We start from the raw sequence: 71,158 nt of genomic DNA on the forward strand, positions 1-71,158 counted from the left end.
CATGCTGCAGATGGAGGGGTCAGTCAATGTCCCCTGTGCCTCCTGAAAGCCTGTTCAGTAGTGCAGGTGAAGAAATGGGTTCTATTTTAACCAGCAGGACTGTAATAACACGTGATTGATGCCTTTGCTTTCCTGTGCATTTCCTTGCACAGCAAGAGATGTCTGTGAAAGATAATTATTCTGAAGGGCTTGTCTTGGAAGGGCTTTTACCTACTCTGGGTATTTTTAACTGCTTAGGTGTAAGAAAATGTTTCCTACCAGACTTCAGCCCTCAGTATTTTTCAGTACCTAGAGATGCTCTGAACTGAGGAAAAATCACCCTTTGCTGACATTGATGAAAATCATTTTCCTGTTTTACTTCTGGAATCTTTTAGGTAAAAGGTCTGAGATCAGATGGTATTTGCTGTTTGCTAGGAAGTGAATTCAATTATTGTGTATCTGAGGCCTATTCATCTTTTATTAAGGGATACTGTTGTGCTGGGAATGTTGGAGTAAAACAGAAAGAACAAGCCTTGATTTCCAAGGCCTGAGCTCTTGTCCTCATGGCAGACAGGAGGAATCTGACTGAAGCAGTTCCAAGACTGCACATGGAGAACACTTCTTGCCATTTTTGGAGGGAGCACAGGGTAAGTTGGAGCTTTTCAGTTTTGGTCCAACTAGAAGTGAAACCACACGTGCTTAATCCTGTCTCACAGCAGGCCCTGTAACTGCTCCCACTGAGCTCTCCAGGCAGCTTTAGAAGTAACCAGTTTACTTCTAAAGTTTCTATGAACTTTCACCCATATTGAACACTTATTAAGGGTAATTTCCAGAGGAAAATGCCATTCCGGATAATTTAATGCTACCCTTGTACCCACATAATGCATTTATGCAAAAAGAATGTTCTGCAGACACTGCTCTTTACTCTTCACTTCAGGACTTAATTTATATGTGGTTTTGAAAGTCACTTTCTTGGTACTCATCTGTTTTCTGGTGGTTGCAGTCAGACCTGTTCCTGCTGAAGTGAATGGGCAGGAGGTGACCTGCACTCACACATCAAGCTGATTCCTTCAGAAAAAACCCCGTGGAACGTGTGTCCCTGCCAGCTGCACACCAGGACCTGCAGGGCACCAACCCCTGGTGTCAGCAGCCCCTCTGAACCGAATTAATCCCTTAATTTGCTTTACCAACATTTTGCCAGCGTTTCTATCTGAATATTGCAAAATGCAATCCCTATGAAAAGGCAGGAGGGAGCAGAAACAAGTGCAAGGCTGAACTGAATGTACTTTGTAACCTCTGCAGGCAGCAAGGGCTGTGCTGTGCCTGTGGAAGCACGCCCAGTGCAAACACTGGACACACTTCAAAACACTCCTTGGGAAGGTCCTGCTTTGCTGAAGGACAGAGCAGGTAATTGTGCTGGTAATTGCTGCTGTAGGAATTGAAGGTACAAGTCAGAGCTGTTCTGCATTTGGGAGGGGGTGGCTGTGGGTTTGCATGTGCTGGATTAGTGTAAAAATACTTGGCTCTTGAGTTACCTTTGCTGCATGAAATCTATTGTGGTTCTTTCTCCAACAGAAAAAGTAGATACAGGCAGCAAAAGAGAGCCATGCACTGTTTGTCCAGCCTCCCTCAGCATCCTGATCTCCCCACAGACACTCACTGCTTGCTCTTTCCCCCCTTGGTATCTTGGCTTTCAGAACCACGTCTGATGTGTTGCATTCTTTGAGCATCTTATCTCACTTGCAGTAACATTAATGTCATTTATCATCTGAACTGATCCCAAGGCTGTGTTTGATTTGAGGGAGAGCCTGGCAGAGGGAGACGGGGGGAAGGCCTGGAGCACAGCCAGTGCAGAGGCACACAGGGGGGATGTCACTTGTCCCAAACACTGCAGAGCTGAGGAGGCTGCAGCAGGAGCAGGGAATGCACAGGCACAACCCTAATTCCTCATGCAATGATGCTGTGGAATGCTGCCCTGGGAATACACAACCTGAGGATCACACCTGGATTGCTACAGGGGGAGAGGATTTCAGCAGAGGGGTCCTTGGTATGTGGGGCTGTTCAGCCCTAAATGTATAAACAACAGGAGTTCAGATAATGCACAGTGCCTGGATTGGGCATTCACAGCCACAGGTGTGCTGTCCCTCTGCTCAAAGCTCTCCAGAAGTGTTTAGATTTCACATGGGCAGGGGAAATGCAGTAACAGCCTTACCACAGCCCAGATCCTCTCACCTCTGCTTAAGCTGCTGCCACTTGAGTAGCAGCACCCCAGAGTGCTGCCAAAGGCCATCAGCAGTGTCACCCAGCCCTAGAGCACGGAAAAACAACAAACTTCCCTGAAAGCTCTGTAATTCCCTGTATTCCCAGTGCCCCAGCCAAGACAAAATGAAGCACTAACAGGATCCTGCTGGAGGAAGGATTATTAGGCAATTCTCTTCAATGGAAGAGTGGAAGAAAAGGAAGTTAAAGGTTTTTCTTCAAAATAAACCCATGCCCAGGATGGATGAGTTCTGTGTTGCTGCTGACAAGCACCCTAAAGTAAGACAACTCCATTGCAATTTGAGGCAATGAAGCAAATAAAGAGGGAAGAACAGAAACCCTGCAGTAGTGAACTCCCCTAAACAAGCACAGAGTGAGCCAGGGGCAAGTTAACAGAAGCCAGATAAATAAATAGACACAGCTCCAAAAGGAGAGTGGGATAAGGAAAAGAGAGTAAGGGAAAAGACCTAATCAAAAGAAGTGGAAGGAACAAAACCAGAAACTCCCACAAATGAAAAAAATGCTGATGCTCACCACTCTGACCATGTGGAGGAGTATGGATTTATCCTGAAAATACAAGTTAAGTTTCACCAGAGTAAAAAGCCCAGTGCCAAAATATGACAGGCAAGTAATAAGAACTGTAAGGAGACAGAAACTGAAAGCATAACTACCACAAACTTCAGCTATTTTTCCAAATCCATGTATGGCATTGGAAGGTAATTCTTATCTCAGTCCTCTCAGTCTTTTGGCTCAGTAAAAAGCCCAAATTTTGGACCATGGCATGGCTCCAGAAGGAATGAAGTAAAGATGATGGCACAGCTCCAAGGGTTGGTCCTGCAGGATCATGGCTACTGCAGTCCTCATGTCCTTCATAAACAATTGTGTCTGTCACAAGACAGGAGACAAAGAGGAGTCTGGTGCTGGACATCAGGCAGGACTGTCCCTCTGCACCTCTTGGGGAGCTTTGAACAGGGTCTCTGTTCACAAACACTGCATTTCCACAGGCTGCTGCTTTTTTGCAGGCTCCCCAAATCCCACCTCGAGGGCTGTGATGAGGTGGGAATGCGCTGTAGTGAGTGGGAAAGACAGGCTGGACACAGGGAACGAGCATGCAGAGTTGTATCACCACAGCCATCACTGAGAAAGTACAAACCCCCTGTGTTTCCTAAGGAAATAGCTATCCTTCCATCACATACCCATTCACTGAAAGCTGTTATTCCTGCTGTTTAACAGGGTACCAGCACTTGTCCTGCAAAACCCCATAATCCAGATGACTAAGGGTATAATTAGACTATCCCAAAAAATGCAGGTATCTCCTAAAAGCCTGCATGCTCCTCCAGAAGTGAATCACTTTTGTGTACAAATGGTTTTCTTTTGCTTTAGTTTCCCCGTCCTCTCCCCAGGTTAGATGAATATGTGGGAGTGGATGGGTGAGATCAGGGAGAAGCCAATCCATGCCCCTTCACATCAGCCAGCTGTAGGCTGGTTTGTTGTACCCTGGCATAATTGCATGTTAGGTATCAGTGTTCCCCAAAAAGACAAGATGCACATTTAAAAAAATTAATTCTAACTACAATTCATTTTTCAAGTAAATGTGTAAAGGGTAGATATTAACACAAAGTGTTCAAAATCCGGGGGGGGGATATGACTTTCCTGTCTTGGTGTCTTTCTCCCTTAAATTCTGCATCCAGCAAGCGTTACCGCCACCACCAGCACACGCAGCCCTCTTTTCACAGCGGAAAAGTCTCCAGCGCTTGGATCTCACAGTTAACCATTCCCAAGCTCCCAAACTCCGCCTTCCCTTCCATGCAATTCCCAGCACTTTATCGACGCTGGGACCCGACGTTTCTCCGTAAATCATCTGCGCGCACGGGGAACGCTCGGAGATAAATTCAAACAAACTCAAACCAGCGCGGCCGAGCGGCCCCTCCCGGCACCGGCCCCGGGACACGGGGACACGGGAGGGACAGCGCCGGATCCCCCTGTCCGGGGAGGAGCCCCCGGGATGGGCACGGGCACCGGGACGGGGATGGGGACAGCGATGGGAAAGGAGACGGGCACAGGGATGGGGAAAGGGACGGGATTGGGATGGGGCCAGCCACCAGGACAGGGGTAGGAACAGGGATGGGGATAAGAACAGGGATGTGCACGGGGATAGGGGCTGAGATGAGGATGGGGATGAGGAAGGAGACAGGGACAGGGACGGAATTGGGCCGGGTCCGGGCATGGGAGTGGGATGGGCAAAGGGACGGGGATAGAGGCCAGGACAGGGAAAAGGGACAAGGACTGGGATAACTAAGGTGATGGAGATCGGGAAGGGGTCGGGGCCGGGGACGGGACGGGCATAGGGATCGGGACAGGGATAAGGGACAGGGACAGTGATGACCAAGGTGACGGAGATCGGGAAGGGGGCTGGGCATAGGGTCGGGATGAGGGACAGGGCTGACCAAGGTGACGGAGATGGGGAAAGGGGCCGGGTACAGGGTCGGGGTAAGGGACAGGGCTGACCAAGGTGACGGAGATGGGGAAGGGCCGGGCACAGGGTCGGCGGTGGGGACAGGGCTGACCAAGGTGACGGAGATGGGGAAAGGGGCCGGGCACAGGGTCGGCGGTGGGGACAGGGCTGACCAAGGTGACGGAGATGGGGAAAGGGGCCGGGCACAGGGTCGGCGGTGGGGACAGGGCTGACCAAGGTGACGGCCATGGCAGATCGGGGACCGGGGCCGGGGCGGGGCAGCGCGCGCGGGACGCACCAACCGCCGCACGCTGCGCGCGCACGCGCGCGAGGCCTTGGCGCGCGCTTCATCTACCCCCCCCCTTTCTCCCCCCCACCTCGTCCCCGCTCGCCCTTGCCCGCCCGGCCCCGCCCCCTCCCCTTCGAACGCGGCCGTTGCCGCTCCCCGGCCAATCCCCGCCCGCCGCTGCCGCCGCTCCGGCCAATCGGCGGGCGGCGGGAGGGGGGTTGGGGCGCGCGCCGGGCGGGGGTGACGCAGGGAGTTTTTTCCTGTGACGCGCAGGTGCGTACGCGGGGCCGGCGCGCGGCGGCGGCGGTCACGTGGTGCGGCCCCGCCGCTGCCAGCGCCGCGCGTCCCGAGCGCGCTCCGGCCGCCGCCGCTCCCCCCGCGCCCCCCGCATGTCGCTGGCGCCGCGCCCCGCGCCCCCACAGCCGCCCGCCGCCGCCCTCCGCCGCAGCCGCCACCGCCCTTGATGTGGTTCGGGGCCGGGCGGGGGAGAAGATGCCGCCGTCCAAGTCCCGCAAGATCGCGATCCTGGGCTACCGGAGCGTGGGTGAGCGCGGCGCGGGTTTCGCGGCGGGGGTGCGGGCGGGGTGCTCCGGGTGCCGCCGCATCGCCCTCCCCCGCGGCGGCGGCGGCGGCAGGTGCAGCGGAGGCAGCGGCGCTTCCCGCCGCCCCGAGCGCGCAGCCGCGGCCCGAGGGAGGGAGCGAGGGAGGCCCCGCCATGGCGGCGCCGCAGAGCTGCGGGCCCGCGGCCGCCGTGCCCTTAATAGGAAGTTTCGCCCCCCGCACTCCCCGAACGCAGCCCGGAAAAGCGGGACCGGGGGAGCTGCGGACAGGGGTCCTGCCCCGCCGGCTTGGCGGCGCTGGGGTCCAGCTCCATCCAGCGCTCCGTGTGGAGCGAGCCCGGAGAAGGGCAGCGGAGCTGGGGAAGGGTCTGGAGCGCGTGTTCTGTGAGGAGCGAACGCGGGAGCTCAGCCCGGAGAAAAGGAGGCTCGGGGGAGGCCTCAGCGCTCTCCGCAAGTCCCTGACAGGAGGGTGCCGCCTGGGCTCTGCTCCCAGGCAGCCAGCGATAGGACATGAGGACATGGTCTTCAGCTGTGCCGGGGGAAGTTTGGGTTGGACACCAGGAAAAATTTATTCTCAGAAAGAGTGATCGGACACTGGAATGGGCAGCCCAGGGAGTTGGTGGAGTCACCATCCCTGGAGCTGTTTAAGCAGACTGGACGTGGCACGCAGTGCCGTGGTTGACGCGGTGATGTTGGGTCCCTGGTCCACCTCAGAGCGCTTTTGCAGCCTCGGTGGCTCTGTGATTTAGAGCCAGTTTGAAACGCTGGCGAGGCCAGGCGGGTCTGTTGCCCGTGTCTGGCCCGTTTCTGCTCCCGTGGAGGTGTTGGTGCGGCGGCAGCAGCAGCGCGGCCGCTGTTCCCGAGGGGCGCCTCGGCTCCGGGCTGTGCCCAGCACGGCGCTGCTGGGACAATCCAGCGCGGGCTCATCCGCTGGGACGAACTTCGTGGAAGCGTCCAGCACGAGTCTATAGCAGCTGATGGAGGGTTTTGTTCCATCTAAAAAAGTGTGATCCTCCCCCATTCTCCTGCATTTGATGGAGAACGGTTTCAGATGTTCGGGTTCTTGGAGCTGAGGGGAACACGCTGTAGTACAGCCGGTGCTAATCGATCAAACTTAAAAGCATAGATCAATGTGGAAGATAATGTGTGGTTGGGGGAAGAAAAAGATGCTACAGAGTGATACTACTCTGATATAAATGGGGTTTTTACATTGAAAGCAGTGACTATGTCAGTAATTCATCTTCCGTGGCACATAGCATAAAGAACCCTTTAAAAAAGCTTTTTAAAATATATATTTAAAAAAAGGCTAAATAAGGAGAGCTTTTTTTTTTTTTTTGCATTTTGTGCATAGCTGCAGCCAGCTTGGTGTTTGAATTTGTTTGATGAATTTGTCCAGTCCTTAAACAGAGCAGTGAGTTGTAGATTGATCAGTTTGCACAGTCTGTATGACATCACTTGTTGCAGTCTGTTCATTGTCTTGTTGTTATGTTTTCTTTCTTTGAGCCCTGGTGGGAGCAAAGCAATGGGCAGTGTAAGTGGGAAGGGGAAATGCTTGAAATTCTGTTCTTTGGAAGTCTGTGGTGGGGACTGGGTGTACTGTTGAGCTTTGGTCCTTCATCTGTTGACATTGACAAGCAGCAGTCAGAAAATCAGATATTAGCAGGGTGTAGGACCAGTTAAGGAGAAACAGAGAAGCAGTAAAATGTTGTTAGTTAGCTTGGGGGATGTGAGCAATAGTACTTGTGAAAAGGATGGCTAAAATGTTACCTGTCAAGAACAAATGCTGAACTTCTTTAACTAAAGTTTTCTGGGACTAGTGTGGAATTGGGCTTGATAGGACAAGACCAATTTTATTAGGAGAGCTAAAAGTTGTATGAACATAGAATTAAGAGGAAGGGAAAAATCTGATTTACTGGAATTTCCTTTCGTTGTCATTAAATTTCTCAGCAAATACTTAGGTAAAAGTTCAAGCAGTAGAAATGGGCCATTGAGGTGCTACTTCCATCTTGTAAAGCTGTTAGAAAAGCAGGAAGGTTAACCTGTGAGGTTTAGATTGTCCTCTGCTTCCCCAAATATGCCTCCTAAGGTGTAGTAGGGTGGGGACTGAGTTTGGCTTCAGGGAAACTTTTGATTAAGTCTTGCTTTGTATTACGATGGCAAGGATATCAGTTGAACCCTGGGTAAGAAAGGATATAATCTCATTTTAGGACGAGTGTTTGGGTGGTAGAAAAGGAAATAGGTTTCTTTTGGAGGAAATGCTGCATTGTATAGAGGTAATGCTCATTAAAGTGGGGAATAATTCCAGAATCTGAAGGACTGGAAGGAAATGCTTTCTACATTTCCTTTTGTAATTCGGGAACGGCATTGTTTTGCATTAACATTAATCTTGACCCTGGAATTAGGGAGGCTAACTCTGGAGAGTTGTAAAATGCTTGCAGCTTCGTTGGTTGGCCCTAAATGCTTAGGGGACCTGTTCTCGGAAGTTGGGTGCTCCCCCTGTAACTGCAGTGTTTGAGGTGAAACTGTCATAAAACGGGGAGCTCCTTTTCCCGTGTTTCTCTCTGTCAGGTGCTGAAATAACCAGGTTTTGATGATGATGTATGTCAAGCAGTGAGCTTTTCCCTACAGCTGTTGATTCAACAGCACCGTGGGTCTCTCAGATTACAAATGTGTACAGTGATGGGTGGGCACACCCTCCCTGGGGATTTGTGAAACAGGCTCTGAAAATTGTACTTCTTCGTGCTAAGAGCTTGTTTATTTTATTACATTAAATTTTAATCTTATCCCTCTGCTGTTGTCAGGTAAACTAGAGGTTGGGAGTGGTATTCTGGTATAATAGTTCTCAGAATAGAAAATTCAGGAGTCTGCTTCTTTGAATACACTCCCTCTATCTTTCAACACCACCATCAAGCGTTTCATATGTGAAACTTTTATTCTTTGCTGATGGGAGAGATCACAGAAGCCTCATGAATTCCCAGGCAGTCATACTTTCTGAGATGTAGACAGAGTATTTGCCAGGAGCTTCAGGAGGTATTTTTTGGTGAGGAAGACTGATTATCTGTGGATACAGCATGCAGGTCGTGGCATGACGTGAGACAAAATCACGCAAGGCTGTCTCTGTTGGGTTTTGCTCAGGCTTAAATTGGTCTAAGAAAGTTAAATTCCATTATGTAATTGTGCTTGTCTCAGCAAGGTTCTGAGTAGAAATCAGATGGATTTCATCCCTGCGTTTGAGTTTCACGGCAGAGGAACTTGACTTCCATTAATGTTAGCTGGGAAGTGATCAGAGTGGATCAGCTGTTAGAGATTTGAGTCTGAAAGAAATCTGTCTTGTGCATGATGAAGCATAAAATTTTATTTTACTGCCTTCACTAAAAAGAATCTTCATATTTGTATTTTGGTCATAACTTAATATCTCAAATATAGTTGGAAATAATGGATTTGTTTGGAAATAAATCAAGCAGGACTAAGATTTTTCTGAATCTTTTTAGAGTAATAGCCTCTCTAAAAAGCAGGGTAGAGTTGCCAAAAATGCTTTGTGTTCAATTTCATTCTCTTTCTGTTTATAGAACAGATGTGCAAATTCAGACCGCAAATGCCTGTAGGAAAGAAGTTTGTTAGATCATCTTGTAAAGTATCTTATTACTGGGATTCTCTGTATTATACTGAATGGATGGATTTAAAATGAGTAGGAAGGTATTATTTGGATCAGTTGCTTCAGTTGTAGGTCTTTATCTCAGCCTGATTCCTTTTGTGCTGTTTGGATAAGTTGTGCTGCTGGTTTTACAGATGTACTTGCAGAAACAGGAATCCTCTTTCTGAATTTTACATGTTTGGACTGGTCATCTGAAAATGCTGTCCTGGGCAGTTAATGGCTCTGAGGGAAAAATCCAGTGAATAGTAGGGAACTTACCTATTTTCTTCCCCAGATAAGTAAATCAACTTCTTTTGTGTGTGTAGGTGTAGAGCAGGCCATGCTGCAGGCAGAAGTAGTCATGGTCTGACTGTGGCATGCAGGTATCAAAAAAAAAAACAGTGATGGAACAAAATGATCTGTCAGGATTAGATTTGTATGGAAAGGCTTCCAGGTGATTGTATCCAGCTAAAAAAAATGCCTCTGCCCCCTCCACTTTGCTTGAAAAGCAAGAGGGCAGAAAAAGCTGTAACTTCAATATGGACCTGTAAACAGTAACAATAATTATGGCAAAACGTAGTTTGAAAACAGGAGTTGTGTGAATATTAGGAGGTTTAGCAGTGTAAAATGGAGCTGGGGCTTTGCTGTTCGTGTCTGAAAGATGGCATCTGCTCTCACAGCAGCGTTCCGCCCCGAGCAGGGATCCCTCTGGGGTTGGATGGGGGAAGTGGTAATTTTAGCAGGCGATAAATTGCCCGTGTAAATGTCAACAGAGGAGGAATGGAGAAATTACCGCTGTCGTGTGCCGTAATTTGGTTTACACAATCGACTGTGTCCGCAACACGGGAAAGCCTGAGATTTACCAGGAAAATTGAGCGGTTCGGGAGCCAGCTGATATGTAAGGTTACATTTTGCTGTCCCTTGTAAAGTGCCAAGATGACTTCCACAGCCCTTCCCTCGCCAGGGCCGCAGTGGCTCTGCCAGGGTGCGGCAGTGCTGGAGGAGGAAAGGTTGCAGCTCCTGGGGGACCGGGATGAGGCTGGAAATGCCAGCTTTAATTGCATTTCGGTGTTAGTGGCTGCGATAGTGGCTACAGCAGGGAAAGCTGCTACAGAGCATTTGATAGCAGTAGCTGGAAGCACTAGAGGCAGCATGTTCAGCTGTAATATCAAGCCACCGTAGGGTTATTTGAGGACACTGCTAGAGGATTAACTCTTAAATTGCCTACTCTGATCTGTCAATGGCAACACTTGCACGTTTTGCTTGTATGTATGGGGGCGTTTTGGTGTTTGATTACACAACTTGAAGTTAACATTGACAGGAAAAGCCAAATGAAATGTAGATCCTGTAATTTATAAGCTATATAAAGTTGGAGCTCTTCATTTAGATATACTACAGTGCCTGGAGTGTAGGTTCTGGCTCAGGCAGCCACCTCTGCGGTACAGGCTGCTGCGGAAACTCGGCGTGACCACGCAGCCGGGATTAGAAGAGCAGGCTAAAAAGTGATAAATGCCATTATGATTAATTTCCTGTAGCTCTCCTGAAGGTGACATCCAAGGGCGTGCTTTAAAAACTGCTCAACTTAATTGTGTATTCCATCCAAAATCGAAACAGCTTCTCTGTGGGATGTTCATAATGCACTCAGGCTCTGTGAATCCTGCATGAGTCAATTGGCTGGTGTCATCTCAAATTCTCCTAAATCAGAAGCTGCAGACATGAAGCGTGGTGCTTAAAAACACGAAGTGGCCCTTGCCAGTCATGAATTGGTCTCCTTAAGGATTTGAGAGGTTCCCTTTTGTTTTCCAAGGTTTGTATTTGAAGTGAATGGCAGATTTGTTGTGGATTTGATAATGTGAGAAAGCAAAATCTGCTTCTGGAGTTTGGGGGATGGTTGTTCCTTAAAATTTCTCTCTTCCAATCCTGGTCACGACACTGGCGTCACACTGTGGCTCCTGCCCATTGAGGGCAGCTCTCCTGTAAATGAGGGTATGTGGGATGGAGGAAAAGGGCAGTGTGGACAAAATCCATGATTTATGTTGCCCAGCAGACCTTTTAACAAGATTTCAGATTATTAAGTTTACTAAAAGCAAATTAACATGGACCATTACAGTTGCATTTCCTTTTGGAGAAGTGGATGCTGAATTGGGTTTTTTTGTGAGGTAAATTGGGTTTTTTGCTTGTATTGAACTCGTCACAAGGAAGGAAACTGAGGCAATTTTTGAACGGGCTTTCAGGTGCAGCTTTTCTCAAGAAACATCCAAGCCACTTTGTTTTTTAATTGCCACATAATGAAGGCAGATGCAAATGAACTCTGTAGGCTGGGGCACCTTTTGGCCCTAATTGAGCTAATCCCCACTGTGGCTGGAAGTCAGACCTTGCTATCCCCACCCAGGGGTGCGATTGGAAGGCTGTCCACCAGCTCAGGGGATTGATTTCTTTAAAAAGTAAAGCAACCAGAAGGGAAAGTTCTTGTATCCTTCAACTGGTGGGCTCAGTGAGTGTAGCCCTGACAGGGGGAATGGGGCCAGGAGCACAGGATTTTGGGGAGGGTGGTGTAGGCTCTTTGTGGCTCTGCAGATTTCCCTTCAGTCAGACTTGTTACAGAACCACATCTGTAAGTGTTTTCCTCCACCACCTGAGACAGGCATGGATGCCTTTTGGTCAACTTTCAGCAGTGGAACTTCTGAACTGGACCTGTTCTCTTGATGGAAAAAGATGGCCTTGTGCAGGTGGTGAGATGTGTGCTAGGGAGCCATGGAGAAATCGAGTTCTTGAAGGTTCTTGTTTAAATAACCTTCTGTAGTCAAATCTAATCAATTCATGCGGAATTGAGGAAAAAAATGTTTGACCTGGGGTAAACCTAAACCTTGTTCCAGAAGTCTTTAAATTCAGATGGTGCCTCAAGTGATACAATCTGGAATTTTCTGGAAACACATGCTAGTAAAGATGTTGCAATTGATCAAAGCTTCAGGAAAAGACCTATAAGAACATGGAATCCAGCCCTTAACCCAGGACTGCCAGGTCCACCACTAAACCATATCCACACAGGTTTTAAATGCCTCCAGGGCTGGTGGCTCACCTGGTTCCCTGGACTGCCTTTTCCAAGGCTTGACAACACTTTCTGTGAAGGAATTTTTTCTGTCATCTAATCTAAACCTCCTGACACAACCTCTTGTTTTCTCTTGTCCTATTGATTGTTATTTGGGAGATGAGGCTGAAGTGAAAGGTGTTCAGAGGTGCTGATTTCCTTCCTAGGTGGAAAGCCAGTGGAAACAAATCTAAACTGTGTTGCTTTTCAGCATGGCCTTCAGTCTTTGGGAGGATACCTTTCAAAGTATCTATTTCTTGCAAATACTGGTTGACCTCTCAACCTGGCTGAGTTCTCCTTTGGATGTGTTTATCAGCACTTGGAGCCTGGGGGTGAATCCCAGCTACTTCATTGTTGAAATGCTCTGGTTCTTCCTCAGTTTACCATACACATGTTGATTGCTGGGCATGTACATTTTAAGAAGTGAAGGATGCTGGATGAGACAGTGGTGAATGAAGCATTGGTGCAAACAGATGACACAGATTCTGCAAATGCAGATTTTGGATTATGAAGCACAATATTCCACAAGATGAAGTTACGACAAGCAAAAGACCAGCTTGTGCCTTGGGGGCTCCTGCAAAAGGGAAGTCTGGTAGAATTTCTTATGGGACTTCTTATGTGAATTAGAGAACTTGAGCTAGAACAAAAGGAGGAAATGTACAGTGGTTTGATTTGGTTGGAATCATCAGGAGTTTGTGGGTAATGGCCAAAGGTTATGAGGCATGAGACTAAGTGCATGATTCCTGAAGGGCTTTTAAGGAATGAAAGATCCTGTGTGACACTTGAGGATTAGTTCAGAAAAGTTGTGGTCTATGTTAAATAGATATCAGCTGCAGAAATCACAATTCCCTTATAGATTATACTTTAAACAGTGAATTTTTCTTTCAACACTGTTTTTAAATATGACACTAAAATCTCAAAGATTGAGGAGTCAGTATTTCTGGGATGGTTGTCAGTGTTGTTGAGTATTTTAGATTACAGGAACCAGAACATGGTGTGTGCCAAACCTAGTTATTTGTGTTCTGTGGGGTATAGAGTTAAATTAATTTTAATTTGGAAAAAGATGGAATATATAAGTGGTCCTCAGTGTGTGGATGTAAACATGTGCAAGTGTAATACAAAATTAGGATATGAAAGTGTCTCTTGACAACGTTGTCTCCAGAGTTAGTGGGATACATCTGTCTAGCTTCAACAGCTTGTCAGATTGTATTGCCAAAACTTCATTCAATATGTATGACCTCCTTTAAAGGTACTCTTGCTGTATGCAAAAGAGCTGGGATGCATAATATGTAGGAAAACTCCATTAAATCTGCCCTACAAACTGTCAAAACAATCAAGCACTTGACATTAATGCAGTAAAGTGTATTTTGCTTCAAGGCTTGTTATTCCATCAATAACAAATTTTTGGTCTTCTGAAATCTCTTTCAAAATTAGCATTTTTTAATTAGAATTGGAAGTTTCTGCTTTGAAATGTGCATATAAACAAGCACCATGTTTCTTAGTGTGGTGAAGTACCTTGTTCTTCATTGCTTTCTTGGAAATGGTGTTTGCTTCTTTTATATGGTTTGACCCTGGTGAATAAATTCAAAAGGAAGGTGTTGGTTGTGCTGTTTCCACCTTCATATTTTGAGAAAAAAAAATCAAAACTCTTCATGAACCTTTTGAAGTTGCTAAACTTAAGTATAAAAATGGTTCAGCTGGAAGGTAATGCAAGTTTTTCTGAGCAGTGAAAGTAGGAAGAATAAGTTGTCTGAATGTTTCAAAATCTTGTTCCTTATACAGAGCATATAGGAGTCTTAAGGTACCTCAGCCTTTTTTCTGCTTGTCCTTCTACAACTGCACATTTTTATCACACTTTTATCCCCAAGAGTGGTGATAGGACAGAGGAGGAGCTAATGTAAAACTTGCAGAGCTGATGGGTTGATCTGCAGACAGACAAATAGAATGTTCTGCTGTGTCTCCTGAAGCCTGACCTGGCTTTAGGTTGTCTTAAGCTGTAGTTCAATACTCAGCTGCTTGTCTAAGCTGTGTGGTTGTGCTAGAGAAGCCTTGGGAAGTGAAGTATCCAGCTTGTATTTGCAAGGGCTTTCTCAGGTGCTGGAGCAGGACTGGCTGGAAGATGCTTGACTTGAGAAAAAATGGAAAAAATAAATTGTTTTTATTTATTGCAAATTGCAGGTGTCATCCTTATTTATCCTCCTGGGGTACTTTCAGGGGAGTTGAGGGAGGGTGGGAATGAGATGGCAGTAGTGAAGTTTTTTTGATTTGTTCTGTGTTTTTCTTCTTCCCTGCAAAGGTCAGAATTCTATATTGTGATCATTTAGTACTGTATAATACAAAAAATGAGAATAGGAAAGTACTATTCTTATCCAAAACTTCTTAATTTGAAGCACCTATTGAGCCAACAGATGGATACGTGCTGGTTGGGAAGGTAAGAAAGCCAGCTGGCTGTCATGGCAGGCAAGAATTTGATAGTGAGATACAGCAAACAAGGGTTACCTATTCTATCTTCTCTGCCCTGTGGCAAAATCAGCTATGTCACGTCGTATCTGACAGATCTTTGGCTTAAATTCCCTTAACATTTCCCAAGGTTGGGGGCTTTAATGATTCTTCTGGTATTCTGTGTGGTGTTATTCTTACCCTGGAGCCTTATTTTTGCCCTGCTGTTTTACCCATGTGCATCAGGCAAGATTTTGGTATATTATTATTTTAAACCTCCCATACTGTTGATGGATTGTCCTCTGTATTCAGCAGCTGCTCTTGGGTAGATGGTAAGTGTCTAAATGCAGGAGGCTTGCAGCCAGCCTTGGTGGGGAGGGGTTGAGGACTAATTCCAGCTGGGTAAAGTGCAGGGCTGTGAAGATGGCATTTAACAGATTGTGGCTTTCTTCAACCCTGATAAATAGAGGGGAGGAGCTTCCTTGATCAGCAGAGGTTACATGAAGGTACCTGTGCAGTTAATTCAGAGAAGATCTAGAGCTGAAATGGAGAAGAGACAACAGTAACAACAAAAAGCCATCAGAACCTGGTGGTTGTGAGAGAGCTGTGTAGAGGAGGGAACAGTTCAGGCACACGTTGGTTTTTATGTTAGTGTGGTTATGTATTGATCCACTGGGTTAGCACACAAAAAATAGTCAAGGCTCAACAATATGAACATTAATCAAAACTCTTGTCCACCAGTTGTGGACAGAGATGTGATGGGGTTGACCATGTCTTGCTCTGCTGGAGGAAGGAGTCAACACAACTCTTTGTCAGTATCCCCAAGGACCACCTTCCGTCTTCTGTGCTAAGAGATTTTGGTATTGCAGGGTTGGTACTGCAGTGCCTGATGCTTCATGCAGCCTTGGGGGCTTCCCCCATGTGGGAATTGCAGGTGAATGGTGCTGTCTGCTGATCCTGGGTGCTGGTAGCAGCTGTCCATGAGTGTCAGGGTTTATTGGCTGGCATTGGGTTGGTCAGACCTTGGACCAGCAGTGGTGACATAAAGAGCCGGAAACATTGACTGACCACCTAGCAGTTACACACTGCTGCAGAGTGGAGCTGTCTGTTGTTCCCAAGATCTTTTAGTGGTTATTATGCAGTTTGATTTATGTATTTTTATATGTTGTACAAGTAGCCTGCCATTGTGGGCACAGATCAGTTGTATCTTCCAGCTTTTGCTGCTGTTGGTGGAGAGCTCTTTGAGCTTCCAGCAGAGTAAGACTGGAACTTCTCAGCAGTAGTCACAGAGTGTGCTTCACATGATTTGATTGGATGATGTTACCAAGAGAGGGAATATTACCATTACTCTCCTGTCAGAATTTTGTCAGGAACTTGCCTTCTGCCATCTTTTAACAAGGAAAAGAGAAATACATCTCTTACTTTTGTTCTTGCAATTCCAGGAAGATCCTGAGGCCCTCTGGTCACATGCATTTCAGCAGTACTGCCAAGATGATCTATTCTTCACCCATTTCAGCTGCTTTTAGTATTACTTGGTGTTACAGTATGCTCAGGGTCGTGTTCCTAGACTTGTGTTTTTAAATGATGCCAGGAAAGGTTTAATGATGTTTTCAGACTTGGCCCTCTGCTTGGTGGTGGCTGTAAGCAGTGATTGATATATGGTGGCCACAGTGTTGGCAACTGTGAATCCTATGGCTCCAGTCCTCAAGGTCCTTTTTAGGATGTCAGTAGAACTGTATGTCAGTAGAACTGAGGTCTCTCATCTTGGTAAGGCTTCTCTTTCTCTCTTACTGGTCTGAAAATGCAAGTGAGATTTGTGGAAGGAAGGGTTCATCCTGTTTCCTAATGGAACTTGAAAGTTTAACAGGCCATGTCTGTGCAGAGGGTGGAGAGCTGATACTGTGACTGCAGCTGGAAGGATCCACTTGAAGAAAGAATGGCAATTTAAGTTGTACATCCCAGAAATCTTTAGCTGCGAAAAGGAAGTGACTGGAATGTGAGAGTTTGGTCCCTTGTGTGGAAACTAAAACCTTGAAGATAGAAAGGGGGAATGCATGGAATGCATTAAAGCAAGAGATGTGTTATTTCTCATGATGTAGTATTTAAAACTGATTTAATGATGAAACAACGTCAGTTCCTGAAGGGATCTTTGAAAAACATTTCATTTCATGTTGTACATAGCCAATAATCCAAGGAAAGGTCAAGTTTATTCAAACACCTAATGAGCTGCTTGAAATGTGTGTATAGGGAGAAAGGACTTGGATTCTCCCCAGCAGCAGAAGTTGAATTTTGCCCCTTTGGAGAGGAAGTCAGTAAAAATTTCAGGCTCTTTACCTTTAGGTGTGTCATAAACTGCAATGTTAGGGTCTGATCTTTAAGCTTAATAAACTTCCTTTTAGGAGTTCTTAGGGTTTAACCCATTGGGCAGCTGAGCACCACACAGCCATTCATTCACCTCCCGGAGTGGGACTGGGGACATAGTTGGGGAAAAAGATGAAATGGAATTGGGATACAGACAGTTTAATAGGACAGAAAAGGAAAGGTAAATGATAGTAAGGGTAAAAAATATACAAGTGATGCACAAAGCAGTTGCTCACCACCCACCTCCAATGCCATTGAATTTCTGCTGCCACCTGAAATATTTTAAGCCTTGTGCTGTGGGAAGGTGCTGCAGGGATGCACAGTTTCTGCAGGAAGTCTGAAGGCAATACAGAGTATGGTATTTATCTGAGAAATACAGGTTGACTGTCTGGGGTAGGAATGTTTGAATTTCCTTTGCAGTTAAAGAACACCAGGATGCAGTTCCCCTGACCTCTTTAAAGCATCTCTGATGCAGCCAGGTATGCATGCATTCCATGGCCTGGTGAGGTATATGCCACAGAGGTTGTTGTTTTGGGGTTTTTTTCGGAAGCTTTGTAACACCTTTTCCCATCTTTGACAACTGACAGTAAACACATGGAATTAAAATTCATGTAACTTATAAAAAGGGAAACAGGAGGAAAGCTGCAGCCTGGTGCTTTCCTGCCAGCAAGAGTAGCAAGCAGAGGTAACTGGACTGTTTGCTAAAATAACTAAAAGATTTCTTTTGACAGTCCTTTGCTGTAGTTACTGACTTTATTGGAGACAAAATGGACTGCCTGGAAGTATAAGCCATTGCAGGAATGCAATGGAATTTTTCTCTACATACTTGTTTGGACATGTAATACATTGCAACACAGTTTAAGTGAGCATTGAGGGATGAGCACTGCTGTAGGATGGAACAAACCTGCTGCTAAATATCAGGGAATAAAGTACATGCTCTCTTCTTGCTTTCTTTACAGGAAATATGATCTAGATAGCATTAGGACTCTTGGCTTGTGCTCAGAAGGCTCACTGCTGCTGACCTAGCAAAGGCCTGCAAGTACTCCTGTGAGTGTGACCAATTGCTTTGAAATCTGAAGAAAATAAAGGAAGCCATGTGGCTTTGTTTCTAAACAACTGCTCTCAGATTTCCTCTGGCTTGCAGAGGAATACCTCTGATAAACCTCAAGAAGATTGTGCAATGCAGATGGAAGGGAAACAACCATCTCCCAGCAGGCTCATGCTCTTGGGTGTTACAGACCATCATGTGCAACTCCTCCTTTACAGCAGAAGTAGTTCTTGCTACAAAACCTTGTCTTAGACTTCAAATGTATTTCCTTGTATGTTAATTTATAAAAAAAATAGAGCAGGAGAAGGCAGGGGACAGTTGTAGCAATGAGACAGAGTGCCAAAGAAGCTAAAGAACTTTGGTTGTCCTGAAAAGCTGATCTGCTCTTTGGTTTGTCATAAAGGGTTCTGCAGTGTTTGAAGCTTCTTATCACATTACCAAAAGATGTGTCATCGAGGTCCTCCAACTTTCACTCCTTCAGAACTACAACCTTTAGTCTGTGCTCCAGAAAGCTCAGACAGCATGTTGAGAGAGGAGTGCCGCCACTGTGTTGCAAATCAAGCATGAGTATCATGAGCAACTGCAGGAATTGAGGAAGAGTTTTGTGTCTAAGCATCAGAAAATATTTTTTTAGTCCTGTTACTGTAATGCTGACATCACGAGGAAATCACTACAAAAATGTATAAGATTACAGCTCTATGTAGATGTTTATATAATTCCTCATGATTAAAAGTCTAATAGTAGAATTAAGTTACATCTGAGTAAAACACAAACTACTCATTGTATTTCTGTCTCCAGAGACTTAGAAACAGAATTCTTTATTGACCCAGATGTATCATTTTTGTAGTCATTAGACTAATTCACCAAATACAAAGCAATGATCAGCAAAACAGGAACTACACAGCCATAATTAGTACCTGGGGGGGTATCTTAATTAACTATAGAAGGTTGCTAACGATGTGGCCTGAGATGAATGATGAGCTAGTGATGGGTTCTGAGATAGTCTGCAATCTTGTGAGAGGATCTTTGTCAGAGAGGGATGCTGTAATCCTCTTTGTTACCCAGTCAACCTCCATTGGCTCCAGGAAGTCATTCATTCCCACCCCGTGCTCTGAGGATGGATAATCTGCACTGTGGAAATGCCAGTGTCTCCATTTTATGCATCTTCGTATTGTGGATTAACGAAGATAAAGATCCCAACATTCAAGTTAAATCAAGTGTATCTTTTGGTATGAGAACTTCATCTCTGTGCAGTGTAGTAAGTCTGGTGTGCAGCCAGACTTACCTAATTTGATGTGACTGACAACATTTCATTATGAAATTTGTGATAAAGCCTAAAGTAGTTTGTTCTGTAGGCAAGACTAGGTAGACCTAAGAAAAGTCTTAAGGAACTAAGTAGGTCTAGTTACTCAGTTGGTCTAGAGACTAGCTTAGGTAAGGTGCTGTGCTTATGGTAGGAGTAGATGAGATGCTGGCAGCTTTTAAATGTTTAATGATTATGCAAACCACATAATCATGCATTTTAATAGCAAAAGATGGGTTAAAGAAACTGCATCTACACTGCCAACAGAACTGCAGCTCTTCAGTAGCTGTTGTTCTTGAGCAGGACAAACTGTTTACTGATGGCTTGTGTGGGCAGTTGCAAGGATTGAGAAACCCTTCCTGTTGAGATAAGCTGCTCTGTGCTGCCCGTGGCCGTGGGCAGCTGTGCAGCCCTGCTTGCACAATGCCCTGCTTGTGGAGCTGTTGTTTGACTTACTCCCTGCCTGGTTGCATCATTTTTGTCTCTTGGGTTTGGGGAGAAGTTGGCTGCTGCTGCTGAGAGTTTAATCTGGGCTTTCCCTGTGTCTGTTGCAAGGAGGACAGGGTGTGAGATGGGGACAGCAGGCAGGTGGTGGTGCACAGGAGAGGGGCATGACCTCTTTGGGGAGGCCAGCTGTCCCCAAGCCCACCCAGGCTCTGTTACTCATCTGCTTGGTAAACTGCCTGGTGTTGTAAAGCTTGAATTTTAAGGCTAGATTATAAATACCACAGTTCTTGTCCAAGTAGTAAAAGGATGAGTAAAACACAATTTGGCAATTGTTTTGCCTTGACAATTGCAATGGCATTTGAAACTGATGTGCTGTGATGGCACTAGTCAGAGTGTTTATGGGATGTTCCTCCTCTTGGTGCAAGTGGTCTAGTGTATGAACAGAAACACAACAGCTTTAGTTTTTGAACTGGCTTTCTGTCTGAAAATTTGCTTCTTTTCTGTTTTGACAGTGAAAAACTCTTTTCTTTACCACTCTCACATAATACCATAAATAATGAATTGTGTATGCAAATACACTTTGGGTACTTTTGGACAACTTGAGCTGAGTTTTCAGTTACCTGGGACTTGCATTCTGAACACTCATGAAAACTGTTTCTTGCATCCCTTCCTTTCTGTGCCCTCTTTCAGGGAGAGGGAGAGTCAGTAAACTTGGAGGATTTTGCTTACAACTCTGCCATGGAGTACGTGGTGCTTTGAGTTACTGTAGCAAGGCTCTGCACCCTTGCTTCAGCTCCTATCACTTCTCCTTTTGCTATCAGTGGATGTTTATTTTCCTAAAATTCAAATACAGTGGATATGCTGAATTTACCAGCATGGAGGATGCTACAAGGAGAAGCTCAGCAAACTGCAAAATGGTGTGGCTGTGTTCCAAGCGAGGATACATTAGAGCTGAGCCTCTTTGAGGTGTGCACCCTTGAGTAATCAGCTAATCAAGCCTTTGCTGCTGGTGTCAGACTCCCTGGTGCTGCTGAGGCTGACATGTGCCCGTGGTGCCTGCACATGCAGACAGCCCTGTGTTCCCTGCTGTGCCCTGAGATGGAGTTGGCAATTGGCAGGTTCCCTTGGCCTCAGAGACATTGTGTTTGTGTTGCAATCCTTGCTGAAAGCCTTGCCTGATCTTTCTGGGGGAAGAGCAGATAGGAGCTAAGTTGTCAACTTGATTTTCCACTCTGTCCATGAGCATAGGTCAAAGACCTGGAATAAAACCTGTGGGACAAAGTTCAAGCCAAGCTGTTGGTCACAGGGTTCTGCCTGCTGCTTGCTCATGGGCTGAGACACGGGGTGTTAATGACTCAGGGTTTAGATTTCTGTGTCCATGGAAGCCTTGGTTTAGTGGGATACAGTTGCCTGCACTTCCCGGAGGGGGTAGGTGCTGAATCCCAGGCTGGAGAGTTTCCCTGTGCCTCATGGAAGAAAAGCAGACTTGCTCTCGTGATCATGAACACATCATTACTGGAAAGCTTGTTATAAAGCTTGGAGGAATTTAGGAGGAGAGTGTTGGAACACTGGTTTTATCTGTTTCCTCTTCTGTCACTGTTAGGAGGAAAGCAGTAATTAATACAGCTGGGTGTGAAATGCAGCATTTTCTGTTGGCTCTGACTTCTTTCTGCTATTCACTTTGCAGGCTTAGCACAGACAGGCAACAGCAGACAAGTCTTTCAGTTAGTTCAGAATCCTTCTGAGGAGGAAAAAAGTTCAGTTATAATCTTTACTGAATTTAGCTCTCTTACCTTGAAGATCTAACAGCCTAATATAGGGGTAGTTAACCTTTTTTTTAAATGGAGTGCTTAATGTGCTGGTATTGGCAAAGAATCTGGGAGCATGAACTCTGGGTAGCAACTTCATAAGTTTATAGCTAAAGGAGAAATAGCTTGGAAGTTTGCTCACTTTCTAAATGGTGTCCAAAATACACAGTTTCAGAAAGTTTCTGGGAGGCACAGTTTCAATTCTTAATCTGACTTTATTAGGGTGATTTGGGGGTGGCGTATGTGAGCCTTGCTGGAGCAACAGTTAGAAGTGAAAACTCCTCTGTCAACTCATGCATTGTGAGTGTGACACCTTCATGCTTGATGATAAGACCAGGAAATGTATCTTAAGAACTTGGCATTAGAAAAAGCAACTCGGTAAAATCTTGGTGATGGTTGGTCTTTGTGGGGTTTGTCTGGAAATCTTTTTAGCATTGTTTCTTGAATAAACTGTTATGATTGATAGGAGACAGCAAAGGGGTAAGCATGGCAGAGAATGAAATGGAAGACAGTTTTTTTAATATCTCCTGAAGGAATGCTTAGGAAAGAACATTTTCTGAGTTCTGGAAGTGAAGAGTTTTTTACCCAAAGCAATTTATTCTTTTAAACAATGATACTGTATATTTCCACCACAATGTTGGTTACTTAAGAGGTCATTGAGAGGTTTCCACTGAGTCGGGTGGTTTTGAGTCAAAACTTTAACTTGAGGTTGTATTTTGTTTGTGCTTCTTGATGATGAAAAGAGTATAAAGGAGCATGAAGAATGAGCTCGTGTCCAAAAGCAGCTAATGCACTTGGCAATCTCTGTAAGAGGGTATTTGTCCAGTAAACATAATGTAATAGGATCTAGGAGATTCCCAAATGTACATGATGTGCTGTAATGGAAATTGTGTTAAGGCTTCAGTAATGCTTTGAGAAGTCTTCAGTTGCAGAGCTTTAAAGGTGCTTTTTATGGTCAATGTATGTGATTCACCATCTTATAAAATATTTCAAGGCTAAATGAGTTCTCATTTTTTCAGTCTGCTATGAAGTTCAGTGCTTTGCATTACTCTTTTAAGTGAAATGGGGAATGTTGTCTTCTAAAGTAGCAGTTAAATGGCTTTAAAGAAAAATCCAATTATGCCACTTCAGCCACTGCTTAAAATACAGCATCCACTGGCCTGTTGTGGTGTGGCAGTAGGAGGATTAATAGGAGAGAGGATATTGGTCTCAAGAATTTTGAGATCATCCTTTTGTCATGGGAAATCTGTCCAGTCTCTCCTAGTAAAACCAAATTTGGCTAATTCGATCCAAGTTTTCTCTGTGGTTACTGAAAATTATTTTGAATTTTACTTGCTTCTTGACAGAAGAACGTTCCAAGTATATCAGTTTGTTAAATTTAGTTCTATGAGGATCATGCACTGCTGCTTTTAGATTTCTTTTAAACTGGAGGAATCATTTAAATTATGCCCTGTTAAAACAAAAGCAGAACACATGCTGAGTAGCTTTTGCACTGCTTTTTATATGTTCAGGAGACCCAGTTACTAGAAATAGGCACTTAAATTAAAAATAGGTCAGTTGTCATGTATAGATAGCTTAAATGAGCCACACAGAGCTCATATTGGATAGATAGAAAATTGGTGTATCTACTAGTAAGCAGTGAAGTGATAACAACCAGATGATTTTGTTTCATTCCAGATTTTTCTTTGCTTACAGGAAAATCTTCACTGACGATCCAGTTTGTGGAAGGACAGTTTGTTGATTCATATGATCCAACCATAGAGAACAGTAAGTAAATAACTGCCAAGCTCCTCTTCTGTACCAAGCTAACTTGTATCAGAAGCCATTGGTGTTATACATGTTACTTTTGTGGGTATTTACATGTTAACATTAAAGTCCATTAATTACCACAGAAGTTTTGTTATTCTTTTGAACCAATGCTACACTGTTGCAGCATGGAAATCACTGTGTGCCTGTTCCTTCAAAGAGCTGAACTTTTAGCATTCAATGAAGAGACACCTAATGAATCTGACTAAAATGTACCTCCTTGTATTATATCTGTGTTGTTGAGCATCTGCTTCCTCTAATGTACTTGTGGCACTTTAAATTCTTCCATCACACTGTATGAAAATGTTCCACCAAATTGAAGTATTCCAGAGTCTCACATAAGGTCAGTATATTCAGATGAACAGAAAGCCAGCAATACCCATCAGGATTAAACCACTTAGAAGGTAGGCTATGTGGCTATGATAGCATGATAATCTTTTCAAGTCCTCCTTTCCAGCAGCTGGATAACAAGGCTGCTATACAATCAGCTTGCTGCAAATACTGGGTATTTGACTTCTAAAGTGGTTTTTTTTTTCCTCTTAGCAGTTCTTTTAAAAATAATTTTAGTACCTTTGTTTTGTGAATAGCTGGCATAGCAGGTGAATAAAGACACTAATGCTAAAAATGCTGCCAAGAGGAAAAAGTAATTTCAGAGGTTACCTGGCATTCATTACAATCCAGCCACCTCTTTCTGACTTAGCAGTGGCCATAAAGTACTTGAACAACTGCAGTTTTGGGCTGAGTAACTTGATCATGTTGGCTTACTTTAGTCATGTGGCAAATGAAAGTGGTTTCATGATCATAGCCCTGGGGTTCTTGTATTTTAATGACTTGTGTAGCACACACTTTTAGTGTTTTGAAATTCTGCAGTAGGATGTTAGACCTATGTGATACTCTGGAAGTTAGAATGAAGCAATCAGCAGAACAAAGGTTTTTATTAATATATATATATGTGGTATATAATTACATCAGTAGCTATCAGAATATTTTACTTGGGATTATTTTATTGTTTAGAACTAAAATTCAAATGCTACTTTTGGAGAAACTCTAAATTTGCTTTAGTAAGTCAGAGTGGATAATTTGACCCTTGGTCTGAATGTTAGCTGTTATACAGATATTAATAATAACACCTTCCATCATCCTTTTTTACTTTGTTTGAATTATAAGTCAGGTATGTCTTGAATTAAAGCTGCTAGCAAAATACTGGGGTTTAATTTTCTGTGTTTATAATCTTAATTCAGTTGGGGCAGGTTATTTTTCACTGTCTGTGCCATATAAATGCAAATTATTTAAAATAATCTTTTAGTTTTATGCAGCTGCATGTGAATGAATAAAGAGTGAGAGACATGGAGTCAAAGTCTTTACAAAATACTGAATCTGTGTCTTGTTTTAGGATTTTGACACATTGGTACAAGATTTGTCTTGTTTCATCCTTTACCTGTGGTCTGCAGCTGCTGTTTGTAACTCTGTAGTTGTGTGTCTCACAACTTCAGCACTTCTGAACTATACAAAAATACCCTGTAGATGAATTTTCCTCTTATTTGACTCTCCTAGTCTGCACTATGTGTTTGATCTGAATTCCAAGCATTGAGCATGTCCTGGCCATGAAGACTTGCTGGGAGGGGGCATCTTGAAAAGCCTTAACTTTTCACTTGATTTCTTTCTTGTTCAGAAAGTAAACGTTATTCCTTTAGTGTAAGTCTTGTGATCTGTGGCGTGGCTGGAGGAATTTGCTTTCTGAAAGGTATAGAATTGAAGGGTTCTTCTGATATCAGAAAATGTTGCTGGGAAGTGAAGGTTGAAGAGATAAAAGTTATACCCTGGGGCTCAAAACAGTGGGAAATCTGTCCCATCTTTAAGCTGCAGAAGGCCTGACAGAGAATGTATTAAAAATGCTTCTGTGAAGAACAGACAAGAAAACACGTTCTAGTTTAACACTAAAATTTAAAACTTATTGAAGTTTTTTTAAGACAGATGTGAATCTAGTTTTAATGGGTTAAGTAAAAAATAATTCTTTTGACTTAGAATGTAATACATTATTTTTTTTTTTTCTAAATAGAAATCTTTGTTCAGTGAAGTCTTTGGACGCTCCCAGCTGTTTCTGATTCTGTGTAGGGTCATAAGATGCAAAGTACATGAGCAACTCTTAGACTTTTCCTAGTTCATGATTTCACATTTGGTGGATGGTGTTGGCAAAAGGGGTTGAAAAGTCCAGGTTCTTGTAAGTTGTAAAACCTTTTTAGTTTCATCTGGTGGGTCTACACATGTAACAAAACTTGGAACTTAAAAGCTTACATGGGAAAGGATAGTCTGGCCTATATGATTTCTGTTTTATTTCCAGAAAATTGTTGTTGGTAATTTGTTACAGTATTCTACCAGCAGTGAAGAAAGGGTAGAAAGCTGCAGTTCTGCTGGTAATGCACTCTTAATAATTTTTGTCCTCAAATAATAAAACTTGCACACAATGTTGACTGCAAAGCTAAATTGTATGTAAGGCAAGCTGTAATCAAGCTCTTACAGGAACAAGTTGTGTCATTTATAAGCCTTGAGCAATAGGAGGAAGATCTAATATTGGAGAAATACCAGGTTTTAAGTGTGAAAATCTCTGCCTTTGCAAGTGATAAAAGGAAAATAAGGTGCATCAGCTTTTCTTTATTGTTTGTGAAGGTTAGGACAGCTTCACTGCTACATTTTCCTATGCTTATATTACATTAGCACCAGAAAAGTTAATTTATGTATGTTCCTTCTACCAAGCTTGTGTGTCAGGAAGAGTAACTTGTATCCTTTTGTGGCAGCAGTGGAGGTGAGAGATAATTGCTTCGGGAAGAGACTTTCCCTGTCTGAATGTCCCAACAGGAGTGACATCTCAATGAGTGGCTGTTCTTGAGACAGCCAGGTTGAGAGTGGAACTGTTACTTGCAGGAATGTTGGAAAGAGAAGAAAGATCCTTGGAGAGCAGGAGTGTGTGCAGGGAGTCTGTGTGGATGCTGGGCTGGATGGGGCTTTGCAGGCAGATCAACTCTGAACTAAGACCAGTGCAAATTAAAATGCAACAATTTTACAGGAATGAAAACTAGAACCTGAATTTGAAACTCAAATAGGTCAGATGGATGAGGTAATGAAGACGTGCGCTTAACTCCACCCACATCATCTTTGCAGGGATGTCTTGTGTTGCAAGTAAGATGACTTGAGTGCCCAGGTCTCAAATGTGTCCTCCAAAGCCTGCCTGGCTACTTTTTGGTTTTTGTTGCAGTTTTAGAGGGCCTTCTAAAACTGTTTCACAGGCCTGTTTCACAGCTCTGTTGTCTTCCTTTCTTCCCTAAATTGCTTCACTAGCTCCCTAAGAAAAGGAACATCTTTCCCCCATGTTTCCTACCTCCATGCCATGTTTTTTTAATACAAGTGTGAGTAAAAGCATATTAGAAAGGGGCAGAGGGCTGGAGGACCCCTAGTAGTAGTGGAGCAGCACCTGTAGGTTTAGATGTGTCTGACAGAGAATCTTCAAGGCTAAACTTCTGCACTTGCCTTGGCAACTGCCCTGGAAGGGTGAACTGTGTTTCTCTGGAGCTGCTGGTGAGCAGCTTTCTAAGGGGTGCAAGTGAGGCTTCTGAGGAAAACTAAAAATAACTCTCTTGCATCACACATCTCAGTGTTGTGAAAGATGTCCTGGTAGATTAGTGGCAGGCATTGACTTTGGAATGCAGGCAAGTAGAAAGAGATGCAGGAGGTGGTAACCAAGGAAAGCTTGTGAGGTGATTGTATTTAGCTACCAGCCATATTGTGGCAATGATGTTGTACCTTTCTTCAGTATCACTATTGATCTAAAGGCCTGCATTTCTTTGCCTGTTACTGTTTGGGGTTTTTTTCCTGGCATATTGTCTTGTTTCCACAGCAGCTGTCATGGAGTTGCACATGCAAATAATTTCATTCCTCCTGGTCTAATTGCAATGTAATTCATCTTCAGGTAGCCATGATCACTGGAGTTATGTGTTGCAAGGTGAAAGAATGTCCTGTTCCAAAATCTATGTTCCAGTTGATGAGCAGTGTTTTGGAGATGCTCACATTATGACTTAATGTCAGGTCAAGTCTGCTGAAACGTGTCCTTGGCCTACCAGGAAGAGCCAAATCGTGCAGGGATTGCATTGTTGTTTGTCTTGTGCACAAGCACAGCTAAAATCCTAGGATAAGGGTGGTGGAATTGGAAGTGAACACTTTGGCTGGATCAAGAGGACCAGATTTTTCACAAAATTAAATTCTTAACTGGGAATGGTTTTAAAAAGCTTCAGCAAAGAAATGGAAGTCATTAGTTGTGACTTCATCGAAGCAGATTTGTCTTCACACAGTGGGCTGTGCTTAGTGCTGCAAGGCTCTGCACTGCACTAACAGCTTTCCTCACCAGGCTGTGCTGACTCCTTCACTGTTTCCCTTCTCCTGTCTCTGTCACACTGTGCTTTCAGTAATGATGATGATGACATCATTGCTGTGTCTCTTTTGGGTTTCTAGAATAGTCTGAAAAAACTGCCGTCTGTCCCTTTTTAAATATTAACTTCATGATGCCCTTGAAGTTACTTTGACTGCAGATGCTTTGATGTGTATGTGAAGTGTCAAGAGACTGGAGAGGCTGTTACTTGCACACCTGTAAATGCAGTGTGTCTCCAGAGGAGTCTGTTTTCCCTCTGACTCCAAGCAGGGATATTGTATATAGCAAGGCTGCCTCAGTTTGTCCCCATCACAGCATTCATCCAAGGCAAAGAGCCATTGTAGATCCGTGTTTCATAACCTAAAACTTTTAGTTGTTTGCAGCAATAAGAGCAGCATCCAGACTGATTTGAGGGCAGCATATGTGCTAAAGCAGCTTTCTTAGGGGATAGCCAGGGTGAGGCAGGAGCTCTCTTTGAGGGTTCATTTCAAATGTCACTTGCTGATTTTGTAACGGAAACTATAGGTGCACTTTACACTGTTGATTTAGACATTGTTAGGTTGGATTTGCTGTTTGAATTGCTCCCTTTTTTTCGAGGATTGGATTTATGAGGTGGGTTGAAACCTCCAGTTTCAGCTATTTCAGCCCACTTATTCAAGATAATGCTCACATTGTGGGGACTTGACAGAGGGGCAAGCTTGGGCTGGAGGAGTAAAGTTGGCCAACTCCATCTACTTCAGGCGTGGGCAGGGACTGCACAGCAGGGTCAGGAATGTTCAGCTGTGCAGCTTTGGGAAGATGTTAGCCAACTCAGCTCACCTCTGTGACCTGTTCATCTGACTCTGTTTCCCTGCTCATCACTGCAGTGGCAGATGAGGTTTCTGGGGACTGCTATTAGTTGGGAAAACCACCTCAACTAGAGGCTAGCACAGACTTTACTCAGTGTGTCAGTACTGTCCAGCAGTGGGATCTGGAGTGTGTCTCGAAGGCCACATGAGATCTCCAGAGCCAGGTTTGTGTGCTCTGGTTGGGACATTATTCCTGCAGGAGCTGTGACACTGTTTGCTTTTGCAGTTGCATAACACAAACACTGGGTAGGATTCCTCGGCTCACAGCACATTGGCATTTCATGACTCCGAGGAGGAGCAGCAATTCTCATCACTGTTAGGGACTGAATGTACTTTGTGTCTGGGGACTGCATAGGCTGCTAGCTGCAGCAAATGTGAAAGTAACAGGGTGAACTTAGCTAATTGTCATCATTTGGGTTTAATATAATCATAAGGTCTGTGTGTTTTAGCCCCCAGAGATTTTTTCTTTTTTCAATCCACGTCACTTCATGGTATTTACATTTAGGAAATTGATCTTGCTAAACTGTTTGGAAACCAAGGAGAAGACCATATAAAAAGTTCAAATTTAGCTTTGATGCCAATTGAATTTAAGTGTCTTGTGTTACCACAAATTAGGATTGTCTGGATCTTGTAGAAATGCATGTAAATCCCCCTTTTTATTCCCCTTATTCCCTCTTTTACTTAACAGAACAAAGAATAAGCTGCTGCATCCAGAGTGAGAATCATCTGAAATCTTAAATTCAGTTTCTGAGTTCTGCTACCTGCAAAAGACTAGTTATAAGTACAGTATCTGATTAGCCTTTTATTGCTACTTAACCTGTAACTGCAGTTCTTTTCTTTGTGCTTAAATACCTGTAACTGGAGTTCTTTTCTTTATGCCTTGGCTGATGCTAGCACAGATGAGTGATTTCTGATCTCTTCCTTGTGTGTAATTCTGACCTGTTTATGTATTTCTTGTTCTAGCTTTTACAAAACTGATCACAGTAAATGGCCAAGAATATCATCTTCAGCTGGTTGACACTGCTGGCCAGGTAAGTTATCTTCATTTGAATCTTTCTCCTAAGTTATGACAACAGGTATTGATATTCATGTTGAGCTAAGTTGGTAGTGACTGTGCATTCAGAGGTGAAAGTTAACTTAAAAATGATCCTGACTTGTTTTTTAGTCACTAAAGAACTTTTTCTGTAGTGTTTATTTAAAGGTTTCGGTTTGTGTTTTATGACTGGGTCGGGTTCTTTTTCCCCCTATCTATTGAATGAGTACTTAAAAAAAGGAAGAGGAAACTACCTTAACCCAAAAGTTCATCAGTAGCTTGTGTGATATTTACAGAATAAATGAGCAGTCTTGCTTTAGATGAAAAAGTAGTGAAAAGTGCTTCAGTAAACCATGGGGAAGTTTTTCATAGCTTTTTCATATTAGTCTGCTCCAGCTCCACCACCATGACTTGTATCCATGGAGCAGTCATGGGGAGCAGACAGATTCATGTAGGTGGTACTTAGTGAGTTAGCAATAAACTGCTGCAGTTTGTCTGCATTTTAACGTGATGGTTCACGTGTGCGTCCGAGCTCCACGTAATGACAGGGAGGGGGTGAGGAGCCAGGAGCACGTGTCCTGCAGCGTGCTGGGAGCTCTGGCAAGTGCAGCTGTTCATTATTTACAGGTCCAGGGGTTCATTACACACTGCTGCTTGGCTGAACCCGTGCACGAGAGTGCTGTGTCTCTTGAGAGACTCTATATGAGGGAAAAACTCATCAGGGACCACTAATTAGACCCCTGTATCATTATCCTAATTTTTTTTTTTTTTTTTTTTTTTCTTGCTTATATGCTCTTGCCTTCCATGATCTCATACTATGCCTTTGGGTTTTTCCAAACTATGAGTGGTGTTAGACAATGTTAGTGTTGTAAAATACGCTGCCAGTACTTAAGGCTTTAAAGGATACCTGCTCATAGCTTGGGAGACTGTTCAGAGGGGTTGTAACTTTCTAGGTATGTTTGATGACTTTCTTGGAAGAGAGCTGTGTCACTGGGGAATAGCCATGCTGTATTTATATGGTGTCAGCCCTTGGTGCTCATCAGCAGCATGTGTAATCACTCAGAGGTGTCTGAGCACAACACTGGCCACAGGATTGCTGGATGGGGAATGCTCTGCAGAGGAGAGGGTGAGAGAGGGGCAGGCTGAGCAGTGTGAGCAGCAGGACGAGCTCCATAGGTGTCACCCAGTGCCATTGCCAGTGCACTTGCATTGCAGCTCTGATTGTGTAGCGTAGTGATAAAAGAAACATTCCTCTCTGAGAAGGAAATTGCCTTCTGGGAAGACAGTGTGACTCACCACTAACATACCTCTATTGCTGAGGATTGATTTAATGTTATACAGTATTGTGGAACCTAAACAGCTTCTTTCCCAGCCTGTGGTTATTTTCAGATTTAATTCTTCATGGAATGATTTGAATTTTGATTTCTGGCACACAGGGTTAGAGGGGGGAGATGATGTGGGGTTATGGAAGGTGTGGCTTAGACAGATTTCTTTCTCAAGTCTGTCTTGCCTAATGGCCCATAGGGAGTCCTCATGTGTATATAGCACAGCAAGAATTGTATTGCAGATTTGTTAAATACTTTTGAAAACTTGGCTATGGCCTGAAAAGTTGTAGCAGCATTGTTTTAGCACTTGACAGATTTCTTAATTTGACCCATGAGTTTCAGTGAGCATAGCAGCTTTCCTTCCATCTCCTAACATGCTAAAAATAAAGTCATGAATTAGCAACAGTTGAGATTATGGCACTTATTTTTCTTGGTATTCATCCTCTGTCCTGTGCCTCTTTACTTTTCTGGTTATTTACTGAGCTTTGTGCAGTTAGTCCAAAAGAGGTCTTGGTACAGAGTCACAGAAGAGGGGTGTAAAAGGAAATCTTACCTAACACCAAATTCCAGCTGGGGCAGTCCTGGGAATTTCCAGGTAAAGTCAAGCCACTACAGAGTTGCACTTTCACCTTTTTTACACAGACTTAGCTCAGATCTCTTCTGAGTATTGACTTTGGGATTTCATGTCCAACTGGAGTGGCACTTTGACATTTCAGAGAAGATGGGGGAGGGCTGCCCTCAGTGTGTAGCAATGAAGACAAATAAAGGCAGCTTTTGCCAAGTGTTATTCTTTCAAACTTTTTTTGGCTGAATCTGTGAAGTTGATTTATAAATGAGTTTTTCCTCTTCTGCCAGTGAGGGAAGTTTGATTCCTTTTGGGTGTCTTAGATTTAAGCTATGTGATTGCACTGCTCCATCTGTTCAGCCATGACAATAACAGAGAGGTTATTTGATCTTCAGCTAAAATTAACGTCTTCTAAAGCATAGGTTTAACAATTTGAGAACTCATACATTAGGAAGTATGGCTCTTGTCAAAATGGAAATGTTTCCTGGGAATATTTGTTGGAACAGGTTTTTAACGTTGGATTCATAATATTTGTGTTGCATTATCTGTAGTATATCAGTCTGTTTTGTTTGCCTATTTGGTCAGTTCCTTTTCTAGAGGAGTAATAAATGAGTGAGTTTCTAGTGGTTTTGTCTGGTTTTTTTATTTATGTAAACACTTGTCCTATAATGTAAACTTACAGTTGCCATAAAGCAACTAATAACTGTATTTTTTGCATTTGATAAGCATGAGTTAGCAACAATTATTCACTTCCTACCAGATTCCTTAGGTAATTTAGATGTGATCAGTGTCATTTGAAATTACAAACTGCTAGATCCTGTCGTCAGCTGTTGAAATTAAGATTTTGAAATGTATCACCAGCAAGATAAGAGGCATAATTGCTAATTAGTGGTGGGACAGAGTGGATGTTTTGTACTAATACAAACAGATAATTAAGCAGGATAAGAGGATTGAGAAGAGCTTCAGCTCATCCATAGTCTTAGAAGGAATAAACCATAAAAGCTGTAGATTAAATTGTAGGGTATACAGACAGACTTTTAACCTTCTCCAGGTTTGGTAAAGATGCTGCTTGTGACATTATGTGGAAAAATTCTGAAAGTACTATCTATACAAAATGTCTTAAAGATGTGACCAACTTAACTGATGTTGATCTTATGACATCAAGGTCTGAACTGTGTCACCCTTAATTTTAACTGCAATATTCCTTCCACAGGATGAATACTCCATATTTCCTCAGACGTACTCCATAGACATCAATGGCTACATTCTTGTTTATTCAGTCACATCAATAAAAAGGTAATAAAATCTGATTGTGTTCTTCTCTTTAAATATTTTCTGGGTTTAGCTCCTGTCTCTGCTGTATTTTGTGTGATTATTTCAATTAGTCTTTCTCCGTTAGAAGTATAGTAGGAGTGAATATTATTTTTTTTCAGAAATGTCCCCGAGACCCAAATGTCCCAGACACTTTGCAGACTAATGTGCAAGGTACCATGTGAGAAATGAGACAGTGTTAAACTACATGGTTTTGAGGTGTAAGAAGAAGTACAAAGGATCATTTCAGAAATGAGTTCATTGCTCTTGCCTCAGATTGAAAGGCAGACATAAATACAAAGCTGAAGGGCGCTGTACATTTAGGTGAAGTACCCCAGGAGTTGCTTGATCCTTCCTTCAGCCTTGTGGCTTTTTACAGTACTGAGATTCCTTTGACTTCTTGTATTGAATTGTCTTGATTAACCATAGAAATACTCATATAAACAGCAATAGATGGCTTTTGAGCTGTAAACCCTCTCTTGGCATGCTGCAGCAAATAATCCTCCCTGAAGGTTGTCCCAGAGTGTCCCTCTTGTCTTTGCTGTTCCCTGTCCAGAGTCCATCATACCTGGAGTCATGCAAGACACATCAGCCTCTGCGTGGCTTTGTCATCCTCTGTTATCTCCTCCCTTCCTCTGGTCATCTTGCTTTGTTTAAATACTGCTTATCCTTGAGTAGCTGTTGATTTGCTAATATTGTACATACATCTTTATTAGGTCAGCTGAAATTTTTGTTTGAAGAAAGTGATTAAGACCTTAGACCTTTCAGTCTCATCAAGTACAGGAGAAGTTGATGTTTCCCCTCTACTTTCAAGGCAGTTGATGAGTTTTTTACAAGTGCTGAAGTGTTTCACATATTTTCCTCTGAATCAAACAAAACTGGTCATTTCAAGCTCTTTGATAGACTATAATAAAATACAGGTAAAGCAACTTGCCTGTTGGCTCTTTTTCCTTCTCAAAGGAAGGATACAGTCTGGTTATAAACTTCTGCTGCTTGCAAGGTCTTTAATGTTGAACAGATTTCACAGTTCTTCATTCTTGCTTTTCATCTTCAGTTCTGAAGTAGAGAAGGGCAAGCACGTGTTAGGCTTTTATGTGTGTCTAGAGACACTAAATTACCAAACTCTCTCTGGGTCTGGGTGTTTCAGTGAGAGGTTCAGTGTTGGTACTGGGTAACTTGTGTGAAATAGGAGTCAGTATTCTCTGCCTAAGTAGACAATGCTTCACTGCTAAAGCAAATACAGAAAAGTTCACTGATAAATGGGTGCTGTGAAGGCAGAATTGTCTTTGACTGAAACCCGTGTACATCACCTCGGGGGTTCTGCAACCTGTGCTGTTCCCTGTTTGGCAGCTAAAGGGTGTGTTCTTTCTCAGCCACTCCAGTTGTTTCCTCATGATGTCTTGAGCTCAACCAGGTGAAGAAATGAACATGTTTTCTGTGGGTGCATTCAATCAGTTAAACCAAGTTATGGTAAAAATACAAACAGGACAGACTAGGTTAAGGCTGTAGGTCAAAAATCTTTTCATCAGTATTTAATCTTGATCAGTTTATTCCAAGTTTTTATTATTGTTGTTGTTTCTTCTGTAAAATTTCCAAGTGTCCATGATCCTGTCTTGTTCAGTTCTTGATGTTCTGTATCAAGACAGTATTTAGGTGCTAGGAAAGATCTTCCACAGTACTCTGGTAGCTCTGATGACTTGCCCTGACAATGGGATCACAGTCTTCATCTGTCCTGACTTCTGTCAAAGTGTGTATATTGATCCAAATATTGATCCAGCTGGGTGGGGGCTTTGACAGCAGACTTAATAGAAATGCTCTTTTTAAAGTTATCAGCTTCCCTGCTAACCTCCAGTGGGAAGTTTAAATAGGACTTGAATCAAAGCTAATGCCCTACATTTTTCATATTCCTGGTCTCTCAGCAGCAAGGTTACTGGAAGGCTTTTGCTCTAGTTCAGCTTAATTAAATTCCAATTTTGTATCTTACTAGGTTCCATGATTTTGTGTAACACATTTATCTGACAGCTAGTAATGGGTTTTTTTTGTATTTCACACATTGAGCTGTTTGCTGTAACCCATTTGCTTGACAGAACTAGAAGGGACCTCTTACAGTCTCCAAATCTCTCAGTTTCACAGCTTGATGTGATGGTGCTATTTTTGGATTGGTCAGTCCTCCCTCCTTTTGTCCTTGCTCCTTTCAACATTATTAATTTGGAAAGCTTTCTAGAACATTAATTGGTCGAGCCAATTTCATTCCTGGCAGTTCTTAGCAACTTGTATCTGTGTCAGAATTGTGCTGGAGTTTAAATAGCACTTCTCCTGTGGTTTCCATCTTGGTCTGTTAACAAGAATCAGCTTTTTATTTGTAGTATTTTCACTAAAGAAGGAAGATTGTGAACAAACTCAGACAAGCAGATAGGTACCCAAAGTGGGGCAATGGAGAGCCCAGGTTCAAGAGTACCTGGCAGCGTTGTACAGGAGAGCCTCAGGCAGGGACTCTCCAGGGTGCTGTGCTGTGGTGTTTTTCTGGCTTAGCTGGAAGCAGCACACCTAATAGGGGAAAGGAAACAGTGATTGTACTGTCCCAGGGATTCAGTTAGCCTCTGGGTAGGGTGCTAAGATTTTTCCCATTGCTTCAGACTGAGAAGCAGTTTTGTGGTCTGTAGCAGATGGGTTTTTTTTGCTAGCATTTTTATTCTTTCATTTTGCAGGGTCACGTAGTTCTGTGTGTACTGATGCCTGTCAGCTCTGTCACAGCCAGGCTCCATTTAACTCTTATTTTCTTAATAGTTATGATCATCCAAGATGAGCTCTCAAGACTAGAATTTCTCTAATACTCTTTCAGCATAAGCTCCTTATGTCCCTAAAGTCCTTTCATTGATTTCACATTTTTCATTGATTCCACATTTTCCCCAGTGTAGTTTGTAATATCCTGCTTGAGTTACCAGTAGCAATTCGTGCCAGACTAACTCATACTTCTGTTTACAAAGAACTCATTTTCTTGATAGGATACACTGAAACTATTAGCTGAGCATGGGGAATCATTGTGTTCCACACAGCCTGAAATATTATTGCTGGAGTCAGACAAACTGACCTGCTTGACAAAAAATCCATCTTAAATGTGGTAGAGTTTATTGTTCTAGAAGGGAGAGGTTTTGCTGCTTTGAATGGTGTCTTTAGGCACCAGGTCTTTGATTGCTCTGAGCTGGAAGTGTGTTTGAGTGCTGCTCTATTTTTAAGAGTTTCAATTCTAATTGAAATGCAGTGCAAGTCAAGACACTGCCTGTAGCTAGCAACCTTGGAAACTGGAAAAGTTTTGGTCCCTTTTGTGTTGTCTAGTTGTGTGTCTCATCCCTGAGCCTCTGCCTCTCTTAAATCCAAGTTGTGCACTTTATGTACCAGCATTTTTTCCATAGTGTAACCAGAGGAGTGCAACATCTGCTCTTCTACCCTGTTTATAGCTTGTTCTCAAAAGTACTGAATATCAAATGCAGTGGATTTTGTTAGGGAGGTTTTTAACTTGATATTCTACAATACTGCTTCTTACTTCCTGTCATCCAAACTTCACCTACGTGGTCGGGGAACAGACAAAGAGTATTTGAGTAATCACTGTTTCAGTGCCATCTTGCAGATCAGTTTATTCACTTTCCATAGAAAATTAGAATCTTGGCTCCATTTGGCTTTTACATAAATAAAACTTAGTAATTATGTATGAACTAAATGTTTGTTAAAAACAATGATGGAGCTTGCCTAACTAATTACTTTTTCTTCCAATTTGCTTTAATTTGACATACTCATCCAGGATTGTTGGACTGCAGCAGTTAAATATCTCACTGCAGATACAAACCAGATGAGAGGTGGGAGGGACTTGGGGTGATTCTGTGTTAGATGCATCAGTCCTGGGTAATGTTATTTATTTCTGCAAATACCATAACTGGGGAGGCTGTAAGGGTAGGCTCAGGCTGGTCTCTGCTGCTGCTGGGACCAGTTTGCTGTAGTTACACAAATGGGTAAGACTTTCAGCATCTGTGTAGTTGTGCATACATAGAGTAAGTTTTAAACACAACCTACATATGCATTTAATTGCTTGTGTATTGGGTATTGAGGATAAACATCAGAGTGCATGTGTGACTTCATCCCTTTATTTTGCAGTTTTGAAGTGATAAAAGTTATCCATGGCAAGTTATTGGATATGGTGGGAAAAGTCCAGTAAGTAGTGACACTTTCATCTCATTTCATTGCAGGCATGTTGCTAGTGCTTTGTTCAGTATACTGTAACTGTTCTGAAGTTCTGAACTTTCTTTCACAGAATACCCATTATGCTGGTTGGAAATAAAAAAGACCTGCATATGGAACGGTATGTGAACTCCAGAATGTGAGAAATGCAAGGCAGCAGCCTGCATTCCTGTGGCTGCACACGCTGGGTTTGTTCTTGGCTTTCCAGAGCTAAAATCAAATGTAGGTTAAAATAAGTTACTGGCAAAGGAGTTGTGTCCAGAATGTGAACTACGAACCGTGAACTTCTGTTGTAATGTTGATTTTTGCTGTGAGGTTCCAGGGACAGTCATTTAACACTCTGGGTTTTTTTCAAAGTAAGTAACAGAAGTGTATTTGTCACAGCAGCAATACCAGATGATATTACAGATTATGAAAACAAAGCAATACTTTGGGACAACTGCTCTTCTGGGTCACAGAGCAATTTTACCTGGCCCAGAAGTGCATTTGACAGCAGCCAAAAGCAAATGCTTTGGATCAGACTTCACAAGAATTCCTATTACAATGCACTTAAGTGTTTTGGTTCTCTTGAGGTATTTCTTGACATATCAGATTCCAATTCTTCTGCAACTTACAAGAAACATATTTTTCTTTCTCTGATCAGGGTGATCAGCTATGAAGAAGGGAAGGCTTTAGCGGAATCCTGGAACGCAGCTTTCTTGGAATCTTCTGCTAAAGAAAATCAGGTAATGGATTTAAGAGTCACTTTATTCAAATAGCAGTGTAATGGATGACTCAGAGTTCCTCTAAATAAAGGAAGCTAAAATATTTGCATGCACTGTACAGATATTTTGTGTAGATGGAAGCAGAATGGCTGTCTGCACTCAGGTTTATGTACACAAGTTTTTCTCTGCAACTGTCAATGGGAGGAGGGAGTGAAGAACTGAAAGTTCAGCTTCACTGAACATATCAGAACACTTAGTGACAAATTAAAACTCACATCCACATGGTGGGTGGAACAGGGTCTGTTACCTTAAACAGGAGTCACTGCTGCCAGAGCAGTGAGTTGGTGTAAGAGGATGAACCACATGTTTAAAGTGCTGGGCAGGCTCAGTCTCTCTAATGGAGCAATAATCATTTTGTCTGATGTTTATGGTCAACAATTCTGCAAGTTACATGAGTAAAGCTGGATATTTTCCCCTAAAAGAAAAAAGCTTGGATTATATTTTGCCACTTGATATGGATTACTTTGAGTTAGTTTATCAGTATTTCTGTTTCTGGCTAAGACTTGGATTAACCTTGTCAAAACTGGCATGATGGAAGCATGAAATTTCTCAGTATCTTCTGTGTATGCTGGAGAGCTTCGAATGCCTACCAAAGGAAATTAAACTGACAGTGTAAAGAGTAAACCTGTTAAAAATGGCTGATCTTTTTTTCCACCCCTTTATTTTACATAACTTCTGGATTAGGCAAAGCTGTTGCCTGTGCTCTTTTTCATTTGGCTTGTGTTCACAATGTGCAACACCACAGCAATTCATATCCAGCAGAAGAATATCTTACTGATAATTTTTCTGGAGTTTTTATTGCTCTTGAACCAAGAAGAAAAAAGTCATGTTTATGTGTGTAAAGCAGCTACAAGCTTTGTAGGATGCTTGGTATGTCCTGTGTGTTAACTTGCTGCACTGACAAAGTCCCCTGTACTGCCATGTATTTGTGCTCCTGTATGAAGTTAAGCTGCCAGCTGGAGTTTATATATCAAACATGGTACCCTTCAGGGAAATCAAAATGGCAATTGTATGTCAGATACTCAAAATCCTGGACAGTCTGTACAAATCCCACCAGAAGAATTCAGAAGTCCTGGGCATTCTGGCTGTCAAAGGCCTTCTTTTCTGCAGGACCCTTCAGAATAGTGATCACAGGTCACTGTAAATTCCATCCCTCTGCATTTAGCAGCAGGTTGTTAGAGGCAGGTGCCTGAACACAATTCCTGCTTCATGCCTGCTGTATAATACACTTGGTAAATTTGTCCATCTTCAGAAGTCTGGCAGATCAGATGTCACTTCTGAGATGGGTGCCTGCAGCATGTGACCATCCTGCCACTCTCTGGCATGTTTCCTTTGGAGGCTTGGATTGTGTGGAATAAAGTGTGAAGGAGCCCAACACTGGCACAGCTGCCTCAGTCTTCTCACACATCTCCAGCTCTGAAGAGGTGGAAGATTGAGTTTTGAGAGCCAAATGTGGAGTCTGGAGCTGTGGGGTGCTGGGGGAAGAGGAGACACCAGGCATTGTAACATCCCTCTCTGTGAGCTGCACCAGGAGCACTTCTGAACTCATTTGGGTTCTCTGCTCCAAATCCTAATCTGACAAGATCAAAAGAGCTGATACATAGACTTCTGTCAGGACAGGGCATCTTCTCTTCCTCTGAAGCTGTGTCTGGTCTGGGGGTGGGGGAAAAAGGGTTTGTTTTGAATTTGGTAACAAGCTGTGTTGTCATTTTCCTGGTACTGAGTGTTCATCTTACGTAAGCCAACATTACTGGAAAGAGAAGTGTCGGCACTTTCTGCATTGAGGTTCATCCAAATAATCACCTGTACTGGCTTGGTACTGCAAATGTAACTTGACTATCCAGGTGAATTCCAAACTCCTTCCAAAAGTGCTTCAGCTTCTGTTTGCTTAACAGAAAGCTGGTTTATGCTTAAGGCATGAGCTAAACTGGATGAAGGATTTGGAACTTGAGCAGAGAGTTCAAAGCTTCTTGACTGAGGGTATATCTGTTAATTCTCTCTGAAACCAAGCCCATCTGTATTTGGAGGAGTTGGAGCAGAAATGTGATGATTTCTGGTGTCTGGTCTGAGATGGGTTGTGTACATGATGTTCTTCACAGGGGTGAGGAGAGGGAGTCCCTGATAGCAAAGGCTTCCCCCCCTCCTCCTTCTATCTTCCTCCTTTGCCCCCCACCAGCCCCCCAAAAATCCTTTTTGGAGTATCTGTGAGAGTCCAAGGAGCATACCCCAATTGTACTGGGCAATTAAAAATACTTCTGTAGATTAACTTAAACAAATTATGCTTATTCTGCAAAGAGTTATCAAAAGATAACATGTCCCAGAAGTGGCATGACTTGGAGTAGATGGAAAGTGAGAGAGGCAAAGATTAAAGCTGCAGTGATGATAAATGATAGTGGCTGGCAGGAATTCTCAAGGTCAGATAGCCTTGAGTATGTGCCAGCTCCTGCAGAGCTGGGTGACCTGGTAGGACTTTGGGAGGAGCCTGCACATCACCAGCACATCAGTCATCAAGGGAAATCCCTGGGCTTTGGGAAGGCAATCCTGACACTTAATGAAAAAGACCTCTCTGAGATGACTGCTGAGCTGTTACTGTCACGTCTTCTCAAGCTGCTTAATTATTACCAGCCATGTTGCACTGCTTTGGCTAACTTCAAGTCCTTTCTTGTGGAATTCTCTATGCAGTGTCACCTAGGCTGTGGTAGAGTGCTTCATCTTAATCCCAGTGCAATAACATCACTCTTGGAAATACAACCAGAATCCAAAGTGGTCTTAAACCCAGGTGAAGCTGGAAGCCAACTTCTACTGGAAGAATTTAGGAAGTAACAAGAAACTAAATTGTGTTCATCCAGTTATGCAAAATGCATTAGATAAATTGCAAAAGGAGCAAGGAAGTAGCAAAAAAATTTGCTTCTTACCAAAATAGAGTTCTCTTTAAAAGCAGTTGCTTGGTTCTGCTGCTTTTTTCAAGGGCAGCTTCATCTTGGAGCTCACAAGATGCTCTGCTTAGTAAATGCTTCAGAGTAGTTTGGAATCCAGGGATCTGACGTGTTTGAACTGGCAAAGGATGGGGGGAAACAACCCTCTTTTACCTGGCTATTATTCAAATTCCTGTGCCCAGTTCTATGCTAGGATAAACCAGTAGTGTGAGCAGCTGAGAGTTTCCTCTTTGGAATAATAAAACAGTTGCCAAAGGGTGACTCTGGCACTGTGGGCTGGATTTGGGTGGTTTCACCTTCCTGCTGCCTCCTGGCAGCACATTCCCAACTCCCTGCCCGTGCAGGGAATCTGCCTCCTGAGCTGCCTGTCCTGCTCTCACTGAGGGCACATCTGCAGCAGCAGCTGAGCCTCTGGTGTCCCCTGCTCGCTGCTGGGCTCTGTGGGCAGCAGGTGTTGCCCAGGCTGGCATCTCTTTGGTTTGCTCGGGGAGAAAGGTAGAGGGAAAAGCCAGATGGCTTCCTGTGGGCTAGGTGTGACCCACATTCCAGAATTGGACCATATGGAGGCAGATGCATATAAAGTCTGGCCGCATCCTTTATTCCTTGTCACAAAACATCTCCCTGTGTTGTTTAAAGGCTCGGTCTAAAACTCCTCAGCACGTTTGAGCTGAATGACAAATTCCAAGGCGTTCACTGTAGGACAGTAATTAAACCTTCCCAGTGAATATGTATTTTGTGTGAAATGAATTAACAAACCCTGTGAACTCCTACATCTTAGTGCTTCAAACAGCACATCTTTGACAGGGAATGTGCAGCTTTTTGGTTGACAGAGTAAGTTGTGGAGGTTTTTTAATGGGTGCTGTGAAATGTGGGCAAAAAGACTGTGTATTAAATGAAACCATTGAAAATTTCAATTCTAAAGAAACAGTGGTGCAGTATACTTGTAAATCAGTGTGTCACCAGGTTTTGATTAAGGGAAGCTCTTCATTAGTGGAAGCAGTTTGATAGCAACTGCAGTCCTGGCCATGGTTCTCCTAAAGTCTTCATTTGCCCAGGAAATGTGTTGTATCATTACTGAACTAAAGGAGCCTCTTCTGCCAGGTTCTGTTGGGATTCCAGGAAACTCCATTATATGGAGGAATACTCTATTTTCCAGCTGGTGAAGCACTTTAAATAGTTCCAGAGATTGTAGTGTGCACAAACAGTATAAATGTAGGAAACTTTAACATTAAGTCTAATCTTGTTAAGATTGCTGTGGGGCTTCAGTCAATGAGATTAATTTGGAAATGATCCAGTTAAGAATTATATCTTGTGGAGGTGGAAAAACATCTGTTAAATCAGAATATGTAGCCATAAATCACAGGGTGCTCTTCAGCTTGCTGATTAAAACCAACAAAACCCCCTTTTTATCCTCTTTCTAGCATGACTGCTTTTATATAATGAATATACTTTCCTGTGCTGGGAATTCCTGAAGTGGATGGCCAGAGGTTGGATCAAATGTCAGTGTGAGGTGGTCAGGAGACCATTTCCAAGCTGAAGCTTCACACACTGAAGCTCTAGTCATGCAGTTCAGGCTATTTAAAATGTAACCCCTTTTCTCTCAGGAGGACTTTATCAAAGGATACTGCCTGATATTAGTGACAGTTCAGCTTGTGCTTTCTGCTGGTGTTCTTATACCATGTTTAATACAGATCTTACTCACAGGGACAGTGAGAAAATCAAGAGTAGTAAAGTCACCACTCGTACTGAGCTTTGCAGAGTCAGTGTTGAGAGCTGAAAAATCTGCTGCCTTCTGAAATTACTCATTATCTTAAAGATTACTGAGAGCAAACTGATTGGTTTATTCTCCAAAGCAGCACAGCATCCAAACCTTCTGTGCTGTCAGTCACTAGGGCAGGCTCACCATGCACAGCAAGGTGATTACAGTTATGAGCTCTGTTGTGAATCTGGCTCAGTTTGTGCCTGCCCTCCCTGCCGAGGATTGCTGTGGATGGGGGACTTGCACTTCCCTTTGAAACTAAAATTACTGGTTTGGCCCTCCTCTCTTTTGGAATAAGCATGGATGTGTGTTTATCTGCTGATGTAGTTGGTAAAACTGCTAATGTTTTTTTAGTTATTCTTTCCCCACCTTCCCTCCTAAACTTGTGCTCTCTCTTTGCAGACTGCCGTTGATGTTTTTAAGAGGATAATTTTGGAGGCAGAGAAAATCGATGGGGCAGCTTCACAAGGGAAGTCTTCATGCTCAGTAATGTAATTCCACTGCAGAACCTGAAAACACTGGGAATACATTCTACCTGAAGAAGCAAAACTGCCCATTATCTTTAAGGATAAACTATGCTTCTTTTTTTTTTTTTCCTTTTTTTTCAATTTTTTTTTTCTTCTGTTAACCTGAAAGATAAACAGTTGGTTTGGAGCCTTTCCCTTCAGATTATGTTAAACTCTGACTCCTGTGCAAATGGCTTCACTTCCATTTTCAAATTTTAAGCAATCATATTTTCAATTTATATATTGTATTTCTTAATATTATGACCAAGAATTTTACTGGCATTAATTTTTCAGTGTAGTTTGTTGGTTAGAATAATCATCAAAATGATGCATATTGTTACACTACTATTAACTAGGCTTGGATATCAGTGTTTCTTTGTGTTAAATGTATACTTGTAAATAAAATAGCTGCAAACCTTAAATGTTCTGTTTATAATTTTTCGTTGATTACTCCATATCAACTTTTTTTTTTTTTTTTTGTGAAAAATGTTCACCTGCTGACCTTAAGAGAAGGCGTGAGATCCTTGGAGCCAATGGATTGTTTGACTCTTGCTCGGGAAGTTGTTTGCGAGTGATCCCAAACGTTTTTGCTACTGGAACTCCAGGCTGGCCAAGCAGCTCTGCTTTGCTTTGTGCCCGGTCACGGGAAGGAGAGACAAGTGCCAGCTTTGTTTGGAAGGGAAGTCCTGGGTTTCAGTCAGAACCTGCTCTGTGTTTTTCCTCTGTAACCGTTGAGTGAAGGGTGCGCAGAGCCGCCCCGAGTTGCTGCGCTTCGGACTGTTCGCGCAGGCTTGTGACTGGGAGTGCTGTCAGGATGGAGTGGATTTATCCAGGTCACAAGCATAGACTTGTTAAGAGAACAAAAATGTCATTTAAAATAAATTGCACGTCCTGAACAAATCGGTGTGGGCTGTTTGTTGTGCATTCCTGCTCCTGGTAGAGGTGAGCGGCCTCCTGCTGCCTGGCTGTGCACAGTCAGGGTTCCTGCTCAGCTTTCCTGACCAGCTCCAGGCTTTTCCTTGGCTTTTGGACTGGAGGTTTAGCAAGCTGTAATCTCCCAAGTCTGGAAAGAAACTACTCACAACTATATATTTAAAAAACTTGCAGTTGGCCTACTTTTTATTGAAAAGCAGAACAAAACCCAAAGCAGTAAAAATAAACAAGGCTGATTTGGGGAACAGTTAATTAAATGCAGTGTTTTGCCTGCATTTTTGTGTTCATTTGAAAACTTAAATTTCTGACAGGAGTAGATAGGAAGGGAAAGTTGGAGTGTATTTGCAACCAGAATTAGCTTTTACCTTCCAGTCTGTGCTAAAAGATACAAATGAAGCATTTTGTTCCTTTATTTTCTTCGTGCAGTTGTTCCTTCACATGATATAAAAAATGGTCTTAACCTCTCAACAGTGTACATTGGTAAGCTTGGTATTTTCTTTGGTCATCATGAGAGTAACTGGTAAAAAAAAAAGCCCTTTTTCTCCACTTAAGATACTTCCCAATGTTTCTGAAAACCCATTTTCCATGAATTCACACACCTTGTGCCAAGCACAGGTTGAGTAGCTGGATGATTGTTCTGCATGATGGATTGCTGGAGTTCAGCAGAGAGCTCGTTCAGGGAAACGAGTCCATGCTTGGATTTTGGACGCAGACTGAGCCAGGGCTGTTTCCTGCCCAAGACCCTGCAGCATTGGGGTGAGGGCTGCTTGGCTGGCAGTGGAATGGCTGAGGATGCAGAGCACGGCCTGAGGAGCAGAGCCCAGGGTGTGTCAGTCACTGTGATCCTGCAGTGCCCCATCCCCAGGACTGATGAGCGGTTGCATCACGGACACAGCGTCCTGTTCTGCGTCACAGGGTGGGAATTCTGGAGTAACACAAACCTCAATGACCACATCTGCTCCATTTTTTTGTCAAACTGGCTGCAGGTGTCCTGGCATCAGTCTTAGCTCCCATAATAGCTGCTGCATTGCTTCTTGAGGCGTGCCAACTGCTCAGAGTTTTAAAGGAGATGTATGAGGGTATGTGTGATTTAAAAGTCTGGGATAACTGAGGTCCTGCCTTCCAGTGGTGAGGCTTTCCAGAAGGGCTTAAAGACAAGTGCAAAGTGCAGATTCTGGATGATTTGTGGTGGCAGTTTCTGAGACTTGAAAGGGACGTTTCACAGGGCCATGTATTGATAGGATAAGGGGCAATGGCTTCAAACTGCACGAGAGTAGGTTTTGAATAATTAATAGGAAGAAATTCTTCATGGCAGTGATACACTGGAACAGGCTGCCCAGAGTTTATGGATGCTCCACAAAGCCAGGTTGGATGGGGCTCTGAGCAACCTGGTCTAGCAGAAGGTGAACCTGCCTTGTGGCAGGGGCTTGGAACTGGATGGGCTTTTGGGTCCCTTCCAGCCCAAACAATTCATGTTCACCTGCTGAGAGATGTGTAGTGCTCTTGCATTTTCCACAATAGCTGAAGAATTGAACTCATCCACATATGTTATTCCCTTCTTTCTCTTTCTGCTTCATCCAGTAAAAAATGGAAATTATTCCACTTGTCCAAGCCTTTCTCTGCTAATAAGATCTAAAGACCAGCCATGTGCAATAGTCTTGCAGTTCTGCTGAAATGTGTAGTCAAGTGTGATCAGTGAATTCCTCTCATCCTTGGCTGTACACAGATTTCACTTGGCTTCTCAGGGTGGCACCTTCAGCAGCTGGAGTCTAACAGAGCCCTGTGCTTCCTTGTACTGAGCTGGCACAGGATGGGTTCTTCACCCTGAGAGCCCTGAAGGTGGGGATGGGCAATTGGGGAAGTCCTGTTATGTACAGAAACAAAATACTGCTTTGTAGCAAACTGCTGCTTTCCTGGAGTTGATGAATTTATACAGGTTTGTTAAACTTCTCTGATCCAGGCTAGGAAAAGAATTATGTAGACTTAATAACTTTATTAAGGGATGATCATTTGCAAAGGTGCAAGTGCAAAGATCCTTTTCCTGTTGAGGAAAAGAGCAAAATTTTTTCACTGTGAGGTTGAGCACAATCCAGCAGTTTCTCACCTTGGACTTACTCAAAAGCCACTTGGACATGGTCCCAAGCAACCAGCTCTGGGTGACTCTGCTTAAACAGGTCCTGGGCCAGGTGTCCTCCAGAGGTCCCTGCTGACCCCAGCCATTCTGTGGTTATGTGGAGATTGACTAAGTCATGTTATCACTGACTTGTGTGGATTTATAATGCCCTGGTTTGGAAGTGACTCTTGCCTTGCTTGTGCCCCTGTCCAGCTCCTCGCTTTGCTGTGTGAATAATCCTGAGAGCCAGGGCTGGAGCTGCCCATCTCCCAGGCTGCCATGCCTGGAAATGCTGAGGATGAGCAAGGCAGTGAGGCAGGTGAGCTCAGCAGGGGAAGGATGGACTGCAGGTGCTAAATGGAGCCTTCTTTTCCCTGTTGTTTCCATGCCTAATGAAGTTTGTCCCTGCCTGCTTAACTCCATGACAGGGAGTTTGGGGAGTCACCTCTGGGTCTGTGGGGCCTTCTTTGTAATGCTTCTTCCCAGCTTCTGTAGAGGGTTGGTGAATCCATGCTGGAGAGGAAAAAAGCTGGAAAAATGTTCTGTTGTTCCTGTGTTGTTCCTGCAGTAGCTGTGCTGTTGAATCTGGATGAGGTGCAGATGTCCCAGGTGCTGTGTGAGCGTGGTGCAGGTGGTGATGATGTGATGTGCCCAGGCTTGCTGGGCTTACCCTGCTAATTAACACTGCTGAGCCTCTCCAGAAGGAGAAATCAACAGCTTCTAATTAGCCCTTATGTAATCAGGACTGCTCATCTTCAGAGCATTTTGCTAATACTGGGTAATCTTCACAACTTCATCTAATAAGGTCAATATTGCTCCCCTTTGACAGCTGGGGAGGGGGAGTGAAAACCTGTGCACAGATCCCTTCAGCTATTGTGAGTAGGCAGAAATGTGGCTAAACTGGTGTGGGTGATGGGTGTCCTTAGCATCCAACTTTTCCTTGGATATCCTATTTCCCTACTGGAACTTTTACTTTTTTGAAATACAGTGAAAACTGTATTGAAAGGATTTCACCCCCTAGGCTTTCTGATGCTTTCCAAAGTGAAGTCCAGGTCCCATCTCATTCAGATGCTGATGTGTGTGATGATCCCTGGACAGAATATCACTGAAAACAAGACTGGAATTGGCTGAACCTGCCCAGCAGGTCTCCTCTCCAAGGTGAGGAGCTGTTTTTCCTAGTAGGAGCCTGGCCAGATCCATCATTTTGTGACAGGATTTGCTGAGTCTGAGGAGGCTTTTTGGAGTCCTTACCCCACATGGGCGACACGAGGTGTTGCTGGCATGGGATGGGTGGTGGGTCAGGGTGTGAGATGGCCACCCTTGGCAGAGATATTCCAGAGGTTTTTATGCCATAGTGCATCCATGCTGAAGGCAACACATTGAACCCCAAACCATTGCCTGGCAGGTGATTCCCATTTCCAGGGGATGCATGCTGTCAGTGAGGGTGTGGGTTGAATGTTTTGCAGAGGTGTTCTGCAGGCAGCATAGCCAGCCCCTGGCAGCTCTGGGAGGCAGCACTCAGGTACAGGGAGGGGCAGAAATGGGCACTGCTGGCAGCTGGTCTGAGGTGGGCTGGGTCTTTGACAAGCAATGTGTAGTTCACACAGAAACTCTCCCTTGAGCCAAGAGATGGTTTCTCACTCAGGTCTGTTGCTGCTCTGAGTCCCACAGGATGTGCTCATCATTCCCAGCAGCAAGCCAAACATTTTTCCATGGGAAGGAGCAAGACTCACGGTTGTTTCATGTTTAATGAACTCAAAGTATCTCATACTGAGGTATGTGACAAATCTATGAGCTTTTCAAAGCAAGATGGTGTTTTGAAAGCCCTGACTAGGGATTTTCCCTGCCAGGTCTTAACACTGCTTTGCAAATATTCCAGGCTCCTCCAGAAGCTGAAGTGTGGCCCTCTCAGAGGATGTGGAGCAGCTCCTTGGCTGCTGCTCCATTACTGCTTATTTGTGTGGGGCTGTGCCAGCTGCAGGAGGTACCTGTGAGCAGAATGCTCATCCTGCTAAGCCTCTGACTGGGAATGTTCCATTCACGTACGTCAGGTCACTCCCAAAGATTCACCTCCAGGAGTCACACCCTGCTCAGCTCCCCTGGCTCTGGCCTAGACAATTTGGAGAGCAAATTGTCTCTCACCACTTCACTCCTCAGCCTTGTGGCAGCAAAGGCCAGCAGAGATGCCTGGAGCTGCCCTTGTGGACAGCAAACCCAAATCCAAAACCCACAAAAGAATCTCAGATTTTTGGGTTCTGGCTGTTGAAGCCAAATACTCAAGCTCACAAGTTCATTTCCAATGCTTCATCCTTGAAGCAGCCACAGTGGAGGAAAGCTGCCCACAGCCCTTTTGCTGTGGGGCTCATGGTCAGATGGACCTGGGCACGAGCAGGAGGCGAGGTCAGCCACAGCATCACTTGCCTGAAATGCTGTTATGGCCACAGGCTCCTCAGGCTGCTCTTTTTGCTCTTCCACTGGCATCCTTTCCATCTTTGGCAAGGAGTTAAGGGGCTTTGTCCAGGAATTACCATTTGCCATTCTTCCATATTCTTTTTTCCCCCATCATTTTGCTTTTTTCTAGAGACGGGTCCTTTCTTATTTCATATCTTTAACATGGTTTATCAAAGAAATAAGGATAAAATTGCCACAACCTCTTTGCATCTCTCATGAAATAACTTTTGAACCTGTTGGACAGTTTCTAAGAAATCTGACAGCGGGGCACAAGTCTCAGATTCATCAAGCTGTTCACATTGAATTAAATGTCACACCTTAAGAGGAACAGGAAAATCCCCTCATGAGACAGAGCCAGAGGAAACCAGGCTTTTGTGGTTCCACAGAAATCTCCTGAGGCAGTGTTTGCTTTCCTGGGTGCTTTGGGGCAGTTTGCCGTGGATGCCACGGATTTTCCTCTCCAGGCACCCAACAGCTCGTGGCCAATGCAAAGAGTGCCTGAGCCACAGCCCCAGTGGGTGCAGAGCTGGGTCCCAAAGCCAGCAGTGGTGCCACCCCATTGTCCTCATGCTCCCAGCCATGACTCAGAAGAGGGACACTTCTCCTTCCCTGCCAGGCCACTGGCTGCCACAAGGAATGGCTGGTTATTGGGTTTTTGGGAACAACACTAATGCCCCTCATCTTGACCACAGCTCTTCCAAGTGGGACTTTCTGCGTGCTGTTGCTTTTCCCTGCACCATCTGGTGATGAATCTAACACCTTCAAATTAGCACCGGTGTTTCAAAGAGGTTTTGGGCGGGGTTGGTTGTTTGAATCACATGAGGGTTGTTTCGTTGTTTCCTGCCTCACAGCACAACACACTCGTGTGAGCTGTGTTCCTGTGACGCCAGGGCAGGTTTGCCTGCATCAGCTGGAGGATGTGTTTCCACTCCCAGCACAAAGTGCCACCTCTCTCCTTCCTCCTCCAGTGCATCCCAGTCAGTGACATCCTCCAGCTCAGCCTACGTGTGTCTGCACACGGGCTTATTAACTTTTACATCTTAATTGAAAGGGTGGCACACTTTTGAGCCCTAATAATGACATCCTTTCTCCTGAAGCAGTCTTTAATCTCAAGATGAAGCAGAGCCAAGGCAGCAGAGTGGGGCTGCTGAGCCAGGCTGCTGGCACGCCTGAGGATGGGTGCAGCCTGCCAAGAGAGGAGGTTTTAGGGTTTGGATTTGGAGCATGTGCCTGATGGTCCAGGGAGAGATGGGGCAGCAAGGGGAGGTGATGAGGGGCCAGTGAGTGAGGAGGAGGATTCAGTGAGCAGGAGCTGTGTGTGAAGTCTCTTCCAGAGCTATTAAAAAGCATAAAAGCACAAATCTCCTTTTAACGTGGCCCCTTGGTACATCTCTGCATGCTGGTCCATGGGCCACCCCCATACATCTGCCTTTACCTCTTCTTGCCTGGCTCATTAGTGTAAACTGATGGGGTTTATGGGCTGGGAGCTTCCTTTGCTGTTTGTCCTGGGAATATGACAGTTAAAATCTCTGGATATTCTTACAACACAGACAAGGATGTTGTGGTTCCATGTAGCTGCAATGTAAGTTACTTTAATATGGTAACTTTATGGTCCAAAAGTTCCTCTAATCCTGACTTACAGCGGTGAGTCAGGGCTTCAGTGCTGGAAGACGGAAACATTCCTGAGAATGATGCTTGTGAGTAACATCAGTGGGCTCAGGAGCCCAACCTCTGTGCTTTGGAGGGGATCAGGTCCTTGGATTTTGGAGGTGCCATTTACAGAGGTTCAAAGGTTGACTGAGACACCATTGGTTTGACAGATGGAGTGCAAAGTTTGTTGGTGGGGAGTCTTCAAGGACACCTTCTCTTGGCTGCCACACTGCAGTAGGTGGGAAGAAGCTGGGAAAAAGCAAACCATTTCTCTGACATAGAGAAATTATGTGCCATGCTTAGAGATGCTGCTGAGGAAAAAGGATGGGAAAAAAAAAGAAAAAAAACAGGGAAAACAGAGGGGGCAAATAAACAAGAAATAGAAATAAAGATTTTAAAAAGTAAAAAAAAAAGTAAAAAAAAAGTTTAAAAAAAGTTAAAAAAAAGTGAAAAAAATAAAGAAGTCCTCCAAAAAGGAGCAATAAATGTGCACTGCTAATCGACCAAAGCCCTGCCAAGCAAATCTTTTGTCAGATCATCTGCCCAAAATCAAAAGCCCGGACTCAGCAGGCCCCGTTACCGGCGGTTCTGCCTACGAAGCAGGAAAGGCAAAGCCCCGGTTCCCGCGGCTTTGTTACAAAGCCCTCGCCGCACCAGCCCCGGGCCGGCCCCCCCCCGGCGGCCCCTATATAGCGCGGTGTCCAATGGTCTGTCCATCGCAGCTCTGCTCTGGCTCCCGCTCTTGTCTTGGATAACAGCCAGCAGAAAATGTCTCAATACTCAGGAAAAGTAAGTAACGACCCGACCCTTCCCTTTCAGCCTGGGGCCGGAGAGCCCGAGCATCCTCCGGGTGGAAGGAGCTGGTGAGGGTGACAGAGCCAGCAGACGTGGTGTGAGTGCTGATCCCGGGAGCAAATCTGGTAGCAGGGATGGGGAGGGTGTGGCAGAAGGAGCTGCATTTCGGGAGCCGAATTTCCTGTTTAAACATTCCTGCTGGAAATATGTGTGAGCGAGCACGAGGTGGCGAGAAGTGTCATAAATGCGGGACGTGCTGCGTTCCCAGAAAAACAAATACGCTGCTTAGGAAAAAATGCCAGTGATGCCGTGCTCCTTTTGCTGGAAAGCAGCTCAAATAACCCAAACCACCCTGAAATGATGCATCTGCAAGAGATTCCCTTCTGCTTGGAATGGGAGTCCGGCCATGTCCCTGCTCCTCAACGCGGGCCCTTTCTCCTCCTCCCCCCAGATCACTTTCTACGAAGGCAAATGCTTCACAGGCAGGAAGCTGGACGTCTGTGGCAGCTGCAACAGCTTCCAGGACCAAGGCTTCCTCAACAGGGTCAACTCCATCTGTGTCCAGAGCGGAGCTTGGGTCTGCTTTGACCACCCCGACTTCCGAGGGCAGCAGTACATCCTGGAGCACGGCGAGTACCCCGACTTCTACCGCTGGAACGGGCGCAGCGACCACCTGGGCTCCTGCCGGCCCATCGGGATGGTGAGTGGGACGGGGCTGGGCTTGGCTCTCCCAGCTGTTGGATTTAGTTCATCCTGGTCGCTGGGGACCCACGAGTAAGTGCCATAAAAATGTGTGTTCTTTAGGAATAGGGTGTCCCACTGAGCAGGAAGGAGTTTCCTGGGTGGGTTTGTCCCCGTTCAGAGCGGTCTGTGCAGGCCACAAAGCTGAGAGAGTTTCCTGTGGTCCCTAGACAGGAGGAAGATACATCTTCTTCCTCTCACAGTGAAACACAGTGCCTTTAAGAGGATGAGGTATTCCTGTGGTTTTCCAGATGAGATGGTAAGGTCCTGCTGGTACCACGTGCTTTTCCTTTTAATGTAAGCTGCTGTGAGATACTCATGGGGGAATTCAGAAGGAGATTCATTGCCCAAGGCAAGTTTGAGCTGCGGCCGCTCCATCTCCCCACGCACCTAAAGGGGAGAGGGCAGCCCAAGGGCTTTCCAAACAGGCCATAGGGCTGCTCCTAGCAAATTTTAGTTGAATTCTCTGCTGTTGGAAACCACCCCCCAACCCTGGTAATCCTAAACTAAACCCATTATTTTCCCTTCCCCTTATCAGGCTTTTAAAAGCACTGTCCAGAGGAAGGTTTAAATGGGAAGATTAAAAAGTAGCAAAGAGAAATTAGCATGGGTTGGGTCTTTCCATTGATTCTCCTACCACTGAGGGCCTCTGGGGCAATCATGAGCCCAGCTGGAGCTGGTGGGATTTCTCACTGGCCCTGAAACTGCTTTTGGCACAGCAGCAGATCTGTTTCAGGTCTGTAACGTCATTCCTAAAGCACCTCCCTGATCCATACATGGAGAGATGCTCTGGCCCAGGCCCTGGACCTCGGCCAGCACAAGGATGTGCTCCTCCTTTCCTGGCCCAAGATGTTCCTGTGAGATGCCAGCGAGGGTTTGGAGGCGTTTGTGCAGCGCGGATTCCCGGAGGAATGTTTGCTCGGTGTCCGCCTGGCTGCTGCCGGCGGCTGTGCCTGCTGCGGGCTTGGGCATGGCAGCCCAGCTTCTTGTGTGCTGACGTTGTTTATTTGAAAAATGCATTTAGGTATTCTTTGAATTTGGCTTAAAAATATCCTCTGAGCTCGCTCTGTCCCACATAGCTCTGCCACAGGCTGCAGAGATGTCCCCAGAGTAATCTGTGACATGTGACCATCAAGGGCTCACGCAGCAATGATGATGCTGGGAAAGTTTCCTTTTCTCCCCCCTGTTTTTATTTTCCTAAAAGAAAGGCACAACATCTCTCACGAGGAACAGCAGCTATGCATGAAGCTGCAAGCAATACAAATTAGTTTAGGGGAATAATCCAACATCTTTGTGCACTTGGAATATGTTTCTTTTTTCCTGTTTGGGTGTGCAGAGCATCGGGGCTGCAGCTGATGCTGCATTTGGGATGGAGGGTTTTTGGGTTGGTGGGGGGATCTGCAGATGGACAAGGGGCTGTGTGTCCCCGAGCACTGGCACACTGTGATGTGTTAGCATGTGCACAGCAGAGCAGGAAGGTGCAGCCGGGCACAGGTTGGAGGGATTTTTGGCTGCTTTCATGGCTGGTGTGCTGGAAGGCAGCATGAGTTTGTGTGAGCTCTGTTCATGCTGGCACCAGGGGTCTTGGATTGCTCTTCACATTCCCCTTCCAAAGCACCCTTCTGTCTCCTTCTCTGTCTGACAAAAGCCAGATAAATAATTTGTTGTACTGTTTTGGTGTTGCTGTTGACTCCAATCCCTTTGTCCCCAGCACGGCGAGCATTACAGGATCGAAATATTCGAGGGGAGCCATTTTAGGGGTCCCAGCCTGGAGCTGACAGAAGATTGCTCCTTCCTGCAGGGACAAGGCTGGGACAAGACCTGCATCAATGCCCTCAAAGTGTACGGCGACGGCGCGTAAGTAATTCCACGTGTGCCGGCACCAGCCGCTGCCATGCTCCCTGGGCACTGCAGGGGACAGGGGGCTGCAGACACCCCTCCCTCTTGGAAAACCCTCTCAGTGCTGGGGACACTTGGAGAAAGCCTAAAAATGTTTGTTAAGCCTTTGGTAAAAGGTGAATGTTGGTGCCTGCCCACTGCGAGCTCTTTCAAAGGGCTGGGACTTCTGGAGGGTGGCAGCTAAGCACGAGTTACAAGAACTCTGAGACACCTTTATAATGTGTGTGAAATGAGGAGCCTAAAACCATCTCCTTCCTTCCTTCCTTCCTTCCTTCCTTCCTTCCTTCCTTCCTTCCTTCCTTCCTTCCTTCCTTCCTTCCTTCCTTCCTGCCTGCCTGCCTGCCTTCCACACCTCTTTCAATCCTGAAGCGCTCAGGGAGGTTGGATGAACAGTTCCAGGTGATGCAGGTCAGGGCTTTTGCTTTGTAAGTGGCCTCACCACACCTTTTCCTGTGATGGCAGAATCGAGGCAGCAGCAGCTCCCCTTTACATTAAATCCTGCCTCAGAAAGACAGGGCTGACAGCGGTGGTGATGCCCAGACAGGCTCAGCCCCACCCTCCTGCCCCTGCAGAAGTTCCTGAAGGCCTGGGCAGGATGTCAGTTTTGCATTTTTCTTGATGTTTGGTGGCAAGTTTGTATTTTCTCAATGGTGTTGGTCCTTTTTGTGGCTTTTTTATCTTCTTGTCAGACAGGCTGTTCTCTGTGTTTCTCCCCTTTCCTCTTTCCTGACAATTGTGTTTTCACTGCAAGCCTGCTGGGGGCTGGGGAATGCCATAACACCTTCCCAGAGCCAGGCAGAGGGGGGCTGGAGGGTGGCCCTGGGGCAGAGGGAAGCCCCTGCAGAGGAGGGAGCACAGACACCTTGTTCTTCACCTGTCCTGGACTGGATGTTGTGCAGCTCACAGACACCTGGTGGGAGATGCTGGACCCTTTGTGTCCATTTTTTTCCCTAAGAATAGAGAAAGGTTGTTGCCATCAAGATATCCTGACAGCAGCAAGTGTCCTGCAGGAGCCTTTCTGATCCAACCAAGGCCTCTCCCAAAAATCCAGGCTTATGATTAGGCAATGGCAGTTCATTAAAGAGCAGAGCTACCCACTCCTGATGGGAAGAAATGGCTGGAGCCCACCAGGGACCCTTTAGTGCTGAGCATTTGAGTACCAACACCACAAAGCCAAGAGGGAGCCTGTGAGTGCTCTGGCAAGAGCTTTAGGGCCAATTTACTGCCTGGGTCCCTGTAGCAGAGCCTGGAGCTTGAGAAATTGGGAAGCTGCCCAGAAACTTTCAAGCCCTTGAATTTCTCAGATTGATTTTCCCCTTCACCTACAAAACATATAAAGGGCATGAAGCTTGCTCTCCTTAACATGAGAGGCTGGATTGTTTGTGTTAACATTACAGGACTTCTCAAGGTCCATGAATAGTGAGAAAAAATTGGGAAAAAATAAACCACGGAGAGGAGCATGGTGAGGAAACTCGCTGAGGTTTGTAGCATTACATTCAGATCCTGGGAAGATCAGTGTTGGACATGTTTGGAAAGGTCTGTAAAGGCAATTAAAGGCCTTTATCAATGCAGAGGGACCTGCTGGGCTGCAGGAGGATGGAGGGAAGGATGAGATACCACTGCAGAGAGGTGAGAGCAGGGAGAGAAAGGGACCCTATAGCACCACTTTTCTCCTTTGGATGGATCTTCTAAACCCAGGTGCCTCCAGAGGTGCTGCAGGTGTAGATGGTGCTGGGCATAGCCTGGCAAAGCTGTCCCAGGACTCATCCTTGGATGTTTGGGGAGCAGAGGAGATGGGGTCAGTGGAGACAAAAGGAGTTTGAGCCAGTCTCCCTCTGTGATTTTCACCCTCAATTCCCACAACACGACATCTGTTGGATACAGAAACATTTGTTTCCATTTCAAAATCCATGGATGGTGTCATGTGCTGATAAAAAGTTGCTGCCCGCGCTTTGTGGAGGTGGCTGTGCCCGCGGGAAGCGATGATGGATCATCTGGAAATACGTGGAGGCAATGGAGACAAACATCAGCCTCTGGCAGGGTGCATGGTGAGCCTGAGGGGGTCCAGCACCTTCCCTGCTGCCTCTCTGGGGCGGGCAGTCGCTACCCCCCAGCCAGGAAGGGTGATGGCAAAGCTGTTTAAGGCACACTGGCAGTGGATTGCTATTTTGGAGCAGTTCTGAGGTGTCACCGCCTCCTCGGAAGCTGCTGCAGGTTTGTGGTGAGTGGCTTCGCCCGTCCCACGGGCAGAGCCAGCTCCAGTATCACATATGGTATCATCTGATTTTAGATGAAGATGTGGGGTTCTTGTCCTCCTTTGTGCCTCAGCCGCTCCACAGAGGACGGCCTAGAAATTGCAATTTTAAAAAGCTGATTTTGTTTTGTGGCCTAGGAGAGAATACCCCAAAAAGAGCTTTTCTACACTACAGTGGAATAACTTGAAGGAATCCAAACAACCATTAATTCTGCTGAAGCATTCATGAGTGTTCTGCAGTCAGGTTGTGAAATACAAAGCAGAACACATACCCAAATTCTCCTGCCTGATGAACACCACATACTTCTCAGCAAAGGTGATGCCTGCCCGTGGCACTGCTCAAGTCCTACGTGGAGAATAAGTGACTTTGAGCTCCACTGAAAGCCTCCTGCTTGGTTCAGGCTGATGCTACAGCATTCCCCTCCTCGTTTTTCAGTTTGAGCAGCCAGTGTTGGCTTACAGAGTTTGAGTTGCTTCCATGAGCATTTTATTCCCGTGTCCGCTGGGATTATGTGCTAATGAAACACAGCACTGAGATGTTTGAGGGCTGTGTGCTATGTGCCTGGATCAGCTCTCCCATGCTGGGCTTGAGGACAAGATCATCTCTTTTTTTTTTCTTTTCTGGGCTCCTGACTGACTTGATTTCCCCTCTCACTGATGGTCTCAGAGAACGTAAATTTGAGGCAATAAAGGAACAGCTAAGTAAGCCATACAGACCTTCACTCATCACCTTGCACTGCCAGCACACTTCCCTCCCATCTTTCTGCTATTCCTTTTATTCCTTTGGTTTTTGGGTTTTTTCAGCCTTCCCCTAAGCAGAGGGACAAGTCAGTGGAGGCTCTTATCACCACACCAGGTCACTCAGTCTACTTCTATCTACACCAAAGCCTGTCCCATTCCCTCCATGGAATGGTGCACACACATCAACCATGTGTCTGGAAAGAAATCTTGGGAAAGACAGTGACTGTGAGGGGCTGCTCTTCCCCTGCTCTATTCCCCAGGGTCCACCTGTTGTTGAAAGATGTCCTAGAGCAGAAGAGCCGAAAAGAAAAAGGAGGAAAATTTTATAAGTTGTTGTTAACTAAGCTGAGGATGCTTTCTGTCACTGCACACTGGGATATGTGCTGGGGGCACACTACACTCACAGGTGAGCAGTGGGCAGCCTTCCCCACAGGCTGCAAAGGGAGCACCAAAGGAAAAGGCTGAAAATGACTTTGCAATTCCAGTTTGGATATAAACTGCCTGCAACACGTGCCAGAGAATGAGGCTGTTTGTTTGCAGGAACCACGTGTCAGCAATGCCACACACAGGGCTCTGATACTGCAGGGTGCTCTTTCACAAAACCAAGGCACAGTATTCCATACTGGTATCCACATGCTGGTCCTGCACATCTGGAAGAAGGGACCACCACAGTTCCATCTCATATCCTCTCAGAAACACAAAACAAATATGTCAAGGAAGCTGTAAGGTGCCTTGGATAAATGTCCCAATTTTTTTTTTTGTTTTGTTTTTTAAATAATGCCCGTGGGTGGCTGCTTTTATAAACAATTTTTCCTAAGCCTCCAGCTTTTTGCTTTGGGTTAGACTGATCTGAGTTCACCAGCTGTTGCCTGACCCTTAAGGACCAGCAGTCTTTGACCCCTCCAGTTCTTGAAGTTTCTCCCTGGAAATCCCACATACAGTAGGTCCCAACCCCAATGTCCCAGCTGAATTCCTGCAAAGACAGACCACAGAAACCAAATGATTTGGAGGATTACATTTCTGCTTTGGTGTCATTGCTGAGCACATAGATGGGAAAAGCAGCAGACATCCTCATAAAATCTTAAAAAATATGGGGGTGAGAGGAAAGAGTCAGAGATGAGCAGCTGAGCAATGACAGGATGGTAACCTGACTGCAAAACTGTCAGAGCAATGACAAAATTTGGTTAAGAAGCATGAGAGACTCACATGAAGGACAGGGGTGACACTTGTGGCCACAGTAAGATCATGTGAAGTGAAGGGAGAGAAAAGCAGCAAAATTGTCCTTCTTGACCATCAGAATTGCTCCTGACTTGACCTTCAAATGAAGAAAGACATGTCACAAGCCAGGGCGATGCAGGATGATGTAGCCAAGCCAGGTGAAGTCAGGCATGCCAAATTCACCAAGGCTATTGAATGTTGTGTCCATTTGACTGCATTACAAAGAAAAGTTGTCTTTAACTCTGGACGTAGAGAAAAAGTAAAGATAACCAAGCCAAGCCCTGCTCTTTGTTGGAAAGCATAAAGAGGCCATTAACAAAGAGAGAAATTCCTAGATATGGTTCCCATCGTGGCTAAGGGATCAGTTCAAAGAGGCAAAACATCCATCAAGCATTGCATGTTTCTCCTTACAGTCCCTAAAAAAGGGGTTTATGCAGCGGCTGAGGGGACTCATGTCCTCCTTTGGCTCTCTCAAATGCTATTAAATTGTTTCTGTTGCACATGGTGAAGCTCAGAGAGATCCATTCCTACAGCAGTGCAAAACAGGGAGCCCTTGGGCCCAGGCTTTATTGCTGGTGTAACCCAAAACATCTTCCAAAGGCAAGGTCTGGTCTGGCTTTGGGTGTTTGCCAGGCCACGCTGCGGGGAGCAGAGGGAAGGGCCCACAGGGAGCTCCACCAGGAGCATTTCCATGTGCGGGGCGGGAGCGGGAACCAGGCGCTGTGCCCTGCAGTACAGCAGTGCCTCAGCGCAGCCCCTGGGAGTGGGCACTGTGCAGGAGCGGGGTGCTGCCCCAGGTGACCCCCGTTTGTGCCCAGGTGGGTGCTGTACGAGGAGCCCAACTACCGGGGCCGCATGTACGTGGTGGAGCGCGGCGAGTTCAGCAGCTTCAACGAGTGGCAGGCGCGCAGCGCCAGCGTCCAGTCCATCCGGAGAGTCGTCAACTACTTCTAGCTGAGCTTCCACCCTGCCAGCCATGGCCTGCTGAGACTGAGCATCACCCTCCTCCCCACTCACTGACCCCTGGAATAAATTGTTAAACACCAGCTGTTGGCTCTAAGCAGTTTTTTTTATATAACTAGCATGAGTTCATGGGAGAAGAGGCTCGTAATCTTTCTAAGCTTGATTTACATCAAGCTGTGGGTTTGCTTTCTTATTCTTCAGTGATTGATGAGGAGGACATGGGAGGATGGGCCAGAACTGGTGGTGACACGCAGATCCAGGAACATGCCTGCCGTTGTGGTTGTGGTCTGACACATGTTCCCTCTGCCCCAACCAGGGCCACCATGTGATGGCCCCAGCTGACTCCCGGTGCCTGGAGGGGGCCACGTGGATGCACACGGATGCAGAGCCATTGGGAGCCATGTGAGGACACACGTGAGGATCATAGCAGGAGCTGGGTGACTTGTGAGGTCTGTCTGAGCAGGACATGCTGGTCTTGACAAAAAGGTGAAAGCAACCATTCATCCTGAGTTACTTTAACTTTAGATCAGCACACATTAAAAATAGATATTAAAAAACCCCAAGCCTGAAGGCACAAAACCTGAGCAATCTTCTCTTTGTCCCCAACCCTTCATGATAATGACATTATGAGGGATCAGCAGCAAGGGAAAACAGCCGCTGCACTATCATTTATTTCACAACCCTCTGCCCGTTGTTCTGCCCCTTCAGTGTTCCTGGTCCATCCCAGTTGTTTCAGCGCCCCTGAATCCCATTCTATGGCTGGCATCACTCTGCCCCTTCACCTATGGACTGTCCACAGCAGCCTGGGTGCTTTCCCTGGCATGCAGCCCCCAACAGTGCAGTAGCCTCCCTTCTGCAAAATCATAATCTGTGTTCAGCATTAGCTAGGGTGTTTCTGGCTATTTCAGAAAGGGGTGATTTTATTCTCTTCACTCTGTTACTCTATTAGCTGTTAAGCCTTGGCTGTCTGATAGATGCTGACAGGCGCAGGCATGGTGCCGGCAGAGCTGCAAGGCTCTGTGCTAATCCAGGGGGAAGGCTGCTGATCTCACCCCAGTCCCAGCACTCTGAAGGGACATGAGTGAGGCTGACAGGTCCCCAGCACACTGGAGCATGAGGTGTGTGTGCCCTCGGGGCTGCTCTGCTTTGCAAGGAATCTGCCCTTCCCTGAGCGACGGGGAGGAGCAGGACTGTGCTCTGTGCCAGGGGCTGGTGGGTTCTGTGCTGCATCCCAGCCTGACACTGGATCTGCCGGCCACTCCACCAACTCACACTCATCCACTTGGATCTTGGCTCCCTGTGGCTCTCCAGCAGTACCAGGGCTGGGGTGACTGGTAACAGCTGGGCCTGAGTGAGGACACGAGCTGTTCCCGTGATGAAACGACACTGTTGGTAGAGTTGCATTGACTGAAATTTGCCACAGCTACACATATGCTTTATATGTGTTATGAGGGGGTATGGAAATGCAAAAAAATTCCACCTTGTGAGTTTAACAGCAGTTTGGGTGATGTCTGCCTTAGCAGTGGTACAGACAATTGTGTCCTCTTGTAGACAGCCTGTTGTCTGGATGTATCCTCCATGCAAATCATCACAGCAGCACTTACAGTTACACCAGCTCAGCTCTGGACTTCAGTGGCCATGTCCTGGGTGGCTTTGTGGTGACATGGTCCATTTGAGCTGTAAAAATATTTAAGATCTTTAATGGGTTGCAAGGTATTTCTGTGTCAGAGAAGGCAGGGAAATGATTCATTCATTGAGTGGGATGCACAAATGTACAACTCGTGCATCAACTCTTGCGTATTTCATTTTCTTTTAATTAGATGCAGCTTATGAAAGATTTTAGGAGTCCTTCCAGGATTAGCATTGCTCTTGCCTCATGAAGGCTGTAATCGGCTCCTGAGCAAAATGCACTCTATTAAAAGTTAATATTCAGTCATATGCAATGCGCTCTGTTGTGACCTCCGGGACATTAATCTGTTAAAAAAACCCCAAAGTGGTCCCAGGGAAAGACAAGCATCGAATTGTGATGAGCTTTAAAGGAGGCTTTTCATTCATCTGAAACACATTCAATGTCACAGTGCAGCATGAAGGATAAAGAAACAAAGGCTTTCAAATATACAATAACTGGAGTCCCAGATGCTCCAAGTTTTTGGGGGACAAAAGAAAAGAAAACAGGGAACAACCACATTCCAACATTCTCCTGGGAACAACAGCATAAGCCCAGACACCCCCACATCTGTGTTTGTCAACACTCAGTGCACACAGCCAGGGGAGGTGACTGTCCCACTGGTGTTGGGGTCAGAGCTGTGACACCACAGACACTCTGCTGTATGGCTTCCAGTGGTCAGTGGCTCAACTCCCCTGCGTGCAGAGCAGCTTTAGAGGGACCCACTGACATCCCTGCCCATCCTCAGTGGAAGCGTGGGACTGTGCACGTACACACAGCTGTACAGGCTGACTCCAGCATCCAGCCACTCTGTGCAAGCCCACTCCATCTACACACTTCAAACTAATTATTTGTTTATATGCTCTAGTAGATTAATATTTGCTGCTTAAATTGTGGAAGTATACTTAGGATCCCAGTCCTGGACTGAGCCATGCCTTGTGCTATGAGTTAAAAGTACAACAAACACAGTCTGTTAATCTGTGCTGTTGTGTGGAGCCCTGTTTGTAACCAGCGAGTGTTTAGCTACCTATAGCACATTTTACACAAGTTTGTAATATGCCTGCAGAGTAAACACTCATCATTTACTGACATTTGATATCCCATTTATGAGCACACTCTCAATGCAAAAAGCTGGTCCCATGGGAAGGCTATTTAAAAAATTCCTCTGTGTGCACAAGCCTAATCTCGCTAAAAACTGGCAGCAGGGAAATGAATTCCATCTATTTTTTGCTTATTTGAAACCTAAGTAGGGTGGCCATGGGCCTAATCCAAACAGTGATGCTGCAGGAACATGCATTGCGTTGGCAGTGGGGGGACGTGGCTCTGGTTCTCTTCCTTTTCCCTCCCCCTCCTTGCTAAATCTGCACTTGTTCAAAGGACAGAACGTACAGATCCCATATGCTCGCTAGTGGCTCGTTGGTGCTTTTTTCCCCTAAAAAAAAAAAGATATTATTGACATTGCTCTAGTACGGAATGGTATGATTTGTGAGTTTATAGCGTATAAAATATAAATGACAGAAATGCCAGCTCGATGTGAAGTGGATGTGAGATTGTGCAGCAGAGGTTTGAACTGCATGTCGTTAAACTGCATGGCTGAGTGAGCTCTGCTATGTGAACCAAGGAGGCAAGCAATGGATTAAGGAAATTGGAAACTGTTCCGCAAAATGCTGAAGATGAAACAAAGATTCAAAGCGAACAAAAGGGACAAGTTATTAATTACAAGAAAGAGAACTAAATGAAATCAGCTCCATGTGGAAAACCAGGAAAACCCTAATAACCAGCGTTACTGTGCTTGGCTAAGCTGCTGCAGCGTAATATTCAGAATAACTTTGAATTACATCTGGCCCCAAAGCAAATAGCTCCTGCCAGAATGCCTGCACACACGAACGTCCTTCCTTTGTAGCTGGATAATGCGCAAATGTGATGGAATATCTCTTTCAAATGAATCCTTGGAAGGTATCTGAGGAACTGCAGTGTTTTTGCCTTGCTATACTACTTGGCATATGTACATGTAGTGAAGGTAAGGAGGAAACTGCCTACTGATCCACTGTTGGCATGTGTGATGTTGTCATGTTCAAATGAATCTCTCCTCGCTGCTTACGGAGGCAAAAGGGCTGCACAGCCACCACCTTCCCTGAGGAATCAAAGAGGTGTTATCCTGCTATCGAGGCTGCCCCACGCTCACACTTTCCTGTGTTTTTTTCTCTCCTCCTCCAGAGACACCTCTCTGGACCTGGTAGAAACAAATTCACTCCTTGGTGTCTGCTAGAGCTGTTTTATTACTTCTTTAAGTAGAAAGTCTGGCTCAACGGTGACCTCTTTGACTGAGTGCAGAAAGGAAATGAAGAGCTTCAAAAGGTCTCTCTGAAGTCTGGAACCAGGAGGAAAGCCCTGGTCATTGTTAAAGCCTAAGCAATGGCAGGGTAAAAATTCAGAGAGAACACAGTGACTGGGCTCTGGAGGAGGTTGTCCAGAGAGGTTGTGGAGCCTCCTTCCCTGGAGATATTCAAAAGCTCTTTGGACACAGTCCTGAATAGTGTGCACCAGGGGACCCTGCTTGAGCAGGAAGGTTGCAGCAGATGACCTCCAGTGAGTCCTTCCAACCTCACCCATTCTGTGATTCTATGATACTTGGGACAATTCACAGATATTCTGGCTCCCGTGCTTCATCTAGTTTGGTTTGCACTTTCTTTTCTTTACACATTTTCATCAATGTTGTATTGAAGTCAAGGGAAAATTAACTTGAGTTAAAACACATTTCGCCTTGAAATTTTTGCAATCCATGGGCTCAAACCCTTGTCCAGGAGTAAATCTGATATAGTTAACAAGACCTGAACCAGATAATATCTGCATAATCTGGTCAGCATCATCAACATTGCAAATGGCGATTTGTTTGGGGTTTTAATTTTAAATAATCTGGTTTATTGGAGAGGTTAAACTCAGTTAAACCAACTTTCAGTGGCTTAGGCTCATGTAGCTTGGTGTCCTTTTTTTCTTCCAAGATTCACCCTTCAGTCAGCAGAGGAGGTGCAATAACATCCCACACAATTTGAGCTGTTCCCACATTTACTGGTGGCTGTGGCAGAAACCAAACACACATGGAAAAGAGTGGAAAAGGACAGTAATAAAACAAATATTAATTTTCCATGGAGCACTGAAGAAAGAGCAAGTGGTGTACCAGGTTTTCCATGGGCAGCTGACCATCTTTACATGATTCAGAACGAGACAGTTTGTAATCAAGTCAAGCTGTCCTGGTTTAGGCATGCGAACATATGGAGGAATGTACCAGTGTATTCAGTCAAATTGCCCGTGAAGTAAACATGAAGTCGCACAGAAATTGTTAATGTAAATTCCTGCTTTGAATATGATGATCTCTAGTGGATTGCAGAAAATCCACATGTCCTGTATGCATTTGCACCTGCACTCACACAGTCCAAAAAGCACTGAATGCTGCCTCTCAGTCAGAATGGTTTCATGTGCTCCTGACAGGGAGTTTGGGATGGTGAAGGATCTGTCCCTGCTATTTCATGGAAAAAAATGCAATTTAAAAAATATTTGGTTAACTCATTGCAGCAGTTCTGGTATGCTGCCACTCTGTTTGTTTAGCCTGAAATAAACTAAGCTCTTTTCTCATGTAAGTATTTATTGGTGGCCACCAGTGCTGCTCATCATCTGTGATGGGGTAAGCGAGCAGTGCAGCTCCTTCCCTGCAAGACACCACACCAGGCAAGGCTCATGGTCAGCGCAGGTTTGTTCTTGTTTTGGGAGAGGTGCTTTTAAGCTTTGACGTTGCTGCCCTGCGATTGTGGTGGTGAGGAGGTGGGTGAATGATCCTGACTCATAGATGGGCAAAACTCTGTGGTTTCAGCTGACCTTACCCTTGCTTCTTTTTTTTTATTATTTTTTTATTTTTTATTTTTTTTTAGCTGCTGGAAATCAAGAGCTTAGTGAGAAAGAGCAAAAGACTGTTCATGGGACAGACCTCTTTCTTGCATGCTTTGCTGAAGGTGGCCACCACTAAAACCAGTCCCTTACATGCACATGAGCCAGTGCCACAGAATCCATAAGGCACCTGCACACAACTGAGCCCTCTCTGACACAGAAACACACCCAACATTGTGAGCCTCCTTTAGTTCTGCAGGGCAGGCTGTACAGAAATCCTGCTCTTAAATCAAGTTTTCAGGCAGACAAAGCACAGTGTGGGCCACTCCACACACAGAGCTGACCTGCTAAACTCTCTGAGTGCAACAGCTGCTCCAGCAATGCAAGTGGGAATCAAAACTGCTGAGATTTGCAAAACTTTGTATGGTTGTCTTTGGTTTTCTTGGCTGGTAATGCAAGAAGAAAACAATAACATTTGAGTCATATGAACCAATAATAATAGTAGTAGTAATAATAATAATAATAATAATAATAATAATAATAATAATAATAATAGGATTTCAAAGGTTTTATTTTGTGTGAGTCTTGCTGTTATTGACTCGCCCTTCGAAAGGATTCTTCTGAAAATAATAGAGCCTCTTTTTTTTTCACTGAGGGTTGGGGCCAGATTAATTTGTCATCTCCCTTCTAAAAAGAGAGGAAAAAACCCAGGCAATTTTGACTTCTGGAATTTATCATTTGTGTTCAGGTCTCTCTAGAGAGTTGACAAACAGCCTTTCAAAGGTTTCAGACTTATCTTCTTAGAATTTATTAATAAATTATATTTAATAGTCAGCTTCCTTGACAATTAAACATCACAGAACCAGGGGCTTCCACAACATTGGAAATACTTCTGCTTATACTGAACAATTCTTCTTTTCAGCTGCATTAGACAATATAGGTTTGGAAACACACAAAAAAATTCTGGTAGGAATCCAAAATTTCTGTAACAACCCCCCAGGCCTGGGATTTGTCTAATAGTTTGCTATTAAAGGGTTCTTTGCCTGGAAAGAAGTACCAGACAGAGTTTCCCTTGTTCTAGTCCTTTGTTTATTTTTTTTTTTCCTTTTTCTTTTTCTTTTAATTTGGTATTTGACTCCTCAGCACAAACTTGCCGTCAAGATGATGGAAGCTCTAGGGGAGGACAGAGGTTACCAGCTTCTCAAAGCTTGCACTGATTTATTGCAGGAGTTTTTCCTTCCCCAACCTCCCAAGTAAGACAGAATAACAATAGTATGAATAATAGTAACAACAACAATAATAAAAACATTCCAATCAGTGATTTTTCCATTAAGGTTCACATCACCCCTTGAAAGACACAGCAGAGCATTTTAGCTTGCATGGAAAAGACCCAAAACTGTGTCAGGAGTTGTCACTCCCAGCCCTTTGCTGTTCTTGCCTTCTGCTGGCTGCAGCAGCGATGGGGACGCTCTGATTTCCCGGCAGCACTGGGTGATTACCCAGCACTGAAGGCAGGCAGTGCAATTAGTGGGAATTAGGGCAGGCCCAGAGCTGTGCCTTGGCTCCTGCAGCCTGTCCCAGAGGGACACCGGCTGCTTTAGGAGCCTGGTGCAGAACTGGCTCGTCAAGAAAGCCAGAGAGTTCAATCACATTTATTTAGCATGACTGCACCGATTTAGCGCAGCTGAATAGCTGGTCCACAGCGTGCACATGTTCCTAGATGGTTAAAAGTCACTCTTCACATTTCCCTTCCTGTTCAAGTGCTCCAAGGCTGCATATTTCAGTAGTGCCTCTGGAAAGTAGCTATTGTTTTTATCTTTTCAGTGGTTTAGTTGTGAAATTCATGCTTGCAGAAGGGGTGGAGGAAAGTCCCAGAACAGCTGACTGAGGTAAATAGCATTTCCTCTGTCCTAATTCTTTTCTTCTGTCACTTCTGTGCCTTTGCAACTCCCTGAGAATCCATCTCCATATCTTAAACATCAGATATTTGCTGACACCCTTGTAGAGTGCTGATCAGATGAAAACAGTATGTCAGATTTAAGGCTGGAAATGAGTCAAGGCCATTTGTCTAATCAGCTTCTCTTTTTCTTCACCAACACAAAAATCAGAGTAGAAAGCACCTTCCTCATTAACAAAGAGTAATGGACACCAAAGCAAATATAGAGTGGAGAGAGGAAAAGTATATTCCCTAAGTTAATAACCTTAGCTAATGCAACTGATTTGACTTAATTGAAGTCAGTTGTAGAACTGGGCTCTGAATCTTTTCCTCATTGCATGGCTCAGCCTAACAGGGAACCCAAGGGTTAACAGCACAACTGCTGGTCCCCTTAGTATATATCTCTATCACCATAAGTAATGCATATTTTGAGCAATTGCATCCAAAATGAACAGATCTATTAGAGGAGATGGATCACTCACAGAGCAGAACAGGAAGAGCTCTCAGCTGCCTTCCAAAAGCAGGGGATGGTTATTTCCTAGGTCCTAGTGCCTTTCCCAGTGTATCCCTGGCTTAAACACTTAATCAGCATGATTATCATCACACAAATGCTGCCAGAGAGTCTGATTTGTACTGTTATTTCTTTGCTAAATGAATAACCTTTCCAAAACCCCGTGATGCTGGAGCCTCTGTCATAATTCTTCTGCATTTTGGACGTCTTTTTCTGCCTGCTTGGGGTTTGGTGCTTGTGTAAAGAGGTGTAATAAGAAAAGTTACTCACAGGAGAGTGAAAGATAAAGCAGGAAGCTCAGCCTGATTGAACCAAGGCCTCATCCTCCTGGGGCTGAAGCCTGGCCATGGTGTGAGCAGATGCAGCAGCTCCTATTGCTATTTCAGGGGGAACTGATCTGCTTAGAACAGGGGAGGGATTTTATTCTGGGTGAGCAGATGTTTTGCTGAAGTGGTGTGAGCAGCAGGGAGCTGTGCTGGGTCTGTGTATTTCCTTTGTCCTTGGATCTCAGTGGGTGCATTGCTGCTGCCTTGCGACAGCTTCCTTTGTTGGGATGATCAAGGGCAAATTCTGTGTGAGCCCACCCTGCCTCAGACCCCCAGAAGGTCCCTACTGGTGTGACAACAGCCCAGGCTGAGATTTATGGGGGGATCTCAGACACAGCTTCCCAAAGCACCCCTTTGGGAGCAGTGGGCAACTAACAACAGTGGGTGACTTGGCTGAGCCTCCTGCCTTGGTTTCCTAGCACAGGCTCTCCTTGTCCCTCTTGGGAGGTGAAATGGGGGAGCCCAGCTGCCCCACAGCTCCAGAACCAGGGCTGAGCCCCAGGGCACTCTGGTGCTTTTTGTTCACCCTTTCTCAGAGCTCCACCTCTGCTGCTAGGGCTTCACAAGCCGTGTGTAAGTGCCTGTGACTTTTCTCTGTGCCAATTTATTCTTGAATGCCACCAGAATGTAGCACCAAGCCTTCTAAGGAGCCCAGGGTCCTCTCTCTCTCCCCCTTTACAGCCTTAATTCTTGGCTTCTTCTCTGAGTCACAAAATGTCCCTTTCCCTGCAGCCAACTCACTGCTCTTTCTCCTGTTTCTTCTCCATTTCTCTCTCTTTCTCTTAAATAGTTGGCAGGAGGCCCTTTCTTTCCTAACTTCCAGTCATTTTTGCCAGGTGACCCTGTGAGTAATCTCCCCCAACAAATAAGTGAAGGCCTAGTTAAACGACCACTTCTGGCAGGAAGAATATTCCTCTTTTGAACCCCCTCATTATTCTCTCCAGCGGGTCTCTCAGGCAAACAACACGAAATCCGGATCACCCGCATCCCCCGACCAGACCCAGCTCTGTGGCACACGCACGTGGTTCTTATTTCCCCCCCAGAGAATGGCTTTGGGAAGAAGTTAACCTCTTGAGGCCAGGAAAAAGGCAGCAGAAGATGCAATAACTTCAGTGATTCACACACAGTATTCCATAAAGTGGCACAGCAATTGCCTTTATTTTCCAGAGTCACGCACAACCATTATTTTTTTTTTTTTTTGGTCAAGTTTAACCCAACAGACATTTTAAATGTCACGGTTTATACCCTCGATGAATTTCACTTGTGAGTGTTGTTGCTAAGACAGACCATATTGTGGCATCAATGTTTAATCAGGCCATTCCCTCAAACTCAACAGGGAGTTCTGCCTGAGATCTGGTGGTATAAATCATGAGGTTCTGCTGTTAGCAATTTTTATTACTCACTTTATGCCTCTTTGTGAAAATGAAGGGAAGATAAAAGGAGAGTGAGAGAGTTTAACTGAAAAATGAAATATTACAACCTTTCTAATGAAATCTGTCTACTCTACATCCGTGAAAGTGCAGCATCAGCCCCCCTTGGAATTCAGTTTGTTTTTCCTCCCAGTGCTTAGATGCCTGAGTTTGGTACTCCTGACACTTGCTCAGCGAGGAGCTGGATGCTTGAGCCCAAAGTCTGGTGCTGGGCCATGTGTGGGTTGGGGTATCAGCAGATTGCTCCTTCACCATCATCTTTCTGACCATGTCATGCCAGTGTCTGCTCCATTTTCCAGGACAAAGAACACTGCCTGAATCTCCCAGCCCCACCTAACCCTTTGTTCTGGACGTGGTTCAAGTCTGCACAGACTGTATCAGTGCATTGTTTTCGTGGGCAGCTGGAAAACCTCAGGAATGAATGGAAACAGACGGTTACAGACCAGCTAAATTGCAATCTCTCCTCTCAGCAAGAGAGGACTCCAGTTAGGGTGCCTTTCCAAAACAAGAGTGGGATGAACACTACTGGGAACTCAGGGGGGAGATAAAAAGGAGAGCAGACACAAAGAAAGATTTATTCACCGGGAGATATGTGGGCTATTATTGAGGAGTGAGGTGATATCCTGACACCTGGTTTGTAATGCTCGCATCAGTGTGTGGCACCTTTATGTCCCCCCTCAATACAACATCAGTCACTCTCTGTGTTTTGCACTTGGATTGTGCCATTGATTTCCATAGGATTTTCCAGGCACTGGCACTGTGGGCCCAATGATGCTGCTGCTGTCCCAATTCTATTCAGCCCAAGAGGAACATGAGAGACAGATTGTGCTCACTGGTGAACCTAAACTCACCAGGAGGTTGTAACACCACAGCTTCCCTGAGCAAACCTAAGTTAGATCAGGCAGAAGTAAAATCCAGTCCTAAGGGTGAGAGTATTTGAGAAGGAAAAGCCATTTCGTATCTTGTGAGATAAGAAATGCACAGAAGAACATGAACTGCCAACAAAGAATAGGTGCGTAATGAGAATATTTTCTCTACGAATCCAACTTGAGATATTACAGCTGAGCTGTTCAAGCTTTGGAGGTGCTTGTAAACCTCATGGTGGGCTGAATGTTGACCCTGGTGTCCTTCTCTTTACTAAGGACCACTCTCAAATTTGGTGGAGAAAATGAAGAACAGCAATGGCTGTAACCATGCTCTGGCAGAGTGGGGCAGAAGCTTTGACATCCCTTGGAATGGTTCTATTTACTCCCACCACCCACTACACCCATCTGAGACCTTCCCTGCGTTTCTCAGACTCCTGGAAGAGCTGTGCACTTCTTATGGCAGCTGTGTCAGAAGCAGGGGCAGTCTGGCCCTGAAAGCCTCATACAAAGCTCAGTCAAGGCTGCAGAAGATTATTCTGTGGTCAGGGGGTTTGGTATCAGTTGTTCCTATAACTTTCTCAGCAATAATGAGGTGTAAGAGATCGTGACTGCTCCCCCCTTACCCAAGGTTTGGCTCTGCTAATAATGAGGCAGACAAACAACTGAGAAATCTTCCAGAGGCCAGATGTGAATGCAATTGTTAAAATACTGCCTGGGTCACTGGCTGCAGCTTCAGCATTTTTGGAAATTTGTTTTTGTACCAGTGTCAAAGGCACTGAGGCTCTCTGCTTGCATCAGTACAAATCTGGATTAATGCAGTTAAAGCCAGCAAAGTTGTATCTGTGCAAAAGCAGTTAAAATGGGCTCAGAATCAGGCTCAGAAAGCTACCCTTGTGTCATTTAGTAAGATATATTTCTTTTGGCTTCCACTTAGATTTGGTCCTTAAGGAGCCTGTCATAAGAGATATATGGTCTGGGCAAGAGGCCAACTTACCGTCTGGAAGAAACAGCAGGGCTCCCATCGAAGTAGGGAGCAGGGTAAAATGGGCTTTTGACTATTATTTTGTAATTTTGTAAATATTTGTAATTTTGAATTATTCAGTAAAGTTCGCACTATGCTGTGACACGATGGAAGGGCCTTGTCATCTATAGACTGTGTGGGGAGAAACCTATTTACAGTGATCTTTGAAACAGCTGCCGTGAGATCTTACACTTTCTGGCATGTCACAGCTCAAAAATTTCTAGGAAATTGCAGCTGCTTTCTTAGCCAGGGAGATAAGATGCCTTTGCAGCAGTGCTTTTAAGCCATTGCTTCATCACAGCAGAAAGTTAATGCAATCCTCTCTCTGCCTACTCCAAGTTCACAGCTAAATTCCCATGCTACCAGGGCCTGACATTGGAGTCAGCTACTAAGAGCCCATTTGTGCAATATTACCATCACCTAACCGTTCATTAGGTCATTGGATACCAGCTGATTCTCCAGATCCCAGGCTTTCAGACTCCTGGCATTGATTAGGGGCACCCAGGTGAAGCAGTAGTGAGGAGCAAGGATGTACATGGGTTTTGCAGATGGGTGCTCTTGTTAGGAAACTCATATAACCAAGTAT

The 71,158-nt window shown here is 44.8% G+C and overlaps 2 protein-coding genes across 2 annotated transcripts; both read left to right on the forward strand.

Moving 5' to 3' along the window:
• The first annotated feature begins 5,298 nt into the window (after positions 1-5,298).
• Positions 5,299-44,067, forward strand: RHEB (Ras homolog, mTORC1 binding). The gene is made up of 8 exons (XM_084209062.1): positions 5,299-5,526; positions 23,366-23,437; positions 29,708-29,775; positions 32,881-32,963; positions 37,128-37,184; positions 37,285-37,332; positions 37,855-37,936; positions 43,073-44,067. The coding sequence occupies exons 1-8, from the start codon at positions 5,475-5,477 to the stop codon at positions 43,163-43,165; spliced, it is 555 nt and encodes a 184-aa protein (XP_084065188.1). The 5' UTR covers positions 5,299-5,474; the 3' UTR covers positions 43,166-44,067.
• A 7,024-nt stretch (positions 44,068-51,091) lies between these two features.
• On the forward strand, positions 51,092-58,925 carry CRYGN (crystallin gamma N; the record flags this gene model as incomplete). The annotated part of the gene is made up of 4 exons (XM_084212679.1): positions 51,092-51,112; positions 51,570-51,818; positions 53,571-53,716; positions 58,790-58,925. 4 exons carry the CDS (start codon positions 51,092-51,094, stop codon positions 58,923-58,925), a joined length of 552 nt encoding a protein of 183 aa, XP_084068805.1.
• Between the last annotated feature and the right edge of the window lie 12,233 nt (positions 58,926-71,158).

The sequence above is a fragment of the Fringilla coelebs genome (assembly GCF_963513975.1).
Source record: "Fringilla coelebs genome assembly, chromosome: 1".
NCBI lineage: Eukaryota > Metazoa > Chordata > Aves > Passeriformes > Fringillidae > Fringilla > Fringilla coelebs.

Coding starts and splice junctions, on each gene's coding strand:
- RHEB (XM_084209062.1), top strand. CDS start 5,475: ATGCCGCCGTCCAAGTCCCGCAAGATCGCGATCCTGGGCTACCGGAGC. Junction 23,438..29,707: donor TGATCCAACCATAGAGAACA/GTAAGTAAATAA, acceptor TTCTTGTTCTAG/CTTTTACAAAACTGATCACA. Junction 29,776..32,880: donor TGGTTGACACTGCTGGCCAG/GTAAGTTATCTT, acceptor TTCCTTCCACAG/GATGAATACTCCATATTTCC.